General features: G+C 36.8%; 5 protein-coding genes and 1 long non-coding RNA gene across 7 annotated transcripts; 3 read left to right on the top strand and 3 right to left on the bottom strand.

Annotated features, from left to right (window-relative positions):
- Nucleotides 1-2,859: 2,859 nt before the first annotated feature.
- LOC120258952 (homeobox-leucine zipper protein HOX3) lies at nt 2,860-4,200 on the bottom strand. The gene is made up of 4 exons (XM_039266437.1): nt 4,089-4,200; nt 3,789-4,006; nt 3,582-3,661; nt 2,860-3,485 (listed from the first exon to the last, which is right to left on the bottom strand). Exons 1-4 carry the CDS (start codon nt 4,168-4,170, stop codon nt 3,170-3,172), a joined length of 696 nt encoding a protein of 231 aa, XP_039122371.1. The 5' UTR covers nt 4,171-4,200; the 3' UTR covers nt 2,860-3,169.
- Nucleotides 4,201-22,502: 18,302 nt separating this feature from the next.
- LOC120258945 (cysteine-rich receptor-like protein kinase 19) lies at nt 22,503-26,152 on the top strand. Its single transcript, XM_039266429.1, has 7 exons — nt 22,503-24,173; nt 24,265-24,378; nt 24,574-24,719; nt 24,800-25,010; nt 25,099-25,336; nt 25,449-25,599; nt 25,681-26,152. The coding sequence occupies exons 1-7, from the start codon at nt 22,730-22,732 to the stop codon at nt 26,005-26,007; spliced, it is 2,631 nt and encodes an 876-aa protein (XP_039122363.1). The 5' UTR covers nt 22,503-22,729; the 3' UTR covers nt 26,008-26,152.
- Nucleotides 26,153-26,815: 663 nt separating this feature from the next.
- LOC120258948 (cysteine-rich receptor-like protein kinase 10) lies at nt 26,816-28,605 on the bottom strand. 2 transcript variants are annotated; one of them, XM_039266433.1, is made up of 2 exons: nt 27,121-28,605; nt 26,816-27,031 (listed from the first exon to the last, which is right to left on the bottom strand). In XM_039266433.1, exons 1-2 carry the CDS (start codon nt 28,577-28,579, stop codon nt 26,958-26,960), a joined length of 1,533 nt encoding a protein of 510 aa, XP_039122367.1. In that variant the 5' UTR covers nt 28,580-28,605; the 3' UTR covers nt 26,816-26,957. The 2 variants fall into 2 exon arrangements, with proteins under 2 accessions (XP_039122367.1, XP_039122368.1); XM_039266434.1 differs by having other exon boundaries at nt 26,816-27,028.
- A 23,214-nt stretch (nt 28,606-51,819) lies between these two features.
- On the bottom strand, nt 51,820-55,025 carry LOC120258640 (cysteine-rich receptor-like protein kinase 10). The gene is made up of 7 exons (XM_039266091.1): nt 53,558-55,025; nt 53,353-53,469; nt 53,125-53,270; nt 52,834-53,044; nt 52,513-52,750; nt 52,279-52,429; nt 51,820-52,206 (listed from the first exon to the last, which is right to left on the bottom strand). The coding sequence occupies exons 1-7, from the start codon at nt 55,023-55,025 to the stop codon at nt 51,880-51,882; spliced, it is 2,658 nt and encodes an 885-aa protein (XP_039122025.1). The 3' UTR covers nt 51,820-51,879.
- Nucleotides 55,026-57,196: 2,171 nt separating this feature from the next.
- On the top strand, nt 57,197-57,681 carry LOC120258953. The gene is made up of 3 exons (XR_005536042.1): nt 57,197-57,267; nt 57,370-57,432; nt 57,524-57,681. It is a non-coding gene; the product is annotated as an uncharacterized LOC120258953 (long non-coding RNA).
- Nucleotides 57,682-58,307: 626 nt separating this feature from the next.
- Nucleotides 58,308-60,082, top strand: LOC120258639 (protein FAR1-RELATED SEQUENCE 3-like). The gene is made up of 3 exons (XM_039266090.1): nt 58,308-58,728; nt 59,460-59,725; nt 59,951-60,082. Exons 1-3 carry the CDS (start codon nt 58,308-58,310, stop codon nt 60,080-60,082), a joined length of 819 nt encoding a protein of 272 aa, XP_039122024.1.
- The last annotated feature ends 11,389 nt before the right edge of the window (nt 60,083-71,471 follow it).

The raw sequence follows: 71,471 nt of genomic DNA, 5'->3' as shown, positions 1-71,471 counted from the left end.
TAAGATCAATGCCCAATCAGATCTTCATTTCATGCTATGCTTATCAAGTGCTTAGTCCAATAGACATGGTGTAGGCAAGACTTTCACCAGATTTGTATGTGTAACTATGTCATAATGCGTGCTCTTTTCAGCAGTATGACCCAAAGGAGTCAAAAGTTAGAAGTTCATGAAATTTCTACAAAAACCACTAAGATTAACCATCTTGACAACTTCTCATCTTCAACATTGCTATCGAGGGTGCAGAAAAACCGAAACAAGGAAACAAGAGTTATGAGCACATTAGGACATAAAAGATGCATCCAGGATCAATGCAATCAGAGTGAAAATGATTCATTACCAGAAAACTTTGATATGAAGATGAGCAATGAGCATCAAATATTCTTATTCAATGAGAGGAAAAAAAAGTAGGAAGAGGTAGTGTGACCAACAAGAGAATAAGGCCAGTTGTTGGGCCAAAAGAAAACAGACTTTCACCTTAAGGATAGGCATCATCATAGAAGAAATGTTCAACATATTCTACATGATAAGAAGACTAAATACAACAGGTAGTTACTAACTAAGCACAAAAAACATACTGGATGGTTTCTTGTTGGATGGACCAACTTGAGGATTAATAAATGATACTTCCATTTAAACAATTGCTGATTGAAGTGATTTCCAATTACTTTTGAAAGCGGTAAGAACATACCTTTGGCTTTTGGGGAGCTTCAAAATCATGGTCATTGCCTCTCAGGATTAAAAGCTCAGTTGTATTCTGCAGAAAGCAGCCTCCCATCAGAAATGGCCCATGAGAATCACAAACCGAAAAGGAAGTAAAAGTAACAGTGTTATTTAAATGCGTTATGAATAAGACACATTCAAAAGATGCTGTCTTTTTCATCCAATATAATGCATGAATATGGTTATGATCTCACAACACTAAGTCAGCTGTGTAGAATTTCAAATAAGAAACATACACACCCTTCATAAATATAGCTCACCACCAATACATTGAGGATATATATAGCTCTCATCCATGCTTAACACCAGCATCAACTGAGGCAATTCATAAACTCTTAAATATACCAAAATGGAAAGATAATTCCAAGAAACTTATAGAGCAATTGATGAAAAAACCTCAAACTCAACCAATGAAACAACACTCATCTAACTTCATGTTGAACAACAAACTCACCAGCAAGTTTTACATGATCAAAGAATGCACACCAACATCAAATTTTGAGAAAAATCAGTTATTCTCTAACAAGTAATTCCTAAAATTACTGAACCCATGAACATGCATGAACCAAAACTTTCACAATTACATTCGTATTTTCCCAAATTTCACTGAAAATTTAGTTGCAATTAAAAGCTATAGCGGTGCTGAACTACAAGGTTACTCAACTTCTACCCCAATTTCCCAGATTTCGAATAGCTGAAAACATAAAGAGAAGAGATTCAAATCAAAGTAGTATAGATTGCAATCAAGCTAAGATTGATCATTCCCTTCGATTACCTTCAATTCGCCAACCTTCTTCGTCTCAAATCGCATCTCAAATTGCAGCGTTTCTTCTCGTAGATCTCACAAGCCTTGTGGCCGACGAAGCTCTTCACCGTCTTCGAGGGTTCCGATGCTTTCCTCGAGGCGGGAAGCTTAGGGCTAACTGAGCACTTATAAAAGAAGTTAAATTGAAAAATGTGATCAATTACCCACGTTTTTATGGGCAATTTTATATAATAGCCCTTTAAATAATTTTATATTTCTGTGTTTTTTTAAACATAAAATTTGATCAACCATGGTATGGAAACTGCACTCAAATAATTTTATATTTCTGTGTTTTCTGGGGTTTGTGGGCGGCTTGTGGTGCCGCGGTTCAGTTGTTTTTGTATTGTCTGTGTTATGTTTGGATTGTTTCCCTAGTAGTTTTCTTATTGTTTTACCATTTTTTATGATCTGTTTTTGTAGTTGTTTTATTCGTGTCTTTCCACGGAGGTTTTTTTAATTTGAAGTGATTTATCCACTATTTCAAAAAAAAATAAAAAATAAAAAATAAAACAATTGCGCCAGAAAATCATTTGTTCTCAGTGGAACCATCAAAATTAGACAATGCCCTTCATATTAAGAATTTATTTATGAAATTTGAATTTCTTGAGTTCTAAGCTCTAGAGAACTAAGGGAGAAACCTTTGATTATTGCTCATGATAATGAGATTGTATTCTTTATCTAAAATTATTTTCACAAAATTTAACATTTACCAACATTTACTTAGTGCAGTGCATAGACGTACACTAATTAAAATTTTGCATAAGTAGCACTGTTTAAATATTATTTATATATTATTTTTAGACAAGATACTGTTTATAATGCTATGGTGGTTTTTTTTTTATAAAAAAGGTGGATTATGGTGGGTTTTTGTGAAAAAGGAATTTCATCATTTCCTCCAAAATTAACATGGCAGAAAATTTGTTACCTGTCTTTTTTTTTTTTTGTGTTAATGGGGCACTTATCACCTGTTGTGTAAAAAAAATAAACAAATATATATAATCACCAATACTTTTCATTCCAAAACATGCCGCATGATGAAAATACATACATTCATCAAAGTTTTCTTTTGATAAATATATTTTATACCTGACCAGAAGTTTGAAAATTCTTATTCCAAAAGACATGCTCATCTGAAACACTAGAGAGAAATAAACGAAAATTTTAAAAAATAAAAATAAAACAAAGCATACCAAACTAAAAACCAACAAATATATATATATATATATAAAGAAAACACAAACATTTGGTATATTTTTAAACACATATATTCTGATATAAAAATAACCAAATAGGTCAAAAAAGAAACACAGCAAATAATTTGGCAACTCTCACCAAATTTTGCATTAATAACCTTTGAATATATATATATATATATATATAGGCAACTAGCTTAACATTAAATAAACATATCTGCCATCATCTACATAATTGAGTTTTAACTTCTCCATGGACGATAATAGTATACCTAGTCAAGATGGGACATGGCAAGACGTCCATACCATAACACTTAAGAAGCTAGCAAGCTAGTACCTAACTAGCTAGGTAACCAATTCAATAAGTTCCAATTCCAAACCCCATTAATTAAACAAGCCACATTTCTCCCACTCGTCCATTTTTTGTCTTTATTTATAGGCACACTGCTTTTTAGCACGCGGCGGAAGGCTGGCGTGGCTGAAACGGCGACGCCGGAGAACGCTGAAACGCCGCAACGCCCGGCCGAACAGCATGGTGGCGCTGGCTGGAACCACTGGCCGTGGTCACACGCTCGCAGCGCGGGCACATAGTCAGCGCCGATGCCGGCATCGGTTCTCGCGTGTGCGGCGACAGCACGGTCGGTGGCGCCATGCGCAGCGCTCGGAGCTCCTCTACCTCCCTCTGCAGCCTCCTGTTCTCCTCCGTCAGTGATCCAAACCACCGTTTCAAGTACTCACACTCCATCTCCGTTTGCTTCAACTTTGTTCTGCCACATAATAAGTAATAAAGACAAAATATTTATCCTAATTATTTATATATATATAATTTCATATTTACTGAATTAACAACAGCTGGCACTGACCTTGCTCTACGGTTTTGAAACCAGACTTCCACTTGGCGTGGCCTAAGCTTCAGCCTCGTGGCTAGAGCTTCCTTCTGTTTCTGCACCATCATCACCACCACCACCACAATTAATCAAACATAAATGAATAATAATAATAATAATAATAATAATAATAATAATAATAATAATAATAAAAGTTTTATTAAAAGAAATAGAAAAACTCACAGGGTTGAGAGTATGGTTTTGTCTGAAGCTCTCTTCAAGAAGCCTGGACTGCTCTTTAGAGAGGCGGAGCTTCTTTGGCCTGCCGCCACCTCCGCAGCCACCTTCATCCTCATCTTCCACGCTTCCCATCGGGTACTCTTCTTCCATCTCCGCTGCCGGTGGGTAGTTCATGTCAAGATCTCTCATGATACACCCTCCTCCTACACCAACACCACCTTCTACAATAATAAATGCAAATAAGTAATCAGAACACATACAATAAGTTTAAGTGCTGCTGATTCTTAACCATAAATCACATACCAGAACCGGATGAGGAACTCATCCCGGGGACAGCGATGGTGAGTTCCAGACCAGAAGGGCCCCCTCTCCCCAAATCCTCCATTCTAGAGAGTTTGAGAACTGAGAAAGTGGATGTGGGGGTCCATGTAGATATAGATGAGGATTATATAAGAGATATAAATGATAAATAAATACATATTAATTGGTATTAAATAAAGTATTAATGAGGGAAGAGAGAGAGAGAGAGAGAGAGAGAGAGAGAGAGAAGGAGGGGGGGTGTTTGACTAGCGTCGTCACGTCAAAAGGTGGGGAAAGGAGGGAGTGACACGTGTGAGCGCGCATGGAGGTGAGGTGTAGGAAAATAGCCGGCAAGTCTCCCTGTTGGGCGTTGCCGAGTCGGCTTGTCGGGTCTCAGGTCCGCTTGGGAAATCATTGGGGGGCCCACAATGGCCCAGTGGCAGCTGCGTAATTAGTGGAAAATATTAGGTTTGTTTTGGGAAGGAGTTTTTTCGCCTCTTCCCTAGGCGACGACTCTTTTATCAGGTTATCTGTCCAATTCTCGCCGTCCGATTCGGATCTGATGGTCATGTCACTGTACCCCGTTAACCAATTGATGGATTAATTAATTAAGAGGGAAACGATGGTTATCTTTTTCTCTAGGCTACTTAATGCGCACATAAATGTTCATGGAATCACAAATAAACATCAAACGAGGATGTGTTTATATATATATCAATGTATTTTTTTAAAACAGAAGGAATAAAACATATTTATTAAAAAAACAAAAGGTAAAAGTCCATAAATACTAACATAAGTATTAAAAAAAATTAGAGAAAATAATAATAATACAACACAATAAGAATACATTAAAAATTTACACACAACATAAAAAAAAAAAACACATTCTAGAGAAGGAGAGAAATCTTTAAAAAGACTCCGGAGTGCAAGCACCGGTGAATTACTAATTAGCGCTACTCTTAACCATTAGAGGTTACTCGGTTCACTTTTTATGGGGTTTGTAAACTCAAAACTTTTCATAACCATTTGGTTTCTCTCTTCTAGCTTGTCTTTTTAATTTAGGGGTTACAGACACTCAAAAAATAACACTTGAGACATTTTGATAATCACAACAAAAGAAGTACAAAACTGTGCATAAAAAATTCTTCTATTTTTTATAAGCCAAATATTTCATATTAACGCATTGGATTAAGTATTCCATGCATCCTTCGCTCTCCCTCTACGTCAAACCAAAGTATTGCAAAAGGATAGTGTATGAACAATAAATCCGAGGATTCAATGTCAACATAGCAAATCATTTAGGTGGTTGTTAGAAACTTAGAAGTTGTTGCATATTCTTTTTAGCTTGATTTTCCAAGTAAAGATCTTGTTATTTTATTTTATTTTTTTTCTCAAGTAGAAGATTAAGAGTTTTAAACCTCCCCTTTAAATGAATTAAAAATTTAATTTTAATATAAACTTTATTCTTTTATATAATTAAAAAATGTACGGAAAAAGGTTGATTATTTGTTTAAAAATCATATTATATTTCAAGTTATTGTTAGAAGGCATTACTTTCTATGTTCAATTATAAGTGTTCACTTTAACCTTTTAACAAAGAGTAAGAAAAAGTAGTTATAATTAAAAATCCTATGCATATTTTAGTTTATTTATTTATTTTTTCCATTTAACCCATTTCTTTCTCCATCCATTAAGGTTGTGCATTTAGAGTGATAGTGGTGGAGAATAGTATATATGTAAAAATGTTGGTAATTTAAATTTAAAAATTAACTCTTAAATTAGGTATGTGGACAGATAATTTGAGACATAAAAAGCTTTTAGAAGTTAACATTTATAATAAAATGAAAGGAGTAGATCACAAAAAGATTTACATTGTTAATATATCTATGATTTTTTAGGCTAATAAATAGTGGTTAAAGTTTTTAAAAAATAATATTGTAACTTAAAATTGTGGCATTCATTAAACTTCACTATGATTAAGGGTATATATATATTTATAAATGTGACAAGCGCATTACTATCTAAGATATGTTCACGAAGTTGGAATTGATTGTCTATCCTATGCACATCTTAACTTAGGGGTTGTTTGTTTGCAAGGAATGGAATTCGGGAGGAATGAGATAGGAATGAGATAGAAAAGAGAATAAGGGGGAATGGATTAGGAATGGAAGGAAAACTGTGTTTGGTTGGAGGGTATGGGAGAGTAATTCATTGGGAATCAGAAAAGTAAATAGGAAAAATATGTGCAAAATGTCTTTTATGCCCTTATAGAGTAAATATTAAATAGATAAATACATTGGTCAATCATATTATTTTATTTGTAATATGTTGTCATTATTGTCATAATTATTTTTATAATTAATTTTTATAATTAATTTTACAATCAATCTTCATTATTAATATTGTTATTTTGTTACAATGTTATCATTTTATTTTTATTATTTTAGAATTAATTTAATTTGTTGTTATTGTATTTTTATAGTATTAATTTATTTGTAATATGTTATCATTATTATTTGGTTACAATGTTCTCAATATTTTTTCTATATATATAGATAAAGTTTTAAAGCCAAGGGTAAAATGGACATTTCACCATCCGGATTGGGCATTCCTCAACCAATTGGGGTGAATGCCAATCAACCCTCTCCCCTCATCTCATTCCTCATAGATTCCTCCCACATTCCCAAGCCTGCCAACCAAACAAAGCATTGGGCCCATTCCCAATCCATTCCCAATACATTCCCAATCCAAGCCTTCCAAACAAACAACCCCTTAGTAACATAAGTTCACATCTATAATTGATAATCCGCCCTATCAGCACTATATTCAATGGAACTTAAATTTTTTTACATTAATACCTTTTGCATATTAGATTATGAACATTGTGAATACAAGTTTGAACAAATATTTATTACATCAAAAAAGAAATAATGGGAACTATTCAAATGTGACTCTCCAGCTGCAATAATAATGGTGGGGATGTACTTAAAAAAAAAAATATTTAAATCAAAAGAGACCAAAAATAATATCAGGTTCCCACTGATCAGTTTTCTGATTCTTATTAGGCTAGACAAATCATATTTCATCTAATTAAGAAAACCAAAAAAATAATATGATAGTATTAAAATTAATTTTTATCTTTGAATAGTGTCATAATTTGGAATTTGGATGTTGTTGTTCCAATAACTAAACTTTGTCTATGATTATTTAATTAAAACATTAACTAGTTAATTAATCTGACACAAATCAATTAAAGGAGCAGCAGCAAGAAAGTGGTGTGCATTTCCCCAGAGAAGATGATGATGATGAGAGTGGGGGGAGCATGAACAAGAGCAGAGCAAGTCTGTGTGGGGCTATGTCCGGAGCAATAAGCGTTTTGTCGGTTTCAAGTACGCATCAAATCATATCACTTGTCATTTATTCGGGGCATGGTTTCCTTTGCCTTTCCCCATGCGACCGCTATGCATTCACTGGCGCCTCCTGCTCCTTTCTTTTTTCTCTCTCACACATTTCATCGAACACCTCTCTGCTTCGTTATCAATTACATCAAACATTTAATTTCTCTGTTTTTCTTTTGGATTTTTGTTTTGTTGCGCCCTCTAACTGTTCAGAAACCACTGACCACTGTGTATTCACAGGCGCCTTGTCCTATTTTACCCATTTAATCAAGCACCACACATGTCCTTTCTTTCCCTAGCATTTAATCAAACATCTTGACTTCATTGTCATTTAACTTCGTGTATTTTTCCCTCTTTTTCTTTGCCACCAGCACAAACACACCAAAAAGCAAAATAGATTTTTGATAAAAATGTGCTTCTCAAAGGAGTTCATGAATAACTTACTTTGGTGTGTGACACATTATATAAAAAATCTACTATAGAAGATATTAGTTGTTCTATATTATATTTGAACTCTGTATTTGTTCATGATTATTATTTTTCTGGTTTATAAATATAATAATTTTTTTTTATATAAACTTCTTTTGGTTTTTGTTTTTCTTTAATGACTTTTGATGAATACACACTCCATGCATAATTTTTTTTTTTTACCATCCCATGGAAGGTTTTAGTATAGATGAATAAAATAAAAGACATAGTATTTAAAACCTGCAAAAAATTTAAACAATGAAATTATATCGTTTGCGTCAAAATTGGTTTTTGTTAAGTTTAGGGCTGGATTTCAGGCTGAGCTTATGCTTGAGTCTCTTTGTTCATGTTCAGTTTGATAGGATGGCAATATGTTATTTCTATGAGGAAATGAACAAATAGACCTTCTCAAATTAAGTTATTTATTAAAAACCCCTTGATTTCTAGTGGTTGTAGAAGGTTCTATTGCCATTTTTTTTTGTGCATCCACTTGGTTTTTAATGCTGTGAATTTTGAAGTGCAAAGATGAAAATGCCCACCACACTCATCCATTGTTGTTATCAGTGGCGGAGCCAGAAAGTAAAGATTAGGGGGGCGAGTTGAAAAATAAATAAATAATTAATTAAAAGTTTTATAATTTTTTTAAAAAAGTATTTATATGTTAATTTATAGTTTAGTTTATAAAAAAATTAAATTTTAAACAATAAATATTTTAAAAAAATCTACTAAAAATGTAATTTTTATATATTATTTAAATTAATGTGTAAAAAATCATAAACTAAAAAAACATAGATATTTTTAAAAAAATATTACATAAAAGTAATTTATAAAATATTAATAAATCAAATAATAAATTTTTTTGATAATATTTTTTTATTTAAATATGTTTTTAGATTTTTTTGTTAACAAAAGGAATAAAGCGTTGTATAGATTAGGAGTAGTGCATGTGACTCAAATTTAATCATCAAATCTACGCAATCTCAGTCGAAAATGAAAAAGTTTTGGACTACTGAACCCACACCATAACTAACGCTGACTTTATTACTACTATTATTTTTAATAAGTTTTGAACTAAAGATCTTGCTATTAGGCTATGAGCCCTTTCACTTGTTTTAGACTATATCTATTAATTTGAAAAAAAAAATAATAATAATAAAAACTTAGAGAGAGAGAAAAAAGATATATATATATATATATATAAATATATATATATATAATATATATATATATTTAAAGAGAGAGAGGGAGACTAAAAAAACTAATTGAGAGAGAGAGAGAGAGAAAGGGGGGAGACTAAAAAAACTAATTAGAGAGAGAGAGAGAAAAAGGGAGAGAGGCGGCCAAGGATAAGGGGGCGGGGAGGCGAGTGTGGATAGAGAGAGAGAGAGAGGGAGGGGGCGGGCGGGCGGGCCGCACCCTGCCCCCCTCTGCCTCCGCCCCGGTTGTTATACTTTGGGAAATGGCCGTAAGAGCGGTTATGAATCCTATGGGTGTGCAATGATATTGGTCTTGGAGCCTCTTTCTTCTCTTGCTTGCCCTTATATTTTTCAAGGAAGTGCAAAGGCTTTTCTTTTTCTCAGATCACCCCACAACCGTGAAACCCTCTGAGACTAAAGGCCTTGCAAATACTATTTTATTGGAGACTCCCCGCCATGCAATACTGTTTCCTTGACACCATCTCTTCTTTCTTGAAACAACGAAAGCCGCACTCTGAAGTACTAAAGCAACATGGCAACCGTAGAAAAAAATTTGGAAGTTTTACTATTGTTTTTTTTCCTTTTTTGTTGGTGTTCCAGGACTTTGTGATGAAGATTTTACAGTTTCAATTTTGTGATTTTGGTTTGACGTCTTTTGTCCGGTGTCTCTGTATATGGTTTTAATGTTACTTATAATGAGCTTATTTTACATAAATAAGATCATATGAAAAAACATAAATTTAAATATTTTTGATGAACTCATTTGACCATTGATATTATTGATCATCAAAATACATTAGACCTACACTAAATAAACAAATAGCAACAATATTGAGAAATGGATATTAAGACTTTGATTAAAAAAATTAATTATTTAAGCTAGCTTCATTTTTTTTAATTTAAATTTACTTTTTTTTTTAAATTTTCTATAATTATCTTAAATAGCTTGATTACAAGAAAATTATTTTCTTACCATAAAGAGGATTAGTACCACCGGGAATGTTCCCCACAACCCTCAAAAAATCAAATTGATTAGATCTAATGAAATGAATTTGGTCAGATTCATCATTGGTATACTTGTGATCAAAGCCTTAGAATTTTATTGATCTACATAAATCTACAAAAACCATACCAATGAACCCTCTCCCTCAAGAGTGGTTTACCTGGACTTGGAGCATCAAGATCAATTCACCTGCATTTCAATTATAATCAAATCATATAAATACCAACATAGAGTGAAGTCAAAAAATGAAATATCATCAAAAGAAAAGAATAGAAAGGCACCAAAGTAAAAAGTTCACAGTTTTTTTTTAGTGATTTGAATAGTTAGAGGATATATTGCAAGTGATGGCCTAATTTCACAACCATTGCTAACATGTTTTGGGCCATAATACAATGAAATAAACACCTTGGGCGCAAACAGATCAAGCACCTATCAGATCCCTCTCCACAATCAAAGGATCAACATTGTTGGTCATAGCTAGTAAATTAAGGTAGAAAGAGATTGAGGAAGAGCGAGACGAAGTAGAGGTGAAGAAGCTAAAATGGTTTGTGAGAGCTGTAAAGGAAAGAAGAGTTTATGTATCACAACCATGTGATGCCACATGTACGGTGGATATTCTAGCTAGTAAAGCGATGCCAATACAAGCATAAAGATTATCGCTATAGGATAATAATAATATAATCTCCTCATCTATATCATGTGCATTTAATTTTGATATGGTTTTTACAAAATTGAATTCCTCAGAGAAATGACACGTGTCAAAAGAATATATTTTTGGTTAGGCTGACAGTAATATATAACCATAGGGATAGAGATGACGATGATGATGATATAATTTTCTCATATGTCGCCTATATTGGATTTGACTATAGTATCTATAAAATTTTGTTATGTATAAATCCATTGTATAGTTTCTTGGATAATGAAACTTGTTTGAAAGTTATCTTTTCAGTTACAGTGACAATATTATGACCATAAAGATTCTTATTTGATAATAATGATAATATTAACTTTCTTACATGTGTCGACTATATTTAATTCATATATGATACTTGTAAATGTTATTATGTACGGATTCAAAATATAGTTTCCTCGCAAGATGGAATGTGTAAAAGAATACAATTTCAATAAGGATGATAACAATATGAATATACTTCTTATAGTAATAGGATTATATAAATAGTAATACACCATAATTATATGCTATGTTTATTAGATTTATATAGCTTCCTTAATAGTATTACACTATAATTAAATGGTATTACACCATAATTATATACTTCTTATAGTAATAGGATTATATAAATGGTATTACACCATAAATGGTATCGATACAAACATACGATATGTGTTTGTATTGCTACTTTTTTGTTAAAGTAGTAAAGATGTGATTATTATTATTATTATATATTTATATATATAATGTCAATATAAAACTATAAGGTAAAGTAATTATAAGCGAGATTCTACTAATTAACTTTTGTATATATACAAAAAATAATAGTAAGAAATGTGAAAATTAACATGCATAAAGGATAAATTTTAAAATCACAGCAAGCATAATATGAAATTAGCAAATATAAATAAATGCTAATATACGAGTCAAATATAAAGTAAACAAAATAAGATGTAAGGTTTAACAAAGAAACTATGGATAGAGAGGATGAAGACAATAAAATATAATAAATAATCTAAAGTAACATAATAAATCACTAAAAGAAATACAATGTTAATTAAAATTTTGTTTATAGAGATTGGATTACTATGTAAATAATTTTTGATTTATTAACATAACAATCATATTTTAACACTAAATACAAACTATCATAATATACTTTTATGCTAATTATATTTATGTACACCCCTTGAAATTAATGATAAATAAAAAACTAATTAGTTCAATATAATTTCAAAAAAAAGCACTAGAAATGAAACTTTACTGACTTGATGAAAAAACTAATACAATATTGTGAGATCAACGCTCTAAGACTAGAAGATAAAATAATATAAAAATGATGATTTTGATACATTTAAGAATAGGTCATCATGAGCTCCACTTAAATACTTCTATAATGTTAATTATTCATCAAAGTAAAAAAATATCAAATTAGTGAATTTTTTGGAATATTTATAAAATAGTTTTATAATAAAAGTCTTCCCATTTGCAAATTATAGAATAATATTTGTTTATTTCTATAAAATGCGAATATATAAGTTTGTAAAGTAATTGGTTTTTAAGGTTTGGCTAACAATATTTATTTATAACCAAGATACTTTTAGTTAACCAATCAAAATAAGAGAGCATTATATTTGCATAAAATAAAATTTTATAAAACAATTGATACTAGCAGATTTTTTGCCTTCTTTGCTATTTATGTTACGAGAATACATTTTTATTAGTAAATTAAATAGATAAGCATCTAAGATGTAAAATACTAAAAACATATATGTTATTTTATTTTAAAAACAAAATTTTTAATTTCACTGATTAATTTATAGGAAAACAACATGGCAACATGGCAACCGTAGAAGAAATCTTGGGGTTTTTACTATTGTTATCTTCTTTTTTTTTGGTGTTCGAGGGTTTTCTGATGAAAGATTTTACATTTTCAATTATGTGATTTTGGTTTGATGTCTTTCGTCCGATGTCTCTTTCTATGGTTTTAATGTTGTTTCTTCTTCTTCTTCTTCTTCTTCTATTTTTGATTACGGTAGATATGGTTGTATATGATTTTGTTTGTAATTTGAAATGGTTGTGTTTATGTCTTTTACCTAATGTCTCTTGGAAGATGATGTGTATCCTGCCATTGTATTTCCATGAGCATTTATTTTTGTTTGTTTTTAGTTGTGATTGTTAGTCATTTATGTACATAGATGCCTAATGTTAGCATTTGGTGTTGTGGTTTGTTTGGCCTCTGAGGGAGAAAATCGGTTGTGTGCATGTTGTGTGCAAATAGAATGTGTTGTATTAATTAAAACATACAACATGTTGAACTTTGCTATGAAAAACAACTTGATCCCAGGGTCCAATTCTAGTTTAAGTTGCAACTTCAATCACCTAATGTGTGTAGATGACCTCATCCTCATAACTCAGGCTTCTAGGAAAATTTCCCTAAATATCAAACTGTGTTTATCCATTTATGAAAAGTTAAAGGATCAGAGAGTTAATAATTCCAAATCTGAAATCTTTTTTCCCAATCGTTTTAATAATCGGCTCACCAAAAGTATAGCCACCATTCTTGGTTATAAGGTCGGTTCTTTCCCTTTTAGCTATCTGGAAATCCTGATCTCTCCAAAGAGATTGGCACTCTCTTATTTTTCTTCTTTGATTGATAAGATTGAGAAACCAATTTCCTTTTGGCGAAAATTACAAATATCCCCAGCTGGGAAAACAATTCTTATTAACTCTTCGATTATATCCATACCCTTGTATTATCTCTCTATTTACCCAGTCCCCGAACGCATTCTTAATCTAATCTCCAAAGCTGCCAGGGTCTTTTTTTTGGTCTAAGGATGGCAATCGAAAGGGCATCAGCTCAGTGAGTTGGAATGAAATAACACTTAATCGTTCTGAGGGGGGCTTTCTATTCGCAAACTAGGTTTATCTAAAATCTCTTTAATGGCTAAAAATGTTTTCAACATCCTTAATAAGCATAATGTTTGGTGGATTTACATTATTGAGCACAAATATAGTGATTTCAAGCTTTGGACAGGTAACATTCCAGCTCGATGTTCTTGGTTCTATAGGGGTCTGTGTAAAAATGCCAATATTATAAAACCTTTCCTCTGGTTGAACAACATTAATCCCTCTAATACCTCTTTCCTCTATGATCCTTGGTACTTTGAAATTCCTATTGCTTTTAAACCTACATTTATTAACATGGGCTTTGATGTTGAGTCTGTTCTTATTTTTGATCTGTTGATTGATACTCAATGGAATATAAATATGTTAAAGAATATTTTTGGAAATCAGCTGAATGATAATGCAATTTGTCACGGTCAAGTAAATTATAATCAGAACAATTTCTAGGTTTGGTTCCCTAAGTCTAAAGGCATTAAAGTTTCCTCTATGGTCTATTCTCATTTTAACCGGAATGAGAACTTGGTGGATCATTGGGATGGCTGGAATCGGTTGTGGCACCTCCATATAGCTCCAAGGGTCAAACACTACATGTGGATATTGTTGCACAATTGTGTTAAAACACATGATTACCTTTATATTTTGATCCTGGGGCATTAAGATTTCTACTGTTTTTGTAATCTGTGTGTTGAGATTGCTGAACATTTATTTCTCAATTGTTCTAAAGCTCAAGTTATTTGGAATATGATCTGTTCTGAGATTAAGAAACCTATAAATCTTGCTAATGGGATCTCATCAGGAGTTTGGCTAGATCATAATATTACTGGTAATGACCTCTTTACTCAATCATTGATAGCATCTATAGTTTGGTTCGTCTGGAAAGCTAGGTGTAACAAAATTTTCAAAGATGAGCCTCTGGATTGTAAGGCGGTGTCTTCTCAAGCAATTGGTCATGTTAGGGAGTATTTCTTTTCTTAAACTAATCATCTTGGGAAAAATATACTGTTGAATAATTTCTTTTTCTCAGATAGCCCTATAATGTTCACATCTACAGTCTTAAATTATGAGTCTTCTTCTGCTGAAGTTGATTTATTGTTGTGGATCACTTATCAAATCTAATTTGTCTTTGGTTGTTGCCATGTGTCACTTTGAGTCAAATGTGGAAGCTGAAGCCAAAGCAATGAATTTTTGCTATGAGTATATGGAATGAATGGAAGATGAACATCAGGACTATCCTCACTTCCAATGGAGATCTTGTTAAAGCTATCAAGCATGGTCCTCTCTTTGGAAGCCTCGGAGATTGAATTCTCACATCAGATTAATCTTTCAACTTCCTGATAGTTTGGCTAATCCTTGTATTCATATTATACCTAAGAACTAGAATCGAGTTGCCCCTACTCTTGCTATACAAGGCCTTAATCTGCATGAAGTCACTCTCTTCCACCATGGCAAAGAGCTTCCAAATTGGCTGATGAACTGTATCAGAATGAATGGTTTCCTCTACTAGTCTTTTGATCTTTTGAGTTTGTTTTGTTTAATCTTTTTATTGTTTTATAGTTTGTGGAGTCTGTTTGTTTAAAACTATGGTGTATTTTATTTTATTTTCTTTATTTCAATAAAATTAGCTCCATGAGCTCCATCCCCCCCTCCAACACACACACACACCAAAAAAAAAAAAGAACTATTAGCTTTAACATAACCTGAATTTCTTGCAATGAAAACATTTTATATTACCTTTATAATTCTTTTGATTAGTGTACTGCCTTTTCTTTGTATGCCTTCCTCATCCTCTTCCAGCAATTTTGGTTCTATGAAAACCTCTCCCTTGACCTCTTCTTTCCATTAGCTAGATTACTTTGTAGTGGTTATTTCAACTTTTGCTTGAAATGCCTTCTCCTATGATTTTTCTTCATTCTCACTTCATGTGCTTGAAGTGATCTACTAAGGTCAACTATGAGTAGTTATGTGAGAACCTTGGACTCCTCAATTGCTACAACTATATGATCAAAGAGTGGTGTTAAATTTCTTAACACCTTGGCTACAACCATTTGATCAGTAATTGTATCTCCAAATGCTTGTATCTTATCAATGATTGTCATCATCCTGGAAATAAATTCCTGCACTGTTTCATTGTGTTTCATGGTTATAGTTTCAAAATCCCGCCTTAATGCCTAAAGTTTAACTACTATCACCCTTGAAGAACCTTGATATTCCTTATGCAAGGTTGTCCATGCTTGTTTGGAAGTTGTTGTTGCTGCAATCCTTGAAAAAGTGGTTTCAAGGGCTGCTTGTTGTATAAAAAACAGAGCCTTGGAATCTTTCCTTTTGTTCTCCTTCGATCTTGCTTCCTCATCTGGCTCTTGATAACCATGTTCCACCAAATCCCATAAATCATGAGATTTGAATAATGTTTTCATCTTAATGCTTCAAAAATCATAACTTTCTCATCCGAAAGTGTAGGTTGGTATACACTTATGATATTTCCATTTGATGCCATTTTTCTGAAAATATGAAAGCTTGAGAACCAGCTTTGATGCCAATATGTTAAGTATCACAATCTCACAAGTCAATGTTTTGCATGTAATACTTTCTTTTATTTTTATCCTTATTAACTGAATTAATAGTTCAATCTTACATGCATATATAATAACAATGGCACCCTTCAATTGCATCGTTTACAAAAAGATGCATATATGATATATGAAACAACACACATATATATAACTAACTATAATTGCCATCAATTCAAACACAAACTTTCCAATGTTTACTTTACATATTGGTTGCCACATGGACCACTGAGATGCTTTGATCACTCTCCAACACACAGACTCATGTTTAGTCATTCAGTGCCTTGGTGAGAATAGGTCGGACCGCAGTTCCACTATTCATAGTGCACGTGGCGGCTTACGAGGGGGCGCCAGCGGTCGGTCACTCGTTTCCCACGCCACCTTTCACAACTTCCCATGCTTGACTGAGAATACTATCACTCCTGTCTCTGATCTCTCAGACCCTCCCGTTCCAGCTCCCGGTCCCTCTACTGTACCGCCTTTTGCTTCTCGGGACCCTGCTCTACACCCTTCCATTGTATCTTGGGACCCTGCCCCTCTTGATGACCCGTCACATTCTGTCATTTCTGCACACCCTTCTGAAAAGCACTCAACACTCATCCCGCCTTCCTTGAAGCATCCCAAGGAGAAGGGACCGTTGATCCAACGGTCGAGATCCCCTCCCCCTATCCTTTTGACTTCTACCAATACTTCGTCCCCCCCACCTCCGGAAATCATACTCAAGATCACTCCCTTCTTGTGAACCAAGTCAATGCTGCTCTCGACTCTGGCTCTCTGGATGATGGCTCTATGGACGAGGACAGTGATCAAGATGATGGAGATCTGGGTGACTCGGATGACCAAATGTCTGATGATGAGGAACCTGATGATCTCATGACACTAGTCTAGTATCAAGAAGAAGCTCACCGTGAAGCCCTAGTTCGCAAAGGTTCCCTTCTTGCTGTGGACCCCCAGAAAAAGGGAAGAATCGAGAGGGGGAACCCAGTCACTCCTGAGCATTTTGCTCTCTGTTCCTCTAGTTATCAGGGAGTTTTGTCCTCTTTATCAACCTTTTCTATGATTTCTAAAAAACTTTGCTACTGGAACTGTAGGGGTCTCTCTTCCAGGGATACCTGTGCTCACATCTCCCGTTTAATTCGCCAAGATAAACTCTCCATCCTTTGTCTTGTAGAGACCAGAGTGAATTCCGATCGCATCAGTAAGTTTTGTTCTAAACTTTCTAAATCTTGGGACTGGGCTGCTATCCTCGCTGATGGCTTCTCCGGTGGCATCCTTGTGTGCTGGAAAAAAGGTATTGGACAGGTAACTCCTATCGCTACCTCCCGCCGTGTTTTACATATTTTGATTTCCTCGAGTTATTTCAAAAACACCATCATTTCTGTGGTTTATAATTCTTGTCGGTTCCAGTCTCAATGTTCGGTTTGGTACGAGCTTTCAAAAATCTCTTCCCTCCATCTTCCGTGGCTTATTATCGGGGATTTCAATTCTATCCTTTCCCCTACAGATCATAAGGGAGGCCGCTTTTACTACTATTCTCGCAAAGCTTTATTTTTTCGGGATTTTATTGATTCTAATAATCACTTTAATTTAAACTCCTCTGGCCCTCCGTTCACCTGGTGTAACAATCAACGCGGTCTTGCCCGACGTTGGGCTCGCCTTGATCGTTGCCTAGTGAATTTAGAGTGGTCTTCTCTCTTTAAAAATTGCACTCTCAAACATCTTTCCCGCAGTTGCTCTGATCACTCTCCTCTTCTCCTATCGATTTTTGCTAATGATTCTCGTACACGGAACCTGTTTCGCTTTGAAAACTTCTGGTTTGACTATCTTGATGTCATTCCATTGTTTTGAAGCAACTGCGGGTCTCTCATCCATGGTAGTCCCCTCCACGCTTTTTCGCACTTACTTTCTCGTACCGGGGTTCAAGCTTTTCGAATTGGAAGTCTTCGGCCTTAACTCGTGGAGATAGCCCTAGCCCAAACCGAAAGCAATTAACTCTCTTGAGCAATTTGGACTCCTCCAGCGACATTCAAGACCGTTTTTACATCACCTGACTCTAAGATTGCTGCTATCCAACGTCAACTTTCCATCAAATGGGGCCCAGCGTGCCGTCTCCCGTGGGTCGGTGATGGTGATAAAAACACTAGCTTTTCCACAACTCGCCTGTATCCGAGCTCACCATAACTACATCTCCCAAATCTCGACTCCATTGGCAACATCTATTCCGACCATTCTAGTATCGAGCGGGGCCTTCATGACTTTCTATACCAATGCGTGGTCACGTCCTGCGGTAGCGATTTTATTAATATTCTTGATGCCCTGCCTAACGACCTTCCTAGCATTACTGCTGATGTCGGTCACCATCTCATCCGCATGGTCACCAAAGATGAAATCTTTCAAGCCCTCATTGACCTCCCCACTGGTAAGTCCCCTGGTCCCGATGGCTTCAATGTTGAATTTTATCGTTTTTATTGGGAAGATCTTGGGGATTCTTTGGTTTCAGCTATCCAATACTTCTTCGATAACTCCCATCTCCCTGCTTCCTGGGGTAGAACTTTCGTTACTCTTGTTCCCAAGGTAGCTAATCCTAGTTTGGTTTCGGAATTTTGTCCCATATCCCTGTGCAATGTTTGCTACAAGATTATATCCAAAATTCTCACGAATAGACTCAAGCCTGTTCTCCCCACTCTTGTGGGTCGAGAGCAAGCGGGGTTTCTTTCAGATCGTGGTGCTCTCGATAATATTTTAGCAGTGCAAGAGGTTTCCCACTCTCTTGAATTCGATCGCCTCGGCCCCCCTAGGATGCTTATTAAATTAGATATCGAGAAAGCCTATGATTCGCTTAGCTGGAGTGCAATTCTTGCAACCTTAACTAAAATGAATTTCCCTGACAAGTGGGTCTCTTGGATCAGTGCTTGTCTTCGCTCTAGTTCTTTCTCCATTTTAATTAACGGGGTTCCTTCTCCTTGGTTCTCTTCCTCCCGAGGAGTCCGCCAAGGAGATCCCATTTCTTCTTACCTTTTTATTCTAGTTGCCCAAAACTTCTCCTCTATGATGAACTTTGCCCTCAGAAATAATTTTATTCCTGGCTTTGATTGTAACCTTAGTTTGAACTTCAACCATCTCATGTTTGCGGATGACCTTATTCTGATTACTAAAGCCACTCGCTCTGCTGCCCGCAATATTAATTTATGCCTTTCAATCTACTCACAACTTTCCGCCAATACCCCAACCACACTAAATCTCAAATCTTCTTTCCCTCCCGGTTCAATCAAAGAGTTATCAATAGCATTTGCTCCATTCCGAGACTTCCTCAAACTTCTTTTTCCACTGCGCTACTTGGGTATCCTTATTTCTCCAAAAAAGATAAGTGTCCACTCGTTCAAACCTATGATTGATAAGATCCGTTGCTTGTGTACTAGATGGAAAAAAACTTTAAACTCTCTCGCATGCCTAAATCTATCCTCATTAATTCCTCAATTCTCTCAATTCCAACATATTACCTCTTGGCCTATCCTATTCTCGATTACTGTTCTTCATGAAATTACTAAACTTGTCAGGGATTTCTTTTGGTTTAAAGGGGGCAATGGAAAGGGCATCCATGCTGTTGCTTGGTGTTGTCTTACTGATTTTAAATCTGAGGGGGGCCTTGGTTTTCGAAATCTTGCACTTGCTAAACACTCTCTTATGGCCAAAAATGTGTTCACCTATCTCAATGCTGATAATGTTTTTTGGGTTGATATCGCTCGCCATAAATATGGTAGAATTAATTTCTGGACTGATCTAATCCCTCCCAGATGCTCTTGGGTGTTCAGAAGTATTTGTAAAACTGCTAGTATATTAAAACCAAATCTCTGGATTAAAACCTTTAACCCCATACATACATCTTTTCAGTTTGACCTTTGGCTTTTTGATGTGCCCATTGCTTTCAAGCCAACTTATCTGAATGTCTCTGCTGATTTTAGTAATCCTACTATGTCTGAGTTAGTTGTTAATGGACAATGGAATTTTTCTCTCCTTGAATCTCTGTTCGGAGAAAACCTTTCTTCCATTATTTCTAATCTCAGTGCTATTGACTGTTTTGGTAATAACACTTGGGTTTGGCTTCCCAACCCTTCAAAGCTTAAAATTTCTGCTGCTGTTTGTCATCATCTTAATCTTGATATTAACCATAATGAGTCCTGGGCTGGGTTGGACTAAAATCTGGCATCTCCATGTCGCTCCGCGCGTCAAGCATTTCATTTGGTTGCTGCTCCATGGTAGAATCTCTACCACTGATTATTTACATAGTATCAATATGAGTCCCAGAACCTTATGCATCTTTTGTAGTCTTGAACTGGAATCAGCTGAACATCTTTTTCATGGTTGCTGTAAAGCTCAGCAGGTTTGGAACTTATTGAACCGCATCTTAAACATTAACATATCCTTCCCTGATCGCATTTCTTCTGGAGCATGGATTACTGATTATAATCTCTCCCTGCATTCCATTTCTATTATTGCTGTTTCTATCTGGTTATTATGGAAGGGCAGATGTGATGCTATCTTCAGCAATATCAGGCCCAATTACCCTCTTCTTGTCCGCAAAGCTATTGCCCATGTGCAGGAATTCTTACAGTGAAATGCCTCACTCTGTGGCCGGCGTCTCCTGCTTAATAATTTCTCTCAAGCTGACGGCCTCTTCCTCTTCTTTGCATTCAGTTGGAATTGTGCTAACAAGGTTGGTCATCTTGGGTATTTTGTTTCAAACTCTACTCACATAATTATCTGTGCAGAGAATTGTTCTTTCACTTCTGAATCAATCTTCGAATCTGCAATCCATGCTCTGAATACTGCCATTCACAATGCTATCAACAGACAACTGAACATCCGCCGCATCCTACACTGTCACCAGCTCATCTCCCAACTTCTATGCAGCAACTGTGAACCAGTCAATTGGCGTTTCTCTCAAGCCATCTCCAATATAAACAACCTTCTCCGGTTTGTGATGAATCCCTCTCTCGTTGAGATACCTAGATGCTGGAATTCCCCCGCCATTGCTCTTGCTTCTTCTGGCGCCAACAACCACAATCTCAATCTTTTCTTGACCGGGCGTGATCTCCCGCGATGGATTATGAAAATCTTCATTGAAGCTGGCTTTTCTTTTTGATTCTTGCACTTGTGTCTTTCTTTTTTCTTTGTTGTCTCTCTTTGTGTTTGTGTTTGGTTTGTTTCTTGTAATATTAACTCTGTAATTTCTTCTTATTTTAATAAATAAGCTCTTTCCCTCAAAAATTGGGTAGAAGCTGATAAAGCTACTACAAAATTAGCATTGAGTTTGATCAATGATACAGTCAATGATTAGATGTTTGTGGTTTTGTCGTTGCTGGGAATAGTGGTGATCAATAATTCAATAACCAGTTAGGACAGTGCACGGTAGAGATTGTACTAAAAATACGTGCACATAATGCTTGCTAAGTGGGATGTATAGGTATGCAAAGAATTAAACAAGACCAATGGGTGGACGTCTCTACGTAGTTGTATATTAAGGTTTGAGGTCAATGCTTTCTTTGATACTGCCTTGATATCAACTTTATGTCAACTGGAGAGTAAGGCTCGAGCTCGAGTTTGTGCACAGATGAGGCCTAGCACGCTCTAGTGACTTCACACTTAGTCAAGCTTTGAGACGAGCTTCGCATTCACTTAAGCTTGAGTTATTGCCAAGTTATTTATTTTTTTATTTTGAAAAAATAGATAAAATTCACAGTCTAATTTAAGAAAGGGATTTCTTATTAGACTAGTATGAGTGATTACTAAATGCTTTATGGTGATCGAACATTGTATCTTCTTGCTTTTTTTTAGGTAGAAGACAATGCGTGTAAGACTCTAATCTTGACTTTTATCACAAAAACCTGCACGTCCCTTCTGAAGACCGTAACAAAGGGGGGCTACTTCTTTAGGGGGTGCTGGAGATTTTGTCAACGCCTTTAGATTATAGGTAATTGTTTACTGTCAGCAATGGCTGTTAGACTAATATTTGTTTAACTACTTTCTTCACTAAAAATTTTAACAAGCAGGATTTTTTAAAAAAAAAAACATTTATTTATTTTTATCAAAATGGATAAATCGTACGTCTCTTTCCAAGTCAACCACCAAAACAGATTGTTTTTTTTTTTTTGTTTTTTTTTAATAAAAAAAGATAATATTCATTATTCATTAGATGAAAAATCAGTTTCCTTCTTCCTCTTCTTGTGCAGCTGTTAGCAGCAAAGAAAAGAACCATGTCTGGGACGCGCAAGAACATCAAAAGTCTCTTTTCTGGTCCCTCCAAGATGAGAACAAAGCTGAGCTAAACCAAAGGACTCTGCATCCATGCGCCAGCTAAGAGTGCTTGCAGCTTGAATCATTATACATCAAACCGAAATTTATCTCTTCATCTCATCAACAGTGAAAAGAATGGGTGGTCTTCTTCTTCTTCTTCATCAAGTTAAAGTCTTGAGCTACCTTCTCTTTCTCCTCTTTATCTGCCATGATACAGCTATGGGAACTCTAACTTTCAAGCCAATCAAGGCTAATTGCAGCAGCACCAAATACACAGAGAACAGCACCTTCTCCACCAACCTCAACTCCCTTTTATCCACCCTCAAAGCCATGTCCTCATTTTCAATCTCCACCAACCAAACTTTCGGCCAGGCCCCGAACTCCGTCTTTGGCCTCTTCTTCTGCACTGGCGACCTCTCGGAAGACAATTGCCAACCATGCATTCAAACCGCCATCAAAGACATCACTGAGAGTTCATGCCCAAGCTCAAAACAAGCCATCATATGGTATGACTACTGTGAGCTACGTTACTCTGATACCAACTTCTTTGGACTCCCAGATACCTCTGGCTTCAACATGACCAACCCTTTTGAGAATACAAGTTCATCAAGACCGGTGGAAGTGGTAGCCCAGTTGGTGAAAGAGGCTCCGCTAGAAAATCCTATCATGTTCAAGTCCTTAGCTTTGAGATCTGAAAGCTTGGATGCTCTTGCCCAGTGTTCCTCAGACTTAACTAGACAAGGATGTAGTGATTGCTTGACTACCATCTTCACAAACATCAAGGCTTGTTGTATTGGTGCCAAGGGATGGAGATATTTAGCTCCAAGCTGTTGGATAAGATATGAAGCCACTCCTTTTCTTCAGAATGTCAATGGAGTGAATACAACCATCACTCAAAGCTATTGTTCAAGCAATGAGTTCCCAGCTTCTAATGGCCTGAATGCCACCACACAGATTGAGAGTCTTTTGTCAAGCTTAACTGAACAAGCTCCGGCACTAAATGGCTTCTACAACAGCAGTGTAGGAAAGGGCGTGAACAAGGTCTATGGCTTAGCACTCTGCAGAGGAGATTTACAAAACAAGAAGGATGATTGCCAGAGCTGCCTCAAGAATGCAAGTAAAAGCATAGTAGTAGAATGTTTAAACAACGAGCAAGCCATTGAATGGTATGAGAAGTGCTTGGTCCGGTACTCCAACCAGAGTTTCGTTGGGGTGGTGGACACCGATTTTGGCAGGACACTATGCGGCCCAGAACAGATCAGTCAAGCTGACTATAACGCCACGTTGACACTAGCAATGGCTCTGATCAATGATGCACCCAATTCTCCCTTGTTTTTTAGAGCTGGAGCGCATTTGTCTAACAGCTATGTTCTTGTACAGTGCACTAGAGATCTCAGTAAGGATGGGTGCAGGCAATGCTTGCAGAATGGAATGAGTAGTGTCTCCGGTCAATGCAACCAGACCAATGGTTGGCGGTATCTCTCTGGTAGCTGCACCTTGAGGTATGAGGTCAATCCTTTCTTCAATGTGTCTTTCATATCGATTCCATCACCGGACTCTCCTCAAGAAAAGGATGGTGGTGAGTGTTATCTGCTTATCATAGTATATGTATATTATGTAAAGAATCAAAACTCACTAAAGAATGTTGAATTTGTTTGCATTATGAGCAGCAAGCAAGAAGAGGTCATCCGGTGTTATTATTGCTGCTATTGTTGCGCCAATTCTAGGAGTCATCCTCTTAGCTTCTATCCTCTATCTGTGGTGGAAGCTGAGTCATAAAAATGGTAGTTCATTTTAATTATTCTGTTCTCTTTTAGTCATATGTTGATGGTCATGTGTATTCTGTTATTGAATGAGTTTGGTTCAACATTAAAAACTTAAGACTGACAGATAATTGGAGAAGATACTCAGATCCAATGATGTGGAAGTACCATCTCCCCCACAAACAACTAATGGTTTCATTGAATACTGCTTTTCAGATAACAAAGGAGAGCATATACATGAACTCAGGCCGCTGACAACTCAGGAATTACCCTACATGAATCTAGCTACCATACTAGCAGCTACTAGTAACTTCGCTGTGGAAAATAAGCTTGGAGAAGGGGGATTTGGTCCTGTTTATAAAGTAATTAATTACACTAATTGTTTTTCTTACCATTAATTAACAATAATGCGGTTTCTGATAAGATGTTATCATGTTTTCAGGGTGTTCTGAATAATGGAACAGAGATTGCAGTTAAGAGGCTTTCAACAAAATCTAAGCAAGGTGCCATTGAATTTGAAAATGAGGTGAAGTTGATTGCCAAACTACAGCATAGAAATCTTGTAAGAATGCTTGGTTGGTGTGCTGAGAGAGAAGAGAAGCTGCTCATTTATGAATATCTGCCAAACAAGAGCCTTGATGCTCTTCTTTTTGGTCAGTTCCAAGTCAAACAAAACACGGTGCTATCTTAATAATTCAAGCATTCAAATATATTTTTTTCCCCGTCAATTTTGATCACCAGATTCAGAAAAGCGAGTACAACTAGATTGGAATACACGGCTTCAAATCATCAGAGGAATTGCGAGAGGTCTTCTCTATCTTCATGAAGACTCACTGCTCAAAGTCATTCACAGGGACCTCAAAGCCAGTAATGTTTTATTAGACAACAAAATGACACCCAAGATATCAGACTTTGGCATGGCTAGGATATTCAGAGGTGATGAAAGTGAAGCCAATACAAACAGAGTCGTTGGAACTTAGTACGCTAAGCTCATTTTTCAGATATTTGTATTTGTGTACTATATAATATATATATATATATATATACATATATATTCACACACTCACATACTAACATGACACTTGAAACAGTGGTTACATGGCTCCAGAATTTGCAATGGGAGGCCTATTCTCTGAAAAGTCTGATGTTTATAGCTATGGGGTTCTCTTACTAGAAATAGTAACTGGACAAAGGAATGGAAGAGCACACTTTGAAGAACATGGCAAGACTCTTATCAGAAATGTAAGTTATAATGTTAATTCAAAGCAATTAAAACAAGAGCATAATAAGATATTAACTGTAAAGTATATTGAAATATAACAGATGTGGCATTTGTGGGTTGAAGGCAGGGCACAAGAGTTGTTAGATCCTTTGTTCGGTGATTCATGTCCAATTAATGAAGCAAAGAAGTGTATGAAAATAGGATTGTTGTGTGTGCAGGAAAATTCAGAGGAGAGGCCTATAATGTCTACAGTTGTTCATATGTTGAGGAGTAGTGATGAAACATTGTTTCCAGAGCCCAGCCAACCTCCCTCCTTTATGGGACAGAGAACCTTTGTGCCTAATGAATCATCATCAAGCATCAGATCTGATGCAACCAGCGTTCATTCTGTCAACCATGTTACCAATTCTGATGTCCAAGCTAGATAGTTCAATAGTTCTCTTGATCAATTAATCTTATAAGCAATTAGATGTTTGATCAAATGTTTGATTGGTTAAACACATGAAGAACAATGAATTATGCATCTGCAAAGACGAGTGCATATTGGTCTTGAAGTGAAGAGTTTATTTTCAATTCTGCCTTGGGAGTGAAAAAGTGCCTAGCATTGAAGGTTTTTGTTCATTTTCATGCCACATGATCAGTATTCTTTCACCAATTTGCTTACATGGTAAAATAATTTGTAATAGTTTGTTTGGTATTCAGCTGATTGTTATTTCAAGTCAATGGTTTTAATCTGAAAAAAGCATAGCATGGTTTCCAAAGTTCTTCCTCTTATTATCGTTTAATATTACTATCAGATGATACAGGGGGGTGGTACTTATCATAGTTGAATCTCTAATACTCTGAAAATCATCTTTTGGTACTTAAAAGTATGATCAAAGACCCATTTCTTTTTAATGATACAATCTCTTCATGCCTAAATAATTACAGAGGAGATGTAAAACATCCATTGCATCCAGCGCAGAGATGTAAAACATCCATTGCATCCATTGCCTAAATAATTCTAACCTGGTGTGGTATTGAATTTTAAATATTTGTGGCAAAATCACATCAATATTTTTTTATTTTGCGCTAATACCTTTGTTTTAGTTCTTATATTTTCTTATATCCACACATCTCTCTGTTTAAAATTTAGGTTGAAATCTGAAAACACACATAAGGGAGGACAAATTCCATGCATATCAATATCAGAAAAATACATGAAGAAATGCAGAACCAAACAAATAAAACCTCAGATTGAAGAGACAGAATGAAACTACAAACGTTGAGAAAATCTCATAGGAAACAAAAACTATGCAAAACATAAATCCAAAAGTAATGAATACAATGAAAACTTCCCAGCTATTTTGAATCTCACCATAAATCACTAGGAAGGGAATTACAAGATGATTACTGCTAGAACACTTGTGACAACAGCTGCCAAACTGATTGTTGATGCCTTGTTGCCAGCTGCTAAATGAAAAAGAAAAAAGCTTAGTATGATTTCTTCATAATTTTGATTCTCATAATATACAATATTAAAATTTTGAGAAATTACTCACCACCATCCTTCTCTGGAGTGACCGGAGAAAGAGATGCACTTGTAGGAGGGGGAGGCGATATCGAAGTCGAATTAAAGAAAGGGTACTCCTCATACCTCAACGTACAGCTTCCTGACAGATAGCGCCACCCATTGGCTTGCTTGCAGTCATTTGAAACCTTACTCATTCCTGCTTGCAGACATTCTCTGCAACTTTCCTGACTAAGATCACGAGTGCATTGCACTAAGACATGGTTAGACAAATTTTGTACAGCTCTGAAAAACATCGGAGAATTGATTGCATCACTGATCAGAGACATTGTTAGTGCCTCCACCTCGTTATCCGCTGTTGGACTGATTTTGCCTGTGCCACAGAGTGCCTGAGCACCATTGGTATCCACCATTCCAAAGAAGTTCTGGTTTGAGTACCTAACAAAGCACTTTTCATACCATTCAATGGCTTGTGCTTTGTTTGGACAGTCTTCTACAATGCTTTTACTTGCATTCTTGAGGCAGCTCTTGCAATCATCCATTTTGTTTTGTAAATCTCCTCTGCAAAGTGCTAAGCCATAGATCTTGTTCATGTCCTCTCCTTCACTTGTGTTGTAGAAGCCCTTTTGTGCTGGAGCTTGTTCAGTTAGGCTTGACAGAAGGTTCTCGAGCTGTGTGGCAGCATTCAGGCCATTAGACGCTGGGAAGTCATTGCTTGAACAAAAGCTCCGAGTGATCTCTATGCTTGTGGTATTGAGATTTTGAAGGAAAGGTGTGGCCTCATATCTTATCCAACAGCTAGGAGCTAAATACCTCCATCCCTTAGCAGTTGTGCAACAAGACTTGATGCTTGCCAAGATGGTAGTCAAGCAATCACTACATCCTTGTCTGGTTAAGTCTGAAGAACACTGAGCCAGAGCATACAATCCTTCAGGTATCAAAGCTTGGGACTTGAACATGAGAGGATGGGCTAGTGGAGCATCTTTCACCAATTGGGATACCACTTCCACTGGCCTTGGTGAAGTGGTGTTCTCAATTTTATTGATCATGGCGAAGCCATTATTGTCTGGAACTCCAAAGAAGTTGGTATCAGAGTAACGCAGCTCACAGTAATCATACCATATGATGGCTTGTTTTGAGCTTGGGCAGTTACCAGTGATGTTATTAATGGCGGTTTGAATGCAGGCTTGGCAGTTGGCTTGTGGGAGGTCACCAGTGCAGAAGTAGAGGCCGAAGACGGTGGCCGGAGCCTCGCCGGCTGTTTCATTGATGGAAATGGACGATGAGGATTTGTTTTTGAGGGTGGATAAGAGGGAGTTGAGGTTGGTGGAGAAGGGGCTGTTGTCTACGTATTTGGTGGTGCCACATTTGGCCTTGATTGACATGTAAGTGAGAGTTTCTATGGCAATGGAATGGTAGATGAAGAGAAGAAAGAAGAGGGTGTTCAAGGCTTTGCCATGACCATGAATGTGTAAAAGAAGAGAAGCCATTTGATGTCTTGGCTTGATATATTGAGATCTAATGTGCAGAGTAGTGCTTATGAGAGTCATGCTCATGAATCAAGATGTATTTATATATAGATACAACACCGTAACCCTTTGTTGGTCTTGTTCTGGTTATTGGAGTGGATTTCAACTTTGAAAGAGAGAGTTATTGTTGTTGTTGTTGGTAAGCACATTAATTTGTTGAGCCACCTTATAATTGGCTGCTCTCCCCTGAGCTTCTCTCCCCTCTCCTGAACCTCTGCTTTCCCCTTTCTCTCCCCCCTTGCTATGGCAAGCGGGGGGTCAACCCCCACGACCGTTCCCATTCATCCCTCGCCCCCGTCTTGGGCTCAAATAGCTTCTAAACATACTACTACCCAAGAGTCTTCTCCCCTCCATAACCCCCGTCGTCCTTCAGAAACTCAAGGAGTCTACTTCGGATTTCATCAAGCTTGACAATGACACTCTGTCTCGAGCGCGTCTTCGCTTCCAACACTCTCTCTTTGGAAAGTTCTTTGGAAAACCACCTTTGTTTGAACAAGTGAAGAATATCCTCTTGAAGAAATGGGAACATATAGGAGAAATTCATATCTCTGATCTTCCTAATGGTTTTATTCTTATCCGTTGTTCTAACCAATCTGAACTGCAGCGTCTTCTTTCTGAAGGCCCCTGGACCATCAATGGCATCATTCTTCAATTATCTCCATGGCACCCATTTTTTGAACCTACCTTCACTAAACTTACAACTGCTGCTATCTGGATCCAACTTCATAACTTGCCTATTGAATTCTGGAGTGGTGACACCCTTGAAACTATCTCTAGTCACCTGGGTAGACTCTTGAAAATTGATGACCTTACTCTTTCTTTAACTCGAACCAAATATGCTAGAATCTGTATTGAATTAGATCTCTCTAAACCCCTTTGTAAAGGATTTTGGCTTGGCGATGATCTTCACCGTGTATTCATTGTCGTCCTTTATGAACGTCTTCCAACCTTCTGCTACTCCTGTGGAGTGATAGGGCATGGATCCAGTTCTTGCAGTCGTGCTCCAGCAACCGGGAATGCACCTGCTGGTCAGCCCCCTCGTTCTCAGCGAGGGAAGGAGGTAAGGCAGGAGCCCTCCCCAGTGTTTGCTGGAGCCGGGGCAAGTGACTCTGGTTCCCTTCCCCAATCTAATGGCAACGCTGTTCCTTCGGTTCCTTTCTCTTCTGAAACTGAAACGGATTATGGACCCTGGTTACTCGTTTCTCGCCGGCGAGGCCCTTCCCGTCCCCGTGGTGGTAGTGTTCGTACTCCCAGTGCGGCGGAGGGACCGACAGTCGTGCAGAGAAGCGACGAGCGGACTCCCCGAGGTGCTTCTGGGCATAGCACACGTGGCGGCTTACGTGGTGGGGCTAGTGGGCGGCGCCTCTCCCCTCTTTCCACTTTGCACGATAACCCAGGCCTAGCAGTCTCTGTTCCCTCTGACCACCCTGACATCTCTGATCCACCCGTTGTTCTGCCCAAAGTGCCTGGGAACTCTAATTCGCTTCTTTCCAAGGCGCCTCGGGACTCTTCTTTGGTCTCTGTAGCACCCCATCCAGTCGCTTCCCATATCCCCATGGAGATTTCTCTTCCTCACACTCAACCCCTTCGGCTCCTTCCCAAGACTATTGAACCGTTGGAATACAGGCACCGCTCTCCTCCCCCTGTCCTCTTGTCCTCTATTGCTGAAGACTCTTCTCATACAGCAAACCCTAATCCTGAACATTCCAATCTGGTTGATCGGCTCACTGCTGCTCTAGAGGATGGATCCATGGAAGAAGACAGTGACCAAGATGATGATGAATCCGAAAACTCGGATGATCAGATGTCTGAAGAAGGAGAACCTGATGATCTCATGACCCTCAATCAATTTCAAGAAGAAGCTCGGAGAGTTGCTCTTATTCGTAAGAGTCCTCTCCTCGATGTGGAATCCCAAAAGAAGGGACGCTTGGAGATGGGTGAATCCAGCCACTCCTGACCTCGTTCATACCCTATATCCTTTTTCAGGGAAGCTCTTCTACCCTTATTTGTTTCCTTATGAATGCTAAAAAAATTTGTTGCTGGAATTGTAGGGGTCTCTCATCCCGGGAAACCCTGACTCGCATTCTTCGTCTTCTTCGTCTGAAAGACCTTTCTATTCTTTGTCTTGTGGAAACCAGAGCAAACTCGTCTCGAGTTGGTAAGTTCTGCTCTAAGCTCCCGCGGTCTTGGGCTTGGGCTTCTATCCTCGCTGAGGGTTTCTCTGGTGGTATTTTCGTCTGCTGGAAGAAATCCTTAGGCCTAGTGACTCCTATTGCTCTATCCCGGCGTATTCTTCATGTGGTGATATCCTCTAACTTATACTCTAGTATTATTATTTCCGTCGTCTATAACTCTAGTCGTATATTTTCTCAATGCGAGGTTTGGAATGAACTTTCTAAAATTTCCTCTTTTCGTCTCCCTTGGTTAATTATCGGTGATTTCAATTCCATTTTATATCCTAATGAACACAAGGGTGGTCGTTTTTCTTACTACTCCCGCAAAGCTTCTTTTTTCCGTGGTTTTCTTGATGCTAATAATCTCTTTGATCTTAATTTCTCCGGATCCCCTTTCACTTGGTGCAATAATCAAAGCGGTTTAGCTCGCCGTTGGGACCGTCTTGATCGTTGCATTGTTAATTTGGATTAGGTTTCTTGTTTTAAAAAATATTCTCTCTCTCACCTCTCTCGTAGCTTTTCGGATCATTCTCCTCTTGTCTTGTCGGTTTCTCTTCTTGCTACTGCCAATCGGTATTTATTCAGATTTGAGAATTACTGGTTGGACTATATTGGTTGCCATGATGTTGTCAGGCAAGCTCTTCGTTCTCCTGCCCATGGTAACCCTCTTCATATTATCTCACATCTGCTTTCTTGTGTCAGATTCAAGCTTAACATTTGGAAACGAAAGGGTGCTAATTCTTTAGAGATTGCTATCCAGCAGATCGAAACTGAAATTGCTAATTTAGAGGGCTTGGATGGTTCTGTTGCTTCTCAATCTAATCTTTCTGCCCAATATGCTAGACTTGCTGCTCTACAACGACAAATCTCTATCAAATGGGCTCAGCGTGCTCGTCTTCTGTGGGTTTGTGATGGAGATAAGAATACCAGTTTCTTTCACAACTCCGCCCGCATTCATGCTCATCATAATTTCATTTCTTGCATTACGGATCCTTCAGGTAACATTCTTTCCGATCATTCTAGCATTGAGCATGCATTCATGGACTTCTACTCTAATCTTTGGACTGATCCTAGTCTCAATAATCATGATATTTATACTGAAATTCTCAATGCCCTGCCCGATGACCTCCCTTGTATTCCTCCTGATCTGGGCCACCTCCTTGTCAGGGAAGTTACCAAAGAGGAAGTCTTCCTTGCTCTTTTTGACCTCCCCACTGGCAAGTCCCCTGGCCCGGATGGTTTTAATGTTGAATTTTATCGTTTCTTCTGGGATGACTTTGGTGATCATTTACTTGAAGCTATTAGATATTTCTTGCATACTTCCCACCTCCCTTCTTCTTGGGGTAGAACCTATGTTACTCTCGTCCCTAAAAAATTGAGTCCCCGGTTGGTTTCGGATTTTCGGCCCATTTCTTTGTGCAATGTCTGCTATAAAATTATCACTAAGCTTCTTTCGAATAGACTCAAGCCTGTTCTCCCTATGTTAATAGGTCGAGAGCAAGCAGGTTTCATTTCGGAACGTGGGGCTTTTGATAATGTCTTAGCAGTTCAAGAAGTTGTCCATTCGCTTGACTTCGATCGTCTTAACCCCCCTAGGATGTTAATTAAACTGGATATTGCGAAAGCTTATGATACCATCAATTGGAGTGCAATTCTTGCTACCCTTACTAAAATGAAATTCCCTGAAATCTGGATCTCCTGGATCCGTGCTACTTTTCTTTCTTCTTCTTTCTCCATTCTTGTTAATGGTACTCCTACCCCCTGGTTCTCCTCTTCTAGAGGTATTCGCCAAGGTGACCCCTTATCGTCTTACTTATACATCTTAGTTGCTCAAAATTTCTCTTCAATTATGAACCGAGCCCTTTCTCTTAACATGATACCCGGTTTTGATTGTAATCTTCACCTCAACTTTAATCATTTATTGTTTGCGGATGATATTATTCTGATTACTAAAGCCTCTAGACTTGTTGCCCGTAATATTAATCTTTGCCTCTCCATTTATTCCAGATTGATCAGGCAAAGGTCTCTAATCATGCTAAATCTTGATTTATCTTCCTTCCTGGTTTAATAAAAGGGTAACTCATAGTATTTGCTCTATTACTGGCTTCTCTCAAGCTCAATTTCCACTTTCTTACTTGGGAATCCTCATTTCGCCCAAGAAACTCAGTGTTCTCTCCTTTAAACCAATGCTTGATAAGATTAAATTTATGTGCTCCCGTTGGAAATCATATAAACTCTCTTCTGCTGCCAAATCGATCCTTATTAACTCTTCCATTCTTTCAATTCCAACTTATTATCTCTCTGCTTATCCTGTGCCTGATTCAGTTCTTCAGGAGATCACTCGCTTTGTCAGGGATTTCTTTTGGTTTAAAAGGGGCAATGGAAAGGGCATCCATGCAGTGAATTGGCGTTGTATCACTGACAATAAATCTGAGGAGGGTTTAGGTCACCGAAATCTTCATTTTGCCAAAACTTCTCTTATGGCCAAAAAATGTTTTTAAATATCTAAATTCTGATAATATCTTTTGGGTTGATATTGCTCGTCTTAAGTATGGTTGTCTTAATTTTTGGATTGATCCTATCCCTGCCAATTGTTCTTGGGTTTTCAGAGGCATTTGTCGTACTGCTAGTTTTTTAAAACATAATCTTTGGATCAAACCCTTTAATCCTGCTCAAACTTCTTTCTTCTTTGATCCTTGGTTATTTGATATCCCCCTTGCTTTCAAACCCACCTATCTGAATGTTGATGCTGATCTGCATTCTATTAGCTTTTCTGGGTTCTTTTTAAATGATCAGTGGAATCATGATATGCTTATTTTTACTTTTGGGGATTTTTTGGGCTCCTTGGTCCCTAACTTGTGCAATTATGAGCATGGTTCCACCAATTTCTGGGTTTGGCAGCCTCACTCTTCTAACCTGAAACTTTCTTCAGCCATCTATCATCATCTTAATAGCAATACTGATTTGGTTCTTGAGTGGCCTGCTGGCATAAGCTCGGAGGCTTCATGTTGCTCCCGCGTGTCAAGCACTTCATTTTGGCTTATGTTCCATGGTAGACTCTCTACTACAGATTTCCTGAATAGCATTAACATTGGTCCCAATACACTTTGCATTTTCTGCAACCTTGAAAATGAATCCATGGAGCATTTATTCCTTGATTGCCGCTATGCTCATCTGGTCTGGAACCTGATTAACCATAAACTCAATACTAATATTACTTTCCCTGATAATATCTCTGCTGGCTTTTGGCTCACTGATTATAACCTCTCATTCCATACTGTCTCTGTCATTGCTGCTTGCTTATGGTTTCTATGGAAGGCTCGTTGTGATGCTATCTTTAACAATGTTAAGCCAAATTATTTTATCATTGCCTCTAAAGCTATTGCCCATGCTAAGGATTATCTGCTGGAGAAATCGTCTCTCTTGGGTCGACGGCTTCTTCTGAACAACTTTACTCAAGCAAATGGTCTGTTTCTTTTCTATGCTCTTCGTTGGAATGACAGCAGCAAAACTGGTAAGGTGGGCTTCCCTGTTTCCAATCATGCTTATATTATTTCCTGTGCAGGCTGCTGCACATTTTATGCTGATTCAATCATTGAAGCCGGTCTTCAAGCTCTCTGTATTGCAATTCGCTCTTCTCTTGATCGTCATCTGGACTTCCGCTGCATTCTTCACTGCAATCGAGACTTATCTCAACCTCAAGGTCGATCGTAATCCTCGCTGCTTGGAGATCCTCTCACTCTATTGCTTGATTGCATCCATCTTCTTCATTTGGCGAGCAACCCTTCATTGATAGACATCTCTCCCAAATGGAATACCCTGACCCTTTTGCCCTCTCCAATGTCGGGCAATAACAATCATTCTCTCTGCCTCTTTCTATCGGGCCGCGATTTGCCTCGATGGATTATGAAGATTATATCCGATTTTGGTTTCCATTTTTAGTCTTGTTTTTCCTTAAATTGTTTGTACTGCTGTTTTTTCTTGTTTTATCTTGTATTCTTATGATCTCTTTGTTGTATGAACTCTTTGTATTTTACCCTTTATTTCAATAAATTCAGCTCTCTGAGCTCTTTCTTCAAAAAAAAAAACTTTGAAAGAGTCACTGGTCTAATGCTTAATTTCCCTTCGGTCCAACAACATTTTGAAAATTCAATAAACCACATATAATAATTGTGTTGGATCATATATATATATATATATTTTAACAAGAGTGAATAAACAATAAAACTCATTAGAAAGAGATGGAGTGGTGGTAATTTGCAACAATGGGAATTTTTTTTTTTTTTAAATAAAGTGGATAAATGACTGATTTGTTAAAAAAAAAAAATAGAAACAAGATGACCAACAGATGCACTGTAAGAAAAATACACTGAAAAGTATATAGAAACGATGAAGGAGAGAAAAATATATAGATTTAAAAAAATCATTCAATGGATGCTAAGAATGAGTACAGAAACGATGAGAAACTTCAAAGGAATATGTGTATATAATTTAATATTTTTTAAAGATATATAGACTTTAAAAAATTATTCAAAGTATGGTTCACTGAAAGGCCAATGGATGCTAAGAACAAGATGAGAACAATATATAGAATAATGCAGAGAAGCATTGTCTTGAGCGTTTGGAGTCATATGAGACCAATTTTGAAGGCTCATCGGCGTGGAACTCATGTAAGTGTTTCGTTCTGGGTTCATGTATGTGCTCATTCCTATATATTTTTTTTCAACTTTTTTATATAGACCTTTACTTGATTTAATATGTGATTTATTTATTTTTTTAAATATAGATCATAATAAAGTACGATTGTAGTATATCTTGGTGTCTTGTTAATTTTTTTTTAATTTAAATTTTCTACCCCTATAAATTTTTGTAATGAATGGTAAAATTTCCTCGTCTTCTTCCTTGTCATTATTTTAGAAGAAGACTTCCACATCACTAAAGGCTGCAAAGACTCACTAACTACCAAATAGTCTATTAATAGTTGGGTCTCTAATAGAACCCTTTACAAGTGGTGAGAATTCGAATTTTAAATGAGGGAATATTTCTGGAAGTGTGAGTAGTAGTTATGTACGGGTGGTCTCAGCATCTATGTGTGTATGGGCCTTGTTTTTACTTGCTCCGCTGAGATTTGTGCACGTCCCTATCTTTTTTAGCGATTAGGTCGCTCATCTTAAAAGGAAAAAAAAATTGTAAAGACCCGAGCCTCCGCTTGCATTATTAGTACGTGTGGAAAAGTCATTGAAAAAAGAATGTGGAAAACTGTTTAAAAAAGAAAGTGGAAATCTTATTCAAAACTGTTTCTTCTCTTCAACGTGGGAAGTATTGTGTTGTGTTTATAACATCTAGTGTCAGTGGAAGACAAATTCAAAGGCAAGATACAAAGACTTCCATGCCATGATGCATCTTTTCTTTCTTCAAATTCTGTGTTCACATATTATCCCGGACAATGTCTGGAGTTTTTTGTTAATTGGTCATTCGTTTCCATATTAGAAGCCTGACTTGACTTGGGTCAAGTGTCCACCGTGGTTTAGTTGGAACTTTCTTTGTGGTGCTTTTCCTAACCAACACGGTTTATCTTTTTTCCAAAATAAATAAATAAATAATATGAGAGATATTTTGAGTAGGAAAGTGCATTACAGCTTGTCTTCTTGTTTTTTTTTTTAAAAAAATACACAAGAAGGAGAATAATTTGGCTGAATATTTTGATTTTTTATATTAATTAATTATTAGGTTAATATTTTGTTATTTATGTAATTATATAGTTAATCATTGGATAGCTCAATGATAACACACAAAAATACAAGGAGGAAGAATAAGGTTTTTTATATTGTTCATTAGTACTGTTTTTTAAGCCATGGTGCGGATCCCCTTTTATCAATATTATTATTAGGCCATAATGTTGGTCTCCTCTTCATCAGTATTATTATTTGGTTATAGTGTAGGTCTCCTATAAAAAGAACAATAATTTTATCCCTTCAAATTATATGACAAAAAGATTTTTCTATAAGATTCATAAGCCATTGTAACTAATGCACCTCCATATTTATTTGTTTTTTTTAATAATTCTTTTAAATGAGAAGTGTTTATCATATATTCATAAAAAAAATTATATATATATATATATATTATATATATATATATGAAAAATTTATGAGCTCGTGAAATAATGGAATAATATTATTATTTTTTTATAAAACTGATCAACTACATATATATTAAAAGACAAAGCAAGAGTCACATAGGTTACGTAAGGAAAATGAAGAGTAGTACATATACTAAAAGATAAAGCAAGAGTCACATAGGTTACGTAAGGAAAATGAAGAGTAGTACATATTGTAGATTTTTTTTTGAAAAGGTGGATAAACCACATGTATTAAAATAAAAGTAATAAAAGGTACAACAATCTTTCCCCTAGCTGTGGAAACAAAAGGCGAGCGAACAGAAATGGAGGAACAACAGGTCTCCTGCTAACCTCAAGCATGGGAGTGTCCTTCACCCCCTCAGAACGAGGTCCAACGAACTCTAAAGTGCGCCTGATAGAGGAGATAGGATCATCAAGCTTCGCTCTCAAACCTTCAGGAGCTGTAGAGCACCAATATAACAACATATGAGCAGTCTTCATCATGACATCAAGAGGATTATCACATTTATCAGCAAAAATATAATCATTCAGCGTAAGCCAAATCGACCACACAAAAGTTTTAACAATCAAATCCTCAAACACCCTAACCGCTAGCCGTAAGACAGACCTCTAGACGCTCAATAATTGAGCCATAGACAGAGGGAGCTCAGGTAACTGAAGGAATCGGCTGAGGAACGATCAAATCTCCTGTGAGAACTGGCAAAAAGATGATCCGCAGATTCAACATCGGCATGGCAAAGCACACATGTGTCAGTCGGTAGCCTATTGCAACGACGATTGGTAAGATTTTCAAGAGAGAGAATCTTGTTCTTCCAAGCTAGCCAATTAAAGATATTAACCTTCCTTAGGCAGGGACCTTTCCAAAAGGTTATAGCAAGGGGGGTACCTTAGTCCTCCCTCATTCAAGAGTCCGTAGAATGACTTTACCGAGAAAGACCCATTGGCCGTCAAACCCCAAACCTTTAGATCGCTATCCCACCTTGACACCAAGTTCAGTCTAGAAAGGATCTGTGCAACTTCCGGGTCGTTCACGAATGGTGGCCTCTCAAGTAACAATGCCAACTCCCGCACCGTCCAGTGAGGCATAGGAGACGCAAGGAATTCTTCAGGCCAGATGTACATCGGCATAAGACCATTGAGCCATCTGTCCTTTCAGAATAGCGACTCAGAACCAAATTTACCTGAATCGAAACACATATCCTAAAAGCAGGGAGACAACGGGAAACACCTGACCAAAAGAACAAAACTCTCCCATTCGGGACCCTAAACAAGTCCCAAGTAGGAACATTATAGTTGAACAGAAGAACTTCACTCCCTCCCAGTGCGAGTCAGCCAGCATCTTCCATCTCCATTTCCCCAGCAGAGCTAGATTAAAGGAAGATAGCTCCAAAATCCCCCACCAACCTTGCTTCTTCGCACTACAAATGTTCTTCCAAGCCACAAGTCTACATCCAGGATGATCTATGTCAGGTCCAGACCATAGAAAATCTTTTCTAATCCTGTCAATTTCTTTGATTACCCACTTAGGTAACCTATACAAGGACATCCATTACGTCGGTACCACCGATAACACCGAGTTGAAAAGGGTGAGCCGACCTCCAATTGACAAGTAAGAAGACTTCCAGGAAGACAATTTCCCTCTGACTTTGGCAATCAAACTCTCCCAATCCTGTTTACGAGGTCTCCTACCTGAAATAGGGATACCAAGGTAGGTAACATGAAGTAGGTCCACATCACAATTGACCGTTTTAGCCTCGCTAACATGAGGAAGTTGATGCAAGTTGGTGGTATAAAGACACGTTTTGGAGAAATTAGTTTCCAGGCCAGAAAGCCCTTCAAAAACCAGAAGGATCAGCTTGATCACTCTGAGATCCTCAACCCCACCCACCGTCATTACCAGGAGATCATCCGCATAATGCAAATTACAAATGCAACCACGCTCTCCCAGTGGCACACCAATCAGTATTTTAGAGTTCAGCGTATTGTCAAACATAGTGCACAACACATCGGAGACCAGCATGAAAAGCAGCGGCGACAGAGGGTCTCCTTGTCTCAATCCTCTTTGATACCTCATATATCCACTAGGGGATCCATTGATTAGAATAGTGGCTTTTGAAGAACTGAGGATCGAAGAAATCCACCCTAACCATTTGGGTCCAAAACCCCTGGCCTTTAGGAGCTCTAACAAGAAATCCCAATACCGAATGAAATGCTTTAGCGAAGTCCACCTTGAGAATATGACCCATAAATCTTCTTTTATGGATGCTGAAAATACCCTCCCCTGCCATAGCAATATTATCCAGGATACACCTCCCTTTAAGAAAAGCAAATTGCGCATGATCCACCAAGGAGTCCGTCATCGTGCTAAGACGCGAGGCCAGAATCTTGCTGATGATTTTCAACGAAGAGTTAATTAGACTAATAAGTCTATAATCCCCCAGTGAAGACGGGCTCAAGACTTTAGGGATGAGTATAATGCAGGCCCAATTAATTCGTTCCAAATTCGCCTTGCCAGTGTACAAATCCTCACAAAGTTGCAGGATCTCCCCTTTTACAATCTCCCAATAGGTTTTAAAGAAGAACATAGGAAACCCATCCGGCCCAGGAGCCTTGTCACTTCCTAGGTCGAAAACCACTCTTTTCACTTCCTCCATTGTAAAAGGTTGCTCAAGAAAGGATAAGTCCACTAAGGCTTTATTCTTCAACAAATTATCTAGATCCACCTTGAAGCGAAAAGACCTACGTTGACAAAAAAGGGCCCTAAATCGCTGCTCAAAGACTTTGCCAATTTCCTTAGTATCAGTGAAGGAGGTAGATCCAATATTGATGGTAGGAATGAAATTGATATTTTTCCTCCCATTAGCCACTACATGGAAATACTTCGTGTTTTCATCCCCCTCCTTCAACCATTGTAAGCGGGATCGCTGCTTCCAGTAAACCTCCTCTTGTCTATGGATTCCTGCCAAACTTTCCAACAATCCACGTTCCTGGGTAATTTCATCAGAGCTAAGACACCTCGATTCTTTGATAACATCAATTAGCTCTAACTCATGTAACAATGAAAGCTTCCGAAGTTTAATGGAACCAAAACTATCCTTAAACCATCTTCGGAGCTGATCCCTAAGTTGAGCCAATTTCTTAGCCAAAACAAAGGCGCCACAACCATTAGGCTCTGACCCCTCCCACCACCTAGACACCAACTCAGAGAAACCTTCCACCGTAGTCCAAATATTCTCAAAGCAAAACGATCTAGGTTTGGCACAGTGCATCCCCACTTCAAGTCTGATAGGCACATAATCCGAGCACAGCCTCGGAAGACAATTTTGAATCATTCTCGGGAAGCGATCGACACAAGCCCTATTAACAAGAAACCTATCCAACTTAACCCAAATAGGATTTTCTTGCCCGTTTGTCCAAGTAAACCTCCTCCCCATCGCCAGGGGTTCATGAAAGTAAAGGTCGTACAATAGGGTATTAGCATCCCTAATGTCCGCTAAGTTCGGATTCCCGCCCCATTTGTCCTCCAATGAAAAAATAGCATTAAAGTCACCACAAATTGCCCAAGGCGCACCTGGGTCACCACAACAACCCCTGATCTCCTCCTAAAAGGCGCATTGACGCACTTTCACCAATTGGGGTCACCACAACAACCCCATTTGTGGCAGCATTCAGGCCATTAGACGCTGGGAAGTCATTGCTTGAACAAAAGCTCCGAGTGATCTCTATGCTTGTGGTATTGAGATTTTTGAAGGAAAGGTGTGGCCTCATATCTTATCCAACAGCTAGGAGCTAAATACCTCCATCCCTTAGCGAGTTGTGCAACAAGACTTGATGCTTGCCAAGATGGTAGTCAAGCAATCACTACATCCTTGTCCGGTTAAGTCCGAAGAACACCGAGCGGAGCATACAATCCTTCGGTATCAAAGCTTGGGACTTGAACATGAGAGGATGGGCTAGTGGAGCATCTTTTCACCAATTGGGATACCACTTCCATCGGCCTTTTTTTGAAGTGGTGTTCTCTTTATTATTGATCATCGAGAAGCCATTAGTGTCCGGGTCTCCAAAAGAAGTTGGTATTAGAGTAACGTAGCTCACGATAATCATACCATATGATGACTTGTTTTTGAGCTTAGGGCGATTAATGATGATGTCATTAATGGCAGTTTGAATGCAGTCTTGGCATTGGGTTTGTGGGAGGTCACCAGTGTAGAAATAGAGGCCGAAGACGGTGGCCGGAGCCTCGCCATCTGTTTCATTGATGGAAATGGACGATGAGGATTTGCCTTTGAGGATGGATAAGAGGGAGTTGAGGTTGGTGGAGAAAGGGCTGTTGTCTACGTATTTGGTGGTGCCACAGTTGGCATTGATTTGCTTGTAAGTGAGAGTTTCTATGGCAATGGAATGGTAGATGAAGAGAAGAAAGAAGAGGGTGCTCAAGGCTTTGCCATGACCATGACTGTGTAAAAGAAGAGAAGCCATTTGATGTCTTGGCTTGATATATTGCAATCTAATGTGCAGAGTAGTGCTTATGAGAGTCATGCTCATGAATCATGATGTATTTGTAGATACAGCCCTGTAAGGCTGTAACCCTTTGTTGGTCTTGTTCATGTTATTGGAGATGGGGTTTCAACTTTGAAAGAGTCACAGGTCCACTGCTTAATTTCCCTTCGGTCTAACAACATTTTGAAAATTCAATAAACCACATATAATAATTTTGTTGGATGATATATATTTTGATAAAAATGAACCAACAATAAAACTCATTAGAAAGAAATGGAGAGTGGTAATTTGCAACAATAAGAATTTTTTTTATATAATAAAGTGGATAAATCACTGGTTTATTTAAAAGATGAATAAAAACAAAATGACCAACAGAAACACTAAACGATGAAGAGAAGAGAAGTATATATATTTAAAAAAATCATTCAATGGATGCTAAGAATAAGTCCAGAAACGATGAGAAACTTCAAAGGAATATGTGTATATAATTTAATATTTTTTAAAGATATATAGATTGGTTGGTTGGTCAAGGCTGTGTAGAGCTAGAGACCAAGGTGGTTGGGGGATTTTGAACTTGACCACATGTAACATTGCTTTGCTGGGTAAATGGTGGTGGAAAATCATAGCTAATAAGCGTTGGTGTGGTGAATTAGTTTTCCATACTAACTACTTCCGTTGCTGCCCCTACTGGAACTTATTTCATAAACAGTGAGGGAGACGTTCGTTCTTCTGGAATGGTATTCTGCAGGCACTATAGCCTTTTAGAAACAACCTAATTACCATCATTCGGGATGGGGCCTCCACCTTATTTTGGTTTAATAATTGGGTGGATGGACGTGCACCGGCGGACATTTGGCCGGATCTTCTGCTTTCAGAGACTAACAAGGAAGACACAATCAAAGAGTTGAAGGACAGTATCCCGCACGCTTTGCTGGGGAACTCTGCTATGGCTCGCATCTTGATTGAGCAAATTAACTCGCTGCGCGAGTCAGAGAGAGATGAAAAAAGGTGGACATTAACGGCAAATGGGGTTTTTTCAATGAAATCCTTTTATAATTTTCTAAATGATGGTGGCCTTAGATGTGGTTGGACACCTATGATTCTCAAGGGGTCTTGCCCTGCTAAAATCAATCTTTTTAATTGGTTGGCACGTGACAACAAAATCCTAACTTTAGAGAATTTAGTGCAGCGCGGTTGTAATCGCCTGCAGTCGATCACATATGTTATGTGTCATGCTGACGTTGAGTCGGCCGATCATCTGCTCATCCATTGCCCTGTGGCTTCTCACATTTGGCAATTCTTTGGCCAGCTCCTCGGGGAGTGTCGCATCCCTCAGTCCCTCAATGATTAAAGGGGGATTGGAGAAAAAGCCTCAGAAAGCCACTCTTGTCCTTCTGGGACTGGCTTGTTCGTGCAATCACCTGAAATATTTGGCTTGAAAGAAATAATCATATTTTTTCTGCTAATTGTCTACCGAATACTTTTATTATTTCTAAAATTGTTCATATGCTTCTATTATGGTGTGTTGCAGCCCCTGATTCGAAGAAAGCGAGGTTGGAGGAACCAATGGCCAAAGTCAAGCACAACCTTGAGTTTCTCTTCGCTAGGGACCCAGCCCTGGGTGTCCCCCTTGAGCACGACCCCCCTTCTGGCGGGATGTAGTCTTTGTGGTTGTATTTTCCTCCCCTAGGGGTTCTTTCCCTTAGGCCTGTTTGTTGCATGTGTCTGTCTGGCCACCTTTGGTAGTTCCTGGTTATTTTCTTCTTGTTTTGTTTTGTGGGTTGGTTGGTGGGCTTCGGCTTGTTGGACTGTTCTATTTTTTTTAATGACTGTGGTTTATTCACCTTTAAAAAAAAATTATTCAAAGAATGGTTCACTGAAAGGCTAATGGATGCTAAGAATAAGACGAGAACAATATATAAAATAGTGCAGAGAAGCATTGTCTTGAGCATTTGGAGTCTTATATGAGACCAATTTTGGGGGGTTGTTCCCCTAGTGGTCACAAATATTTGCGCTTATAACGCTATGGTCACAAAACTTTTTTTTTGTAACACAAAGGCCACTTAACTTTTCTCTGGTTGCACTTGTGGCCATAACAACTTGTTTTAAGGCTGTTTCCGGCGCCATGTCAGCACTACATTAGCGTCACATCAGCAAACTTGTTAGAAACCGCCTTAAAAAAAGCCATTATGGCCACACAGGCAACCAGAGAAAAGTTAAGTAGCTTTCGTGTTACAAAAAAAAGATTTGTGGCCACAACGATATAAATTAAAAACATTCGTGGCCATGAGGGTTATTACCCCCCAATTTTGGAGGCTCATCTGCTTGGAACTCATGTACGGTTAGTGTTTCTTTCAGTGTATGTGCTCATTCCTATATATATATATTTTTTTTAACTTTTTTATATAGACCTTAACTTGATTTAATATGTGATTTATTAATTTTTTTGAAATATAGATCATAATTAATAAAGTAAGATTATAGTATATCTAGGTGTCTTGTTGATTTTTTTTAATTTAAATTTTCTTCGCCTATAAATTTTTGTAATGAATGGTGAAATTTCTCATCTTCTTTCATGTCATTGTTTTAGTAGAAGACTTCCACTTACCCAAAGACTGCAAAGACTCGAGACTCCCCGCTTGCATAATTAATGCATGTGGAAAAGTCATTCAAAAAAGAATGTGGAAAACTATTTTAAAAAGAAAGTGGAAATCTTATTCAAATCTGTTTCTTCTCTCCAATGTGGGAAGTATTGTGTTGTGTTTATAACATCTAGTGTCAGTGGAAGACAAATTCAAAGGCAAGAGACAAAGACTTCCATGCCATAATGCATCTTTTCTTTCTTCAAATTCTGTGTTCACATATTATCCCGGACAATGTCTGGTTTTCTTTGTTAATTGGTCATTCGTTTTCATATTAGAAGCCTGACTTGATTTGGGTCAAGTGTCCACCATGTTTACCAATGGTCTTTGGATCAATTAGTACCGGGTCCCTTGCGTAGGGCGTTTGTTTCGGAGAGGACTCAAGATCGAATCCCATATCCGCGCAAGGTGAAGGCACGTGGGTCGGCGTTGAGCTTTGCTACCCACACACGCAAGTTTCTGACTTACCCTTTAATGGGGGTGCTTGTCATCTATTTGTCATGTCCACCATGCTTTAGTTGGAATTTTTTTGTGGTGATTTTTTCTAACCAAAGCAGTTTATTTTTTTTTTCCAAAAATAAATAAATAAATAATATGAGAGATATTTTAAGTAGGAAAGTGCATTAGAGCTTGTTTTTAATGAATTGAATGGTTTGTATATTTTATTTAAAAAAATACACAAGAAGGAGAATAATTTGGCTGAATATTTTGATTTTTTATATTAATTTAATTATTATGTTAATATTTTGTTATTTATGTAATTATATAGCCAATCATTATATAACACAAAAATACAAAGGAAAAGAATAGAGTTTTTTATATTGTTAATTAGTATTGTTTTTTAGGCCATGGTGCGGATCCCCTCGTCATCAATATTATTATTAGCCTATAATGTGGGTTTTCTCTTCATCAGTATTATTATTAGGTTATGGTGTAGAACTCCTATGAAAAGAACAATAATTTTACCCTTTTGGATTATATGACAAGTAGATTTTCTTATAAGATTTATAAATCATTGTAACTAATGCACCTCGGTATTTGAGATGTGCTTATCGTATATTCATTAAAAAAAATTATACATATATATGAAAAATTTAAGAGTCCTTGAAATAATGGAATAATAATTTTTTTTTATAAAACTGATAAACTATATAAATATATATATATATATATATATATTAAAAGATAAAGCAAGAGTCACATAGGTTACCTAAGGAAAATGAAGAGTAGTACATATTGCACATTAGACATGGACAATAATAGGAAAAAGATTGCAATAGGAAAAAACTTGTGAGAAGAAAAAGCACATGTAATACAGAAAAAGAAAGAAATTGTGGTTCGGCATGAGAAAATGAAGCCTTTTCTACTATTGAGCAAATACATACCATATTATCTATTAATTATACTTTTAAAAAAAGACAAATAATAACATGAGTTGCATTAAATTTGTTATATATATAAATAAAAATATAGATAAACCACAAATAAGATTCAAACTTTTTACTCTTGAGTTGAAAGAAAAATAGGTAACTAACTACTATATGAAAAACTTGTTTTTTTTTTTTAAAAAAAATGAATAAACCACGTTAATTAAAGAAAAAGGAAAGAACTACAACAAACTTCTACAACACAGCTGTGGGAAAGGGAAAGCAAAATACAGAAACAACAATCACAAACCACAAGAAGTGGTGATACAAGGGACACAAAACAAAACCAAGAAACAAGTTACACAAAGAGTAACGGTGCAACTGAGCCGCCATAACATTCCAGAAACCGCCTTGCTACTCTCCCGTATGCTGTACCTGGGTCCCCGCAGAAGGCAAATCATCCCTTGTCTCCTCCATCCTTGAACGAAGGAAATCCAGACTCTGGCGGATGGTAGAGATGGACTCCTCCAACTTATCTCTAGAACTTTCCCCAGCTGTCTAGCGAGAGAACTTGTTATGTTCACAATGTTTTAATTAATCAAATAAAATAGGGTTACAAAATTACACATAACAATTTGAAAGTTTTAAAATTTACAAATATCATATATAGTATATCAAGTAGTTTAGTAAAAAGTAATACTATATACTCCAATAAAATACGAATTTAAAAATATCACAAATCTCAATAAATGCACTTTTTACATTATAAATAATTTCTAATGAACACTTGAAACATATTAACATTTATTAAATCAAGCACAGTACTATTTTTTTTAATACCAAAAACATAAAACAATTATTACAAAAAAAAAAAAAACAAACAATTTTGACATAAAAAGTTTCATGTCCTGTAAAATACAGCATAACTAGGGTTGCCACCTAATGGTGAAAGGCGCAACATATAATCATAAATCAAATTTCACCATATTTTAACCTAAGTGGTATAGGGTCATATAACACATGAACAATTATTAAAACTAATTTCTCACACACAATGACATCAATGTAGCCAATATTTACCCACTTTGATGAGGTTCATAATATAGACATATGGCAGACATAACAACACAAACACAAACACAAACACATTTTTAGATTTCATTCACAACTTATAATAACTTCAATTAATCAGGAAGGTACACTTTGAAAACCTTCTCAAAAATCCAAGAGATGTAAACCATGAGTTTTGTAACATTTATTAAGGTAAATATACCAAATTAGGGTTGAGACCTCGCATGAAACTTATTGAGTATTAGACCGAGTATCATCTCATGAATGAGGAAAACGTTTTGAGTCAAGTTGATGCAAACAAGACCCTTTTGTTCTAAATACAGTGTCTCATTACAAGGACAAAAATTGAAAAGCACTCCACTTTAAAAAGCAATGTGTACATGAAAGTCAAAAGCAAGGCAACCATCTGTTGATTTGGGGCTTAAGTTGGATGACTCATTTTGCATTTTCAACCCTATACTATTTTATATGGGTTGATTTGTCATTTTACTTATTTGTGAACCCATTGGCCAATTTTGGAATAACTTAGGGGGTTATATGAAACTTTTCCTTGTTTTTCCCCTTAGTATGTGTGTATTGCTCGTCATTGAAAAATTAAGAGGGTTTTCTTCTCGCTCCATGGATGTGAAGCTTGATTGAAAGCCGAACCACGTTAAATTCCCCGTGTTCTTGTGCATTTTTCATTTTATTTTTTTGCATATTTACGTTTTGTTTTTTTCCACAACAAAGTGGTATCAGAGAGATTCGATCCTGTGAGAGAATGCCCGGATCTGGATCTGGAACACAGGTAGCAATTGGATCTCGCACGGCATGGATGGCTGTTTCAAATGCAAAATTTGAAATTGAAAAATTCGATGGGAACACGAATTTTGGGATGTGGCAGTGTGAAGTGGTGGATGTTCTTCTGCAACAAGGGTTAGATGTAACCCTAGAAGATAAACCAGATGATATGGAACAGAATGAGTGGGTGAAGATGAATAGATTGGCGTGTGGCACCATTCATCTCTGTCTTGCAAAGGAGGTGAAGTATTTCGTGATGAAAGAGACTATGACGAAGGATTTGTGGCAGAAACTGGAAGATAAATACATGATGAAGAGCATTCAAAATCATTTGTATTTGAAAAGGCAAGTTTTCCGTTTTTCATACAAAGAAGATACGCCAATGATGGAGCATATTCACTCTTTCAATAAATTGATTGCTGATTTGTTAAATCTGGATGAAGAAGTTAAAGATGAAGATAAAGCCTTATTGTTATTGAGTTCATTACCTGATTCGTTTGATCATTTTGCCACCACACTAATTTATTGTAAAGATTCAATAACATTTAAGGATGTTTCTGATGCTTTGATGAATAATGAGTTTCGTAGGAGAGATAAGAAGGCCCCAGTTTGAGAATTCAGAAGCATTAGCAGTAAGGGGACGAACAGAGCAACGACAATCAGATAAGAAGAACAAGTTTCGGTCCAAGTCTAGAGGAGCTTTGAGAGGAACTTCAGCAGATGGTAGAAAAATTCCAGCAAAAGATGAGTGTTCATTCTGCCATAATAAAGGCCATTGGAAGAAAGACTGTCCAAAATTGAAGCAAAAGGAGAAGGGAAAAGAGAAGAAAACTGAGAATGCTATTGTGGCCCAGGGGGATGATGACTCTGAGTTTGCTTTGGTATCCACTTCTTATAGTATTTCAAATGGTTGGATCATGGATTCATGGATTCTGGTTGCTCATACCATATGTGTCCGAATAAGGATCATTTTACCAGTTTGGAGTTATCTGATAATGGGACAGTCCTCATGGGAAATGATTATGCATGTGAAAAGAAAGGAGTAGGCTCAATCTGTTTGAAACTTCATAATGAAACTATCAGGGAGTTGGCAAATGTTTGGTATGTACCAGATCTGAAGAAAAATCTGATATCTTTGGGTGCTTTAGAATCTAGAGGTTTTAAAGTCACAATGGAGGCAGGTGAGCTGAAAGTGTCCAAGGGTGCTATGGTTATGATGAGAGGAGCCAGACATAAGAATTTGTATTTTCTACAAGGAAAAACAATTGTAGGTGGAGCTGCTACGATTGTTGCCAAGCAGAGTGAAGGTGTTTCTGATGCTTCTAGGTTGTGGCATATGAGGCTTGGACATGCTGGTGAGAAGGCACTACAAGGGTTGGTTAAGCAAGGCTTGTTAAAGGGTGCAAAGACATGCAAGATTGATTTTTGTGAGCATTGTGTATTGGGAAAACAGACCAAGGTGAAATTTGGAACCTCAATACATCAGACTGAAGGAATTCTTGATTATGTGCATACAGATGTTTGGGGGCCAACACAGGTTGCATCTTTAGGAGGAAAGTTTTGGTTTGTTACATTTGTATATGACTTTTGCAGAAGAGTTTGGGTCTACACAATGAAGACTAAAAAAATGAGGGTTTTTCAACACTTTTTGTTTTGAAGAAAAATGGTTGAGAATCGATCGGAAGGAAAAATAAAGTGCTTGAGGTCCGACAGCGGAGGTGAGTACAAGTCTAATTCTTTCCGAAATTTTGTGAAGATGAAGGTATTATGAGGCATTTCACGGTGAGGGAAATCCACAACGAATGGGAGTAGCGAGAGAGGATGAGCAGGGACCTTGTTGGAAAAGGTGAGGGTGTATGTTGTCTAACAGCTGCTTTGGGCAAGATGTTTTTGAGGCGGGAGGCGGGTTACATATGCATGCCACCTCATCAATAGATTACCATCGATTGCACTTGAAGGTAAAAACACCTTATGATGTGTGGACTGGAAAAACCTCACTCGATTATGATTCTTTGTATATTTTTTTGGTTGTCTCTGCTTACTTTCATGTCACAGAAAGTAAACTTGATCCGAGAGCAAAGAAAGGTGTATTTTTGGGTCTTTGCGAGTGGTGTCAAAGGATACGAGGTTATGGTGCCCGAGTTGAAAAAAAGTTGATATTAAGCAGAGATGTTACATTTGATGAAGGCAGATTTCTCAAAAGTGAAATACAACCTAGTAAGAAAATTGTGCAAAGCAGGAATGTGCAACAGGTGGAGTTTGAGCATAATGCATCTAGTTCCCAGATGGATGCAAGCCGTACACCTACAAATGATTTTACAGATAATATTGATGGAGGTTCTCAGCATGAACCTAAACAACAGCATGATAATAGCATAGCTGCAACTAGGACAAGGAGAGAAATCAGAAAGCCACCCCGATTTGCTGACATGGTTGCTTATGCGTTGCCTGTTTTAGAAGATGACATTCCAACCACCTATAAAGAAGCCATTAGAAGTTCAGAAAAAATAGATTGGAATAAGGCTATGGATGAAGAAATGCAATCTCTTCAGAAGAATAACACTTGGGAGCTTGTGAAGCTACCAAAGGGAAGAAAAGAGATTGGTTGCAAATGGGTGTATGCAAAAAAGGAAGGTACTCAGGGAAAAGATAGTGTGAAGTTCAAGGCAAGATTGGTGGCCAAAGGTTATGCACAAAGAGAAGGACTTGACTACAATGAGGTTTTTTCTCCAGTAGTAAAGCATTCATCTATTCGGATTCTTTTGGCTTTGGTTGCTCAGTTTGACTTGAATTTGGTGCAATTTGATGTGAAGACTGCATTTCTGCATGGGGACTTGGAAGAGGAGATTTACATGTCACAACCAGAAGGTTTCAAGGCAGTTGGCAAGGAAGACTTGGTTTGCAGGTTGAACAAGTCATTATATGGTTTGAAACAGTCTCCAAGGCAATGGTACAAGAGGTTTGATCAATTTATGAAAGTTAAGAAATTCACAAGAAGTCTTTATGATCCTTGTGTTTACTTTAAGAATTTGTTGGACGGGACTTTCATTTTCTTATTGTTATATGTGGATGACATGTTAATTGCCGCAAGAAATATTGCTGAGGTTGATAAGTTGAAGAACCAGTTGAACTCAGAATTTGAAATGAAGGAATTAGGAGAGGCTAAGAAGATATTGGGCATGGAGATTAGTAGAGATAGAGTAAAGGGCACAGTGCATCTGAGTCAAAATCAATACTTGAAGAAGATAGTACAACGGTTTGGTATGGATGAACACACTAAACCAGTTAGTACTCCTCTTGCTCCTCATTTTAAATTGAGTGCTGATCAATCCCCAAAATCTGATGTCGAAAGAGATTATATGAAGAAGGTACCTTATGCTAGTTTAATTGGATGTCTTATGTATGCTATGGTATGTACAAGACCCGATATTTCCAGTCATTAGTATGGTGTGTAGATATATGCATGATCCAGGTAAAAAGCACTGGGAAGTTGCAAAGTGGGTATTGAGGTACATTAAAGGCACTATGGAGGTTGGTCTGAAATTTGAGAGAAATCATGAGAATGATGACGATTTCTCATTGGCTATGTGGATTCCGATTTTCGTCGGTGATCCGGACAATAGGAGGTCTACTACTGTGGTATTTGTTTATTTTGGCTAGTGGGCCCTACTCGGTTGGAAGTCTACATCTGCGGTTCATCTGTAGCATTATCTACTACGAAGGAGTATATGGCAACAGCAGAAGCTTTTGAAGGAGGCCATTTGGATACATGGACTGATTGCGGACTTGGGGGTTTAACCAAAAATCAGGGTGGAGGTATTTAGTGATAGCCAGAGTGCTATTCACTTAGCAAAGAACTAGGTTCACCATGCTCGGACTAAACATATAGATGTTCGCTTTCATTTTGTTCATGATATTGTGAATGGTGGGGTTATTTTTGCTCGGAAAATTCATACAAGGGATAATCCTGTTGATATGATGACTAAGGTCATTGGTGGTGCCAAGTTCAATCATTGCTTGAACTTGGTCAACATTGTGATTGTTTGAATTGTTGGAGATGCAGCAAGGAACTTGTGAGATTGGTGTGAGATTTCATACTAAGGTGGATGTCGATGATGAGATGGTTTGTGATGTGGCTTGCAAATCTCGCTAAGGTTGTGGAAAAACAAACAGAAATATGCAAAAATAAAATGAAAAATGCACAAGAACACAGGAATTTAACGTGGTTCGGCTTTCAATCAAGCCTACATCCACGGAGCAGCAAGAAAACCCTCTTAATTTTCAATGACGAGCAATACACACATACTAAGGGGGAAAAACAAGGAAAAGTTTCATATAACCCCTTAAGTTATTCCAAAATTGGCCAATGGGTTCACAAATAAGTAAAATGACAAATCAACCCATATAAAATAGTATAGGGTTGAAAATGCAAAACGAGTCATCCAACTTAAGCCCCAAATCAACACCATCTTCGCCAATCTACATATAACTCATGGTTCTTGATATGTTGCTCCAGTCAAACATCTGATCAAGGATCTAATTTCTTGCATGATTAAATAATCAAGTACATTATTACACTATCAAACTATCTAGCCTGGACATCAGAATTGGTAACATCATTGATAGAATGAACGAGGGTTGCATGAGACCCAATGCTTGAGGATGATCCATTTGACACAGAACTTCTCTGTCTCATAAAAGTTGGAGGCTGGCTGGGCTCTGGAAACACTGTTTCATCTACACTCCTCAGCATATGAACAACAAGAGACATTGTAGGTCTCACTTCTGTATTTTCCTGCACGCACAACAAACCTATTTTGATGCATTTCATTGCTTCATTAATTGGATATGAACCTTCAAGCAAAGGATCCATCAACTTCACTGCTCTTCCTTCAACCCACAAATGCCACATCTGTTGTATTTAAATATAATGTAAAGTTATTATCTCATTAATCACATATTGTTTTGAATTATAATAACTCACATTTCGGATAAGAGTCTGGCCATGTTCTTCAAAGTGTTCTCTTCCATTCCTTTGTCCAGTTACTATTTCAAGTATGAGAACCCCAAAGCTATAAACATCAGACTTTGCAGAGAATAAGCCTCCCATTGCATACTCTGGAGCCATGTATCCACTGTTTCAAGTGTCATGTTAATATGGGATTATATATACATAAAGTGTAACAAAAGCAAACATCTAAAAATGGGCTTAGCGTACTAAGTTCCAACGACTCTGTTTGTATTAGCTTCACTTTCATCTCCTCCGAAAATCCTAGCCATGCCAAAGTCTGATATCTTGGGTGTCATTTTGTTGTCTAGTAAAACATTACTGGCTTTAAGGTCCCTGTGGATGACTTTGAGCAGTGAGTCTTCATGAAGGTAGAGAAGGCCTCTCGCAATTCCTCCGATGATTTGAAGCCGTTTATTCCAATCTAGTTGTACTCGCTTTTCTGAATCTGTTAATCAAAATTGAGGGGGAAAAACAATGTAAGTGTTTGAATATATTAAGAAGGCAGAGCATGTTTGGTTTGGAACTGACCAAAGAGAAGAGCATCAAGGCTCTTGTTTGGCAGATATTCATAGATGAGGAGCTTCTCTTCTCTCTCAGCACACCAACCAAGCATTTTCACAAGATTTCTATGCTGGAGTTTGGCAATCAACTTCACCTCATTTTCAAATTCAATGGCACCTTGCTTAGATTTTGCTGAAAGCCTCTTAACTGCAACCTCTGTTCCATTATTCAGAACACCCTGAAAACATGATAATCACTTATCAGAAACCGCATTATTTTTAATTAGTGGTAAGAAAAACAATTATTGTAATTAATTACTTTATAAACAGAACCGAATCCCCCTTCTCCAAGCTTATTTTCAACAGCAAAGTTACCAGTTGCTGCTTGTATTGTAGCAAGATCCATGAATGGCAAATCATTATTAGTGACTGGCCTGTAATCTTCAAATTGCTTTCTTCTTCTTTCTGAGAATAAGAAAAAAGGTATATTACTAACCATATAAGCATCAAACAATCAAAAAAGGATAATTAACTAGCATATGCATACCATTTCTGCGCCTCAACCTCCACCATATATAGAGGATACAAGAACCCAAAAGGATGAGTCCCGAAACAGGGGCAGCAATGGCAGCAATATTAACAGTTTTTGACTTCTTCTTTCCTTCTGTTAAAGCGTGGACTTATTACACTATATAACAAGCATAACATGAAAAATAAATCTTGAAGGTTAAAAAAAAGCAAAGATTACTCACCGCCACCATTGTTTGGTTCAGGAGACACTGGGGGGGATAAAGTCGATATCAAGGCAGTATCAAAGAAAGGATTGACCTCAAACCTCAAGGTACAACTACCTGAGAGATAGCGCCACCCATTGGTTTTGTTGCAGTCCATGGACACCTGGCTCACCCCTCTCTGCAAGCATTGCGTGCATCCCTCCTTACTAAGATCTCTAGTGCACTGCAAGAGAACATAGCCTTTCAATGAGTTACTGATCTCCTCTTCTCCAGCACCCACAAACATCTGATTATTGACTGTGTCATTGATCAATCCCAGCGCCAGATTCACCGTAGCAATGTTCGCCTCAGGCGATAGTTGGTTCACGCCACATAGCCGCTGAACACTATCAGTGTCCACCTTCCCAAAGAAGTTCTGGTTCGAGTACCTAACAAAGCATTTCTCATACCATTCAATGGCTTGTGCTTTGTTTGGACAGGCTTCTACTATGCCTTTACTTGCATCCTGCAGGCAGCTCTGACAATCATCGGTTTTGTTTTGTATATCTCCTCTGCAGAGTGCTAAGCCATAGATCTTGTTCATGTCCTCTCCTTCACTTGTCTTGTAGAAGCCATTAAATGCTGGAGCTTGTTTGGTTAAGTTTGACAGGATGCTTTCAAGCTGTGCTGTGGCATTCAGGCCATTAGAAGCTAGGAAGTCATCGCTTGAACAATCGCTTCTAGAGATGGATGTACTGGTTCCACCGAGATTCTGAAGAAAAGGTGTGGCTTCATACCTTATCCAACAGCTAGGAGCCAAATATCTCCATCCATTAGCACTAGTGCAACAAGCCGTGATGTTTGCCAATATGGTAGTCAAGCAGTTACTGCATTCTTTAGTGGTTAAATCTGAAGAACACTGTGCAAGAGCATACAAGCTTTCATTTATTAAAGCTTGGGATTTGAACATATGAGTGGCAGTTGGAGCCTCCCGTACTAACTGGGACACCACTTGCACTGGCCTTTTTGAAGTGGTGTTCTCTTTATTATTGATCATCCAGAAGCCATTAGTGTCTGGGTCTCCAAAGAAGTTGGTATCAGAGTAACGTAGCTCACAGTAATCATACCATATGATGGCTTGTTTTGAGCTTGGGCAGTTAACAGTGATGTCATTAATGGCAGTTTGAATGCAGTCTTGGCATTGGGCTTGTGGGAGGTCACCAGTGCAGAAATAGAGACCGAAGACGGTGGCCGGAGCCTCGCCATCTGTTTCATTGATGGAAATGGACGATGAGGATTTGCCTTTGAGGATGGATAAGAGGGAGTTGAGGTTGGTGGAGAAAGGGCTGTTGTCTACGTATTTGGTGGTGCCACAGCTGGGGTTGATTTGCTTGTAAGTGAGAGTTTCTATGGCAATGGAATGGAGAAATGTCCATTGGATGAGAAAGTAGAAGAAGCTAAATATTGTGCAACGGTGGAGAAGAAGAAGATGACCATATCTTTTCATGGTTTATGAGGTATGAGATAAAACTCTGCTGGTTATATATATATAATATTATTTGATGTCCGGAACTTCTGTTGATCTTTCTGATTATTCTTTTGTCTCAACAGTAGTCTTGATAATGTCATTCGACTCATTCCGCAACTGAGTCAATCCGATTTGTGAGTATGTGCAAGCAAGTCATGCATACTTTTCTCTGTTTGTTCTCTTTTGTGCAATATAATGCCTTTCTTTTGTCACTTTGAAAGGGCCACGCATAATTTTCTCCATTTATTCTATAGACCTAGTCAAATCACGGCTAATTTATTAAAATAATGTAGTTTTAATAACATTTCCCTAATTATTTAGGGAAATACTCATTTTATAATTTTTTATTATTTTTTTTAAATTACCGGTTCCACTGTGTTTTTTTAATATTTAAATTTTATTTTTTAAAAAAACAAAGGGCCGTTATTTTTTTAATATTAAGTTTTTATTTTTTAAAAAAACAAAGGGCCGTTATTTTTTTAATATTAAGTTTTTATTTTTTTAAAAAACTATGGGTCAAGTAGTTTTTAAATTAAAAAAATTTTACATCCAAACCCTTATAGTTTTCATTAATTTTTTTTATAACTTATTTTTTCTTACTTTGACAATCTTATTTCTACTTTCACTAATTGTAATCGGCTGCTAATAATTTAAATAAATAATTTTAATATTTTTTTCATAATAAGGAGGTTGTTGGGATGAATTATTGGTGGCATATGACACCTACCCTATTCATGAGAGCCATTGGATGAAATTGATCTTACTCATCCATTTGTTAGGTGTTGGTCTATATAAACCCTCCAAGTTCCTTTTTCTAAAACACACAAGTATTTTTATAAGAAAAAAAATTATCAATATAGAGAAAAGCACTTCTTTAAAATTTTTGTCATTGTAGTTTTTTTATTTTCTTGCAAAGTTATTTTATTTTTTTCACATTAAATCTAGCAAAATTCATAATCTTGTTATACTTAATGAAGGAGACAACCTTGGTTGAGAGGAACACCGACCAAGGGGCCGCAGGAACTCTTGACGAAAGAACAAGCTTCCACTACGGTTGCTAGTTACTCAATTTTGATCAATGAAAAAAATATTTAAATTATTAACAGTCGGTTACAATTAGTGAAAGTAGAAATAAGATAGTAGAAGTGAGAAAAAATAAGTTATAAGAAAATTTAATAAAAACTATAAGGGCTTGGATGTAAATTTTTTTTAATTTAAAACTAACGTACTTGCAGTTTTTTTAAAAAATAAAAACTTAATATTAAAAAAATAATGGACCCCTCTCTTTTTTAAAAAATAAAATTTAAATATTAAAAAAACATAGTGGGATCGGTAATTTAAAAAAATAATAAAAAATATAAAATGCGTATTTTTGTAAATAATTACAGAAATATGCTTTTTGGAAATTAATTATTGAAACTACATTATTTTAATAAATTGGCCTCAAATCACCTAACCTACAAAGTTTTAATAAATAGCTTGACTCGGCAAGTGATGGTAGAAACTGGGTGTCTACAAGAAATGTTGTTGGTTGAAGATCATTCAATTTAACTGCCAAAAAGCAAAACTCTCTGTAGCCATTTCATTACTCACAATCTAAAATAAAAGAGTAATGCTATTCTTTACTACCAAGCTTCCCGAAATGCTCACCAGAATGACGTGGCGGACAATGAGTCAGCAGGATATTAATAATAATAATAATAATAATAATAGTAGCAGTAACATTCTCTTTTCTCTCTTTCTGTTTCTCTTCTCTCTCCCGTCGTCCTACTCTCGCCGCTCACGCCGCCGTCTCTCTCTCATCGTCCTACTCTCGCCGCTCACGCCGCCGTCACGGCATCTTCATCATCATCATCACAGCCATCAAACACAAGCTCACTACCGCACTACCATCATCCTATTTTCGCCGTCAAACACAAGCTCTCACCACCTCTGTCGTCATCACTCTCTGACGATCTCTGCCGGCATCGTCACCGTCGGCATCCTCATCCTATTTCCATAGTCCCCTCACCCAATCCCAGCTATTCCGGCAATCGCCGCCACCGTTGTCAGTCTTAAATTTGTGTAAAATCTCTACAAGCTCTCACCATCTCCGTTGTCATCATTCTCTCACGATCTCCGCCTGCGTCATTCACCCAATCCTAGCTATTCCGGAAATCGCCATCACCGTTGTCAGTATTAAATTTGTGGAAAATCTCCATTCACAGAGAAGCACACAAAGGTATGCTTTGGTTTGATCTTGAATTTGTTTATTTACTGGGTTGATCATCCATGCTTTGTTGATGAGTAATTTTTGGAATTATACAGTTATTTTTGTCTACAGATCTGAAAAAGAGAAGGAGTTGTCTCAATTGTTTTTCTTGTGCCACTAGTTTTTCATCTCTAGGTGAGTTTATATTATTTTGAATTGGTTTATTCTAAGACCATTGTTTTTCACTTTCAGGTGGTAATTTCTGAATTGATTTGTTGTTTTGTAGCCCATCATCCAAATCAAGAATACTATGGCAGAGCAAAAAATTGTCTCCTCTGAACTATGCAAGAAGGGGATAGAAGCTGGGTCTTCAAGTTTAGAAATTTTGAATGAAGAAAATGAAGCCATGGTAAATATGGAAGTACCAACATGTGGAAAAGTTGTTCCAAAAGCAGGCATGAACCTCAATTCTCAAGAAGAAGTATACAATTTGTACATTGAATATGCTCGGCAAGAAGGTTTTGGTATTACCAAACGAAGTACAAGATCAGGAGAAGATGGAAAATTGAAATATTACACACTTGCATGTGTAAGAGGTGGCAAAAGAATATCAACCGCCAAAAATGCTTTCAACCTAAGACTATCTACTAAGATGAATTGTCAAGCCAAGATAAATGTTATAATCAGTGATAATGGACAGTGTACTATATCGCGTGTTAATTTAACACAATCATGCACTTAGTCCACAGAAATCTCGTTTTCAGAGATGCAATAAAAAAATGGATGGATATGTGAAAAGAAGACTTGAGTTAAATGATCAAGCAGGCATAGGCTTGAGTAAGAATTTTCATTCTTTAGCGGTTGAAAGTGGTGGTTATGAGAATTTAACATATACTGAAAAAGATTGCAGAAATTACATTGCAAAAGCAAGATAGCTTAGGCTTGGTGTTGGGGATGCTGAAGCCCTTGGCAATTATTTCTCTCGAATGCACCAGAGAAATTCAAATTTTTTTCATATGATCGATATAGATGATGAAGGTCATTTGAGAAATGTATTTTGGGCAGATGCAATGTCCATAGCAGCTTATGAGGCTTTTGGTGATGTAATATCATTTAACACGACATACTTGACGAATAAGTATGACATGCCTTTTGCTCCTTTTGTTGGTGTAAATCATCACGGGCAAACTATATTATTCGGATGTGGTTTATTGTCAAAGGAAGATACAAAAACTTATATTTGGTTGTTCAATACTTGGTTAGAATGCATGGCTGGTAAAGCTCCTAAGGTTATAATTACAGATCAATGTATGGCTATTCAAGATGCAGTTAAGGCAGTTTTCCCGAACTCTCATCACCGACTTTGCTTATGGCATATCATGAAGAAAGTTCCTGAGAAACTTGGAGGGTTAAATGAGTACAAAGCAATAAAGAAGGTATTAAAGAGCATCATTTATGAGGCAATGGATATTCAAGAATTCAAGATACTTGGTTGAAGATGGTAAAGGACTACAATGTTGAAAGAAATGAGTGGTTGAATTTCTTATACAATATCTGGCCATCGATGGGCACCTATCTATGTTAAAGGAATTTTTTGGGCTGGAATGTCTACCACACAAAGAAGTGAAAGCATAAATGTTTTTTTTGATGGCTATGTTTGTCCAACAACATCTTTAAAGCAATTTGTGGAGCAATATGACAATGCATTAAAAAGCAAGATTGAAAAGGAAAACAAAGCAGATTTTGCTTCATTTAACACAAGCTTTCACATGATAACCGACTGTTATTTTGAGAAGCAACTACAAGAAGCCTACACAAATGAAATTTTTGGATTGTTGCAAGATGAACTGAGAGGAATGCTATATTGCAATTTTGTACTTATAAATTCGGGATGGGCGATATATATATTTCAGTGATGATATTTTCAGAGGAAAAAGAAGGCATATTTAGAAGACAAGTGGTATTTAATGTCTATCATAATGAAGTTGATTTTGACACTAAATGCTCATGCCGTTTATTTGAGTTCAAAGGAATTATTTGTAGACATATTTGCAAGGTTTTCCTTGAGAAGAATGTCAAAGAGCTTCCACCTCAATATATTTTACCTCGTTGGAGAAAAGACATCAAACGCAAGCATACTTATGTGATGAATTGTTATGATGATACAAACACTTGTGAGCAAAAATTGCGATATAATAATTTATGCTCTCATTTTTCCAAAGCTGCTGAAATTGGAGCACAATCTATTGAGAAATATAATTTTCTAATGAAGTTTGTGGATGGGGCAATTGAGAAGTTGATGGATGATACAAATTATTGGGAGAGCCATCCAAAGCAACATTCATTGGAAGTGGATCATGAACAACACCAAGCAACATCTTCAACAACAAAGTTTCGAACTCCTTTAAAAGTTCGAACTAAGGGCCGACCACCATTGAAGAGGAAGAAGTCAAAAGTCGAAGAATTAATCATTAGAAATAAGAAAAAGGTACACATACAAGAACTTCATATTATTTTTAATAATTGCTACGCTAAAATTTATTTATTTTTATTTACTCAGAAGATTCATCTTAAGGGAAATACACAAACTCCATATGGCACACAAGAACTTTGTACTCAAGAAAGTGTGGTAATATGATGTTATTTAAGAGTATATTTGTTATGTTGTTTCATATAATATTTTTAATATAATAGACTAAGTTTTTTTTCTTAGGTGAATTCAAATTCTCTTCCAAATGCTTTGAATATGTATGTCGCTAGCTTCACTTTACAAAATATTGGCACTGATTCTTCATCACAGGTAACTAGAAAGCTTTATTTCAACACATATGATTTAGATGACTAAAAGTTCATACAATATTTGCAGCAAAATATACCATCAACTCATCTGACAATGACTAATAGAGCACAGTAGCCTTGTTACCGAGGTAAGCATGTTGTTGAAGAAGTTATACCAATAAGTGTTTTTATTTTGTTTTTATTTTTAGCTTGATCTTTAATAGTTGGTCATTGTTTTCTTTGCAGATCCAATGTTGTTTTGGATTTCTAGTTTGTTAGATTTTATGCAGAAATATGTGTTTTGTACTGTAGTTATTTGGATTTCAAAACTGTGTTGAATTTTGTTGTGCCTTGGATGAAAGTAACTATGTGTATTGAATTCTATCATGGCTGTGATGTAAGCAACTGTGTACTGAATTTTTAGGTTTCATGTATTCCATTTTCATAATTATGAGCTTGAATTTCTCTACATTTATTTATGTTTATATTTACAGATTTCATATATTTCCCTTGTGCAGAAAATACTGTTTCAGCAAAATCCTGTTTCAGCAAAATCCTGTTTCATATATTTGCATATTTCATATATTTCCCATGTGCAGAAAATCATGTTTCATATATCTGCAGATTTCATAATGATGCAGATAATCCTGTGCAGAAAATCTATATTTCAGCAAAATCTAGACAATTTTCGTATTTACAAGTCATAGTTTTCATATTTACAATATTATTGTTAATGCAAAAAGCATTCTGATTACACAATTCTGATTCCAATTCACATAACTGGCAATTACAATTCATATATTTCATATTTACAATTCACATAATTGTCAATCACAATTATGATTACAAAGTATAGTTTTCATATTTGCAAGACTGTTGTTGCTGTTAATTCTGTTCCTTGTTCATTTAGAAGTGTTTCTAGGCTCGAACCCGACTGCATCTCTTTGTTTCTCTTGATATCTTGACAACCTATGCAACACTGAAGGTTCTAATGTCAATAAGAATTGCTCCCATTGTCATACAAGCAAAATGCCCAGTTAATGCCGCCAAGAAACTGTGCAACCTGGACAAAATGTGGAAATATGTCATACAGAAGTAAAAGAAAAAATCATGCATACACAAAAAATCATGCATACGCCACCATCATGCAGAAGTAAAGACAGCCATACAAGAAGATCTATGGAGACACCATTACACTTGAACCCCATAACATGTACGTGAGCATCAAGCATAGGATGCAGTTGCTTCATTACTACAAAATCTGGCCCCAACCTCTGTTCCAAAGCTTGATGCATTTGTCCAGTACCTCCACACTAGTATACCTTCTAGTTCTACAACCATTGACTTCTTTGCAGCCCGAATTATGTAATCCAGTCCCTAACAACCGCTCAAAATGCAAAAATGGAAATTAGTTCATAATCAAATAAATGAGCAGTTATTAACAAATTCTAGATTGATATGCAGCAAAAGAAAATCACCTAAAGAAAAAGAATGAAAAAAGAAATAAAGAAAAAAACATGATTCGAGAAATGCTACCTTCTGGTGCATCAAAGAAAAATATCTACCATATCCATTAAACCACCACTCTCGTTTGATATACCAATGCAAAAAAAAATGCAACAACTTATTCGATATGTAATCATCCATAATATCAGGTATGAGACCGCAACACATTCTTTTGATCTAGGAACAACATAAACAAACATTGAGATATTAAACAATAAAGTTTATTAAAGCAGTACAATTCAGTTGCAATGGCCAAATAAAATCACATGGATGACAAAAGCAATATTTTTACTTTCAATGTTCTCAAACCAAAAGCAAAGTCAAGAATCAAAAGCAGGTCTTCCTTAAGGAGCATGCAGGTGCTGAATAATGCAATCATGAAAGGAATGTATCATCTCACAAATCAAAATAACAACAAACCTGTTCACCATAGAGGATATTTCTCGGAAAAAAATATTAAAATAATAATACTAAGAGGCACAAGATAACTTGAAAAACAATTGGGATAAATGCATTTGAAATCAGTTAGGTGTAAAATGACAATACCTCTATGGCATTAATAGTCAGGAGGATAACAATGATTTTCTCAAAGAACCTCTGGTGTTCTTCAACATCAACCACTATGTGACGGTGATACAAGTAATTGGAAAACAGTGCTCTAATTTCCTTCAAACATAGAGACGAGATCAAGAAACAGAGCAAACATAGAGGATTTTCGTCAAAAACAAGACGAGATAAAAAACAAAACAAAACAAAACAAGAAAAGAAAACATAGACAAAAATCAAACAAAGAGATCGAATGCTTGCTGGCAATTCACAACAATCAAATTTTCGCAAAAAAAAAGGGGCAAAAATCACCAAAACTATATCTTAAGAAAAAGTAAAAAGAGATCACCGCCATTACCATTTGTTGACGAACTTGCTTCCCAGCAATCCACCCAGCATCTTCATTCTCACCGATACTTTCTTCGCCACTCATCCTTCTTCAGAGGATCAAAGAAATTGAAGAGATCGAAAGGTTGTTAGCCACAGTGACAGCGACAACTGGGACTGGACGGGATGGTGATGGCGACGGCGATGACGTGAGCTGGAAGGCCGACGGTAAGAGAAGGAGCCAAAGGCATTTGAGAGGGGACCAAAAAGTCGGGCGAGAGGGACACCCGAGTTTAGGGGCTTCATTTTGTCCAACCTTGTTTTATAAATGTCTCAGATTAGGAAAGAGATTGGCTGGAGTAGTTAGATGCCACATCAGCCGCCAACTCATTCGGGTGAGCAGTTTGGGAAGTCTGGTAGTAAAGAATAGCATTACTCAAAAAAAAAATTATGTTTTTGAGCTGATATTTCCTTTTTACTCCCAGTAGTTTTTTTTGTTAAAGGAACTGAACACAGCTAAAATACAAACAAACTAAAACTTAACAAAAGAGACCAAAGCTCTGGCATAGCTTTATGAGCCAAAAAGATAGCTCCATCACTTGGTGATAGAAAGAGATGTGGCATTCTCCTTCCTTGAACTGCGATTTGATCTACCACAGAATTCCATTCCCGAGGGATCATTGCTAATTCTCTAGCGCCATTCCTGCTAAGAAGTTGCTTGATGCTTTGAATAGAGTCTTGAATTTGCAAGTTGTAACTGTTGGAATTCAGGTCCACTGCCTTCTTAGGTTCGACGCAATCTGTGAAGACTCACGATAGATGAAGATTCCAATCTTTAGCTGTCTTGAGAGCCCAATCCATAGCTAGTCCTTTAGCTTAAATACTTGAGAGAGCAAACAGCTATTTCCATCCTGCAAACAGAAGTTCCATGTTAGTATTCATAACAACAAAACCCATGCCCCCTGTAGTATCGGAAGACACCCAAGAAGCATCAACAAACAACAGAGGATTTGTGTAATATCTTGAACCTGTGGATACCTGTTGGAAAATATATTCAGTGTATTACTACAGTGCAGTAAGATGTTTTCTATAGAGCAATCTTGTTAAGAAACCCCAAGTGTAAAGAACAAAGAAGTAATGTAAAAGTTTCTAAAAGATTTTGGGTTAAAGAGTAATAGAAAAATGATTAACATAAAATGTTTCTGAAAACCAAGGACTGAAAAGTAAGGTAGAAGGGACTTTTTTGAAATACTGTGTTATAATCCAGGGATTGTTAGACAGTTTGTAAGGATTTGTAATCAATACTATTTCATAATTCAGGGACCATTGATGAACTTTTTAGAGACTTTTGTGTAAGAGATTGTATTTTCAGGGATTAATAATAAATTTTGGTTGAAAACTTAAGTTGAGAAAAATCTAGAGTTTGATGGCTTCTTCTCTTTCTTCTTCATATTGCTACAGTAACATGAGGAAAAAAAGAAGAAGTGAGAAGAAAAAATGGGAGGTTTGAGGTGAAGGATTGGAGATCGCAGGAGGAAGCTCGTCGGAGAGTTGACCTTGCTTGGTAAGAGCTTTTCTTGTTATTTTTTTCATAAATGAGTGTATGTATGCATGTATGTACGTATTATGATTAATTTGATGAAGAAGATGATGGATTTGAGTAAGAAAAACATGTTCAATGGTTTTAGATGATTGTTGCTTCAAGTTGTTTTAGAAAAACTCTTGTAATCACGATGAATCTTGTTTGAAATGGAGATGTGATTTTCGGTTTTTACTGTAGTATTACTGTAGCACCGAGATTAGGATTTGGATTAGTTAATTAAGTTGATGATGATTATGATGATGATTAAGATGTTAATGTTGATGGTAGGATTGGAATTGGTTGTGTTTAGCCAAATTGATTTGGTTGGATCAAATCAAGTTGGAGTAAATTGGTTGAGTTGTGTTTGATTTGGTTGAGTTAGGCTTGATCAAATCAAGTTGAGTGGTTGGACTTGAATTATTTGGTTAAGTTAGATTGAAATTGATTTTGGCTTGGTTCAGATGTTGGGCTAAGGGGTTTGGGCTGAACCAATTCAAGGAGAATTGGGTTCAGTCGAACCAAGCTGGTTCAACAGATTTTGTATAAAAATTGAGTTGGTTCAAGGCTGGTTGGCTAGATTGAGGTTGATTCAATGAAATTGAGTTTGGTTCAGTGCAATTAAGCTTGGTTTAGTGGAATTGAGATTGGTTCAGCAGTGTTTAGCCTAAATTGTGTTGGTTTAAGAGCAATTGAAGGCTAGTTGGATTATGCAAGGTCGGGTTTTAATCAATTGGAGTAAGTGGGCCCAATTAGAGAGTCACTTATTGTTTTTTTGTATTTTCTTTTGGGTTTAATTTTGGTTATTAGCATATATTTATTTATTTTATTTCATCATTCTGTTAGGTGTTATTCAGGCTTGGAAAGGAATTCCAGGTCTAGCAAGAAGCCCAAGGGAGACCAGATGAGTTGGTAGTGACTATTATTTTAAATTATTGATTAATTATTATTATTTTGAAATAATTATTTAATGACTAGTATTTTGGAAATAATTGTTTAATTATTTCATTTTATTATGCTTAATTGCGTATAATGTTGAAATATACTTACATTCATTTGCGGTTGATGTGCCATGACAATCGTATTGATACATCTGTTTTATATAATTATATGTATTTGTAAACAGTGAAAATACATGTATATATGATTTAATTATTTGGTTCATGTATTTATTTTTTTATGGTTACATATGCTTTGATTTGAAATGATTAGTGAAATCATGTGCGTGTATTAAAATGTTTTATCGGCAATGTTTGTTGGAATTGGATTTCATTCCTGGAAAGGAATGGTGTTTTGGATCTAGATTTTACTGGTAGTATGCATGTATTGTACTGTGAATGCTTGTCTTGGATAAGGACCCTGTGATGTCATTTATACAGATTGTATTATTACTGCGTCTACAGGATGGTTTGGATGGTGACGGCCAGCTAAGGCCCGACTACTACAGTAGTGGGTTCCCACGGGCCAGCCTTTAGAGGTTGCGTGGTGGACCTGAGTGTTGATTTGTCCAAATCAGATGGGAGCGTAGAGCCCTGATTGGATGATACATCAAGATCCCGGGGTCACCACAAGGGACCGGTGGGCCAACGTCAAGGTTATGAAGACCTTGGCAGCTCCCAACCTAGTTGCGACGGTGACTAAGTCGAGGAAGGATTTTAGGCTGTGGATTTGAGGTTGGTTTTTATATTATATGTTATTTTGATATTGATTTGTGATGAATTTATGTTTCAAAAGTTCTTTAAAGATGTATTTTACTAGAATTCTGGTGTTTGTGAAAGTTGAGAAAATTATTTGAGAAATTGATCTTTATATGCTTTATGTACACTATATTTAATTATTTAAAATTATTGAACCACTATAGACAAACTAAACGTGTTGTAGTTGTAGGAGCAGGACCCTAGTAGATTACCTGATCGAGTATAGAGCTAGTCAGGGTTAAGTCCAAGATTGCAGTGGGTCCCATACCTTTCTTTCTATTTGTTGTTATTGTGATCTTGTAGTGGTTGTACCCATAAATTATAGTAATTATATTGGTTGTATTTATGTATTTGAACTTGTAGTTGGTGTAAAGTTGTAAATTATGATTTGTAAGTCTGATTTGGTTTTTGAGGGGTGTCAGTTTCCAGTTAAAAAGGAATTTTTAACTGATGGGTACCACATTTACCTCCGTAGAAGGGATGGGTGTGACAATTTGGGTAAGGGGAATGATTATAATTTAGAATGAACTCCCCTATCTTGGCTCTGCTTCCTTTACTGTATTCATTAACATGGTCTAGCGCTCTGTTAGCAATCCCACCAACATTTACATGTTCACCCCTGAAAATGAGATTGCAATGGGCCTTCCAAACGAGCCACAATTCTGGTCATATCCACCATGAATCCAGCTACCTTCTTTGATTCCACCTTGAAAATCAATATCATAGCCCATATAATTGTTCATATTATGCCAAATGACATTAATCTTGATGTAATTTAGAAATATGTGTTTTATATTCTCAACTTCCAGGCTACTAAAAACACATTGAGTGAGAGGAGAAAAGTTAAATCTATGAAGGAGATCAGTTGTTAAAATCCTTCCATGAAGAAGCCATATGAAAAATTTCACTCTTGGCACAATAGAGAGCTTCCACAGCTTTTGCCATCCATCCCAACAGTAATTCTCTATGTTCCTCTTATTCAGAAAATTGTAAACAGAATAAGAAAGCCTGGCACTATTAGAAGGGGGATATCAAACCCAAACATTAGCATTATTAGGATCAATAATACCCTTCTCAGTGATAGGAGAATTGAAATTGGGACCAAACATGAATTGCAAATTGTTTTGATCCCACTTAATATTATCAATCATATCCAAAAAATAAAAATTATCAATGTGAAGGTCCATATTCTTAAAGGTTGGCTTGAGAGCTAAGGGGATATCAAAAGCCCAAGGATCAGTTAAGAAAGAAGTAACCTGGGGATTAATCTTTCTAATCCAAAGATTGGTCTTAATGAACTCAGCCATTTTTCACAAGGATCCAAAAAACCAAGAGCAATTAATCGGAGGTTTTAAGAGCCAGTCTTGGCTATCACCATACTTTAATTTTGCAAGTTCCATCTAGATAACCTCTTTGGCATTAAGGAAGCACAAAACATTCTTAGCCATCAAAGTAATTTTAGTCAATTTGAGATCTCTAATGCCAAGGCCCCCCTCATGCTTGCCAAGGGTAGCTACATTCCACCCAACAAGATGAAAGCCACTTCTATTGTCACTATTACTCCAGAGGAAGACCCTAGCCAACTTAGAAATTGAATTTAAGATGCAATATGGGAGAGATTAAGAAAAAAGGTAGTAATTAGAAAAGGCCAGAATGGAGCTATTGACAAGAATTAACTTACCAGCCCTAGATAAGAAACTATGATTCCAAAACGTAGTAGTGTGTGAAATACGGTTCAAAAGGGGTTGGAATTGAGAAATTCTGATCCTTCTAGGAGTAATCAACACCCCAAGATAGGTTAGTGGGAAACTACCAATTTTGAAATGCATGATAGAGTTGATACTTTTGGCAAGCTTCTGATTGACCCAAGAAGGGAAATAAATAGCTGATTTTGGAGAATTCAAGAACTGACCAGTCAAATGAGCATAAATGGAAAGACAAAGACTACAATTCCTAGCTACTAATCTGGAAGCTTTGGTAACCAGGATTAGGTCATCGGCATACATTAAGTGATTGAAATTTAGGCTTAGTCTAGAATCACAACCCAGAATCATATCCATAGCCATTGCTTTATTGAGAATAGCTGTGAGATTTTGGGAAGTTAAGATGAAAAGATACAGGGAACAAGGATCTCCCTGGCGGACACCCATATAGGACTTAATCAAGTTAGAAGGTTGGCCATTGTTAAGCAAAGTAAACATAGCAGAGGATAAGCAAGCATGAATCCAAGAAATCCAAGTAGGAGGAAACCCCATCTTTTTCATAGTGGCAAGAATAGCATTCAATCTAAGTTACTCCCAGTAGTTAGCAGAACTTGCATTTCCCCTATTGTCATAGATGGAGCTTCTATTTCCTTTTGGTATGTTAACTGGTTAGAAGGCAATGCTCCCAATAATATTTGGCCATTTCTTTTTGAGGATTGCATCGCCGCCTGGATCTTCATCAAGCATTTCATTCAGAGCTCCTCTTCCCCTTCACTTTCTTTTGGATTACTTTCACTTTCTATTTATTATTGCTCTTGAATTACTTACCGGATTGCTCAAACAATCAATGTGATACTAGAATTTGGACTTTAGAAAGTAGTAGATCACTCTCTGTGCACTCCCTACAATATTATCTCTTAGATTGGTGGATTGTGTTGTCAATTGAAGCCAAATTTTTGGAAAATAGGCCGTCCTAGTAAGATTACACTCTTTTGTTGGTTAACATGGGACAATAAAATTCTTATTTTGGACAATCTCACTTTATGAGTTTGTAATCTTTGTGCCATGGCTACCTGTGTCCTATGTCACAGTCTATCAAAACTATGGATCATCTTTTCCTCAGATGTAACTTTGCTAAACGCATTTTGTTCTTTCTTGGGCAAATCTGTGGACTACAAATTTTCCCTCAGTTCATTGTTGATGTTTAGACTAGTTGGATTTCATCCCTAAGGTGTAGTGGGATCTTTTTCTTCAAGCAATTTTTAGGAATATTTGGTTAGAAAGAAATAGGAGAATTTTCAAACAATGTGTGCTTACTCATTTTTCAATCATCATTAAGATTATTTATATGTACCTTTTTTGGATTTCAGCTGCTCAAGACCCCACAAGAATAACGAATTCCAAGCGAGTTAGTTCTTGCTCTCAAATGCTCATTGGATTTTCTGAACACCCATACTGAGGACAACCCCAATGCTTTGGTATCTTGATTCGTGACTCTCCTTTTTAGCAGTTGAGTTGTTCCCATATTATTTCACTGTGGACATTGCTAATTCACTATGTCTTAAGGTTCTTCGGTGTTCTTCTATTTTATGTTCTTTTCTCGGTATGTTTGTACTTCACCTCTAGTGATTAGCTTGCTAATTTGTTTTTTGTTATGTTTTTGTTTCTTTTTTGTTTTCTTTCCTTTTTATTGTTTTTGTTTTAGCTTCTATGTTTTATTTTCTTGTACTAGTTTATTAATGGTTTATCCACTTTTCTAAAAAAAACAATTAAAAAAAAATATCACCCAACATATTAAAATAACTAAGAAAATAACTATGTACTTATAAAAATTCAAGTGGGAAGAAAAATGCAGAAAACATAAAACAGGAAATATATATATATATATTAAAATTTAAAATTTTGGATAATTTCTTAACATTACTTTTTAAATATAATTCTCAATAATATTGAATGGCAATTTGGTTAATAAATTTTTCAATCTAAACCGGTATTAGCATTTGGTGTTAGTGATGGTAAAAAATTGAATATTTATTTATGAGTCTAGCATGAATAATAATAATAATAATAATAATAATAGATAAATTAGATTATATTAGAAGGAGATATAAAACCAAACATGCGCTTATTGTGGTTGTTGTTTTTTTTAAGTCACATGGGCTACATTCTAACTATTTTTTTAATAAAATAGATAAATCATATTATATTAGAAGGAGATACAAAAAGTTATAAAGTAAGAAGAAACAAACATAATAGGCCACAAAATGTTGCAGTAAACTTAGGAAAAATATTAACAAGACTGCTAAAATAAAAAAAGAAAATCAAGCCAATGTGGATGGAACTATTTCTATTTATTCGGCATCCACATTTCTATCTCATTTCCTAAATAAACGTTGATTCATAATGATCACTGGTTTCACCTTCGTGGGACCCCAAGAATTCTAGACTTCTTTTTTACTTCATTGACTAAATCCACTGAGCTTGATTTTTAATTCAAGAGTAGTAGATTCACAAAGAAAAAAAAATGTGATTAATTATTATCAAGATCAATACTTGCGAGGGCAAATTTAGATTAAAAATTTATTTACTTCACTCAAGCCAAATATTTCAAATAATTGTTTAAATAAGAAATCCCATGCCACTTTGAGAGAACATTGGAGGTTGATTCTCAATGAATGCCTAAAATCCCTAAGGGAATTTGGAAGCTGAGCAATCCCAAAAATGCACACATATTGGCTCCAACAATTAACTTCGAACGTCTAAATTGGATTCATATCGCGCTCGTAGCTAAAAGCAATGCGCCAAGGGAAGTTTTAGACTTTCGTCCTATTAGTCTAATCAATTCCACTTACAAAATCGTTTCCAAGATCCTTGCTTCTCGTCTGTGCACAGTGATTAGTAATCTGGTGGATAATTCGATCTCAATCAGGTTTTATCAAGGGAAGGTGCATTGTAAAAAATATTATTGGTGCTTAAGAAGTAATCTTCAATCCATAAAAATGGAAACTACTTGGCTATGTCTTCAAAGTAAATTTTGCAAAAGCCTTTGACTCTTTAGATTGGAATTTCCTTCTTGAAGTTCTTGCTGCTAGGGGCTTTGGACCTTGATGGTTAACTTGGGTTTACACTATCCTTAGTACCGCAAAGACCTAGTTCATCATCAATGGATCTACTTAGGGATATATTCGTTGTGAAAGAGGTCTGGGACAAGGAGACCCTTTATCACCTCTTCTATTCGCACTAACAGCAAACGTCCTGAGTACAATGTTTACCCATGCTCTTAGATCCAAAGTTTTAGTGGGTGTACCTTTAGACCAATCTATAAACATCTGTCATCTTCAATACGCAGATGATCTGCTATTTTTCTCAGCTGGAGTACAAGAAGATCTTCAAATTATCAAATTAATTCTCTATCTTTTTAAAGGTTCTTCTGGTCTCTCCATAAATTACTCAAAAAGTTATTTGTACTCAACAAATTATGGCTTCCAACCACATTTTACATCTGCCAGGATCCTAAGCTGTTCCAAAAATTGTCTACCTATAACTTACTTAGGGGTCCCTTTCTTGGGACGAAGACCAAGACATTCAGACTAAGTAAAACTCATTAGTATGGTTCGTTCTAGGCTCACATCTTGGAAAGCAACTTACTTGCCGATTAACTCTCATAAATTTCATGCTTTCAACAGTCCAGTCTATTGGATGTCGATTTTCAAACTTCCCCGCCTGGGTGATAAAAGAAATAGATCAAATTTGAAGAGACTTCTTGTGGAAATGACCAAATTTGTGATCCAAAGGGATTAGATGGCTAGCCTGGAATAGGATCTTCAGGTCCCGTAACATGGGTGACTGGGGAATTCTTAATCTTCAAGAATTCAATAAAGCTCTCCTTGGGAAATGGTGATAGAAATTCTCTTGCAACCCAAAAAATGGTTGGGCTAAAATCATTCAAGCCAATTGCTTAAATAGAAGTTCTAATGGAATCTTATTTCACAATCCACCCAGAAATAAATCCTTCTTCTGGGTAGTAGTGAACACCACTGTACTACATTTTCACTCCTGCATCTCCAAATCTATCATAAGTGGGGCTAACACCTCCCT

The sequence above is a fragment of the Dioscorea cayenensis genome, chromosome 4, assembly GCF_009730915.1.
Source record: "Dioscorea cayenensis subsp. rotundata cultivar TDr96_F1 chromosome 4, TDr96_F1_v2_PseudoChromosome.rev07_lg8_w22 25.fasta, whole genome shotgun sequence".
Classification (NCBI taxonomy): Eukaryota; Viridiplantae; Streptophyta; class Magnoliopsida; order Dioscoreales; family Dioscoreaceae; genus Dioscorea; species Dioscorea cayenensis.
This window is presented reverse-complemented; position numbering and strand designations above follow the sequence as displayed.

Excerpts from the sequence above, each read along its gene's own strand:
- LOC120258952 (XM_039266437.1), bottom strand. The coding sequence starts at position 4,170 with ATGGAGGATTTGGGGAGAGGGGGCCCTTCTGGTCTGGAACTCACCATC. Across the intron at positions 3,662-3,788 it reads AAAACCATACTCTCAACCCT|AAACAGAAGGAAGCTCTAGC; the intron begins GTGAGTTTTTCT and ends ATGATGGTGCAG. Across the intron at positions 3,486-3,581 it reads TTTCAAAACCGTAGAGCAAG|AACAAAGTTGAAGCAAACGG; the intron begins GTCAGTGCCAGC and ends ATTATGTGGCAG.
- LOC120258945 (XM_039266429.1), top strand. The coding sequence starts at position 22,730 with ATGGGTGGTCTTCTTCTTCTTCTTCATCAAGTTAAAGTCTTGAGCTAC. Across the intron at positions 25,011-25,098 it reads CCTTGATGCTCTTCTTTTTG|ATTCAGAAAAGCGAGTACAA; the intron begins GTCAGTTCCAAG and ends TTTGATCACCAG. Across the intron at positions 25,600-25,680 it reads GCAAGACTCTTATCAGAAAT|ATGTGGCATTTGTGGGTTGA; the intron begins GTAAGTTATAAT and ends GAAATATAACAG.
- LOC120258948 (XM_039266433.1), bottom strand. The coding sequence starts at position 28,579 with ATGGCTTCTCTTCTTTTACACATTCATGGTCATGGCAAAGCCTTGAAC. Across the intron at positions 27,032-27,120 it reads CACTCCAGAGAAGGATGGTG|CAGCTGGCAACAAGGCATCA; the intron begins GTGAGTAATTTC and ends TTTTTCATTTAG.
- LOC120258640 (XM_039266091.1), bottom strand. The coding sequence starts at position 55,025 with ATGAAAAGATATGGTCATCTTCTTCTTCTCCACCGTTGCACAATATTT. Across the intron at positions 53,271-53,352 it reads GAGGTTGAGGCGCAGAAATG|AAAGAAGAAGAAAGCAATTT; the intron begins GTATGCATATGC and ends TCTTATTCTCAG. Across the intron at positions 52,430-52,512 it reads AACAGAGTCGTTGGAACTTA|TGGATACATGGCTCCAGAGT; the intron begins GTACGCTAAGCC and ends CACTTGAAACAG.
- LOC120258639 (XM_039266090.1), top strand. The coding sequence starts at position 58,308 with ATGTCCATAGCAGCTTATGAGGCTTTTGGTGATGTAATATCATTTAAC. Across the intron at positions 58,729-59,459 it reads TCAAGAATTCAAGATACTTG|CTGCTGAAATTGGAGCACAA; the intron begins GTTGAAGATGGT and ends ATTTTTCCAAAG. Across the intron at positions 59,726-59,950 it reads TCATTAGAAATAAGAAAAAG|GTGAATTCAAATTCTCTTCC; the intron begins GTACACATACAA and ends TTTTTTTCTTAG.